The 60948-nt window shown below is 45.0% G+C and overlaps 4 protein-coding genes across 8 annotated transcripts in view; 3 read left to right on the forward strand and 1 right to left on the reverse strand.

The window, feature by feature from the left end:
- col4a6 (collagen, type IV, alpha 6) overlaps positions 1-16801 on the forward strand; it is a 95265-nt gene extending 78464 nt beyond the window's left edge. For 3 of the 4 annotated variants that reach the window (XM_054753195.1, XM_054753197.1, XM_054753198.1), the window contains 28 exons: positions 482-577; positions 1195-1352; positions 1422-1604; positions 1672-1855; positions 2791-2835; positions 6139-6210; positions 6350-6457; positions 6536-6754; positions 6829-6987; positions 10904-11074; positions 11147-11290; positions 11410-11523; positions 11584-11765; positions 11848-11911; positions 11996-12070; positions 12157-12264; positions 12335-12442; positions 12513-12584; positions 12695-12814; positions 12902-13018; positions 13091-13252; positions 13337-13435; positions 13516-13668; positions 13786-13902; positions 13965-14156; positions 14233-14404; positions 14495-14609; positions 14672-16801. In XM_054753195.1, the coding sequence (XP_054609170.1) occupies positions 482-577; positions 1195-1352; positions 1422-1604; positions 1672-1855; positions 2791-2835; positions 6139-6210; positions 6350-6457; positions 6536-6754; positions 6829-6987; positions 10904-11074; positions 11147-11290; positions 11410-11523; positions 11584-11765; positions 11848-11911; positions 11996-12070; positions 12157-12264; positions 12335-12442; positions 12513-12584; positions 12695-12814; positions 12902-13018; positions 13091-13252; positions 13337-13435; positions 13516-13668; positions 13786-13902; positions 13965-14156; positions 14233-14404; positions 14495-14609; positions 14672-14932 (3770 nt within the window). In that variant the 3' untranslated portion in view covers positions 14933-16801. The remainder of the gene's footprint in view (positions 1-481; positions 578-1194; positions 1353-1421; positions 1605-1671; positions 1856-2790; positions 2836-6138; positions 6211-6349; positions 6458-6535; positions 6755-6828; positions 6988-10903; positions 11075-11146; positions 11291-11409; positions 11524-11583; positions 11766-11847; positions 11912-11995; positions 12071-12156; positions 12265-12334; positions 12443-12512; positions 12585-12694; positions 12815-12901; positions 13019-13090; positions 13253-13336; positions 13436-13515; positions 13669-13785; positions 13903-13964; positions 14157-14232; positions 14405-14494; positions 14610-14671) is intronic. The other variant, XM_054753196.1, reaches the window with a different exon arrangement.
- A 12077-nt stretch (positions 16802-28878) lies between these two features.
- Positions 28879-34651, forward strand: ankrd46b (ankyrin repeat domain 46b). Its single transcript, XM_054752610.1, has 4 exons — positions 28879-29036; positions 31207-31549; positions 31636-31794; positions 33973-34651. The coding sequence occupies exons 2-4, from the start codon at positions 31239-31241 to the stop codon at positions 34187-34189; spliced, it is 687 nt and encodes a 228-aa protein (XP_054608585.1). The 5' UTR covers positions 28879-29036; positions 31207-31238; the 3' UTR covers positions 34190-34651.
- A 5715-nt stretch (positions 34652-40366) lies between these two features.
- On the forward strand, positions 40367-43367 carry tada2b (transcriptional adaptor 2B). Its single transcript, XM_054753871.1, has 2 exons — positions 40367-40672; positions 40997-43367. Exons 1-2 carry the CDS (start codon positions 40403-40405, stop codon positions 42176-42178), a joined length of 1452 nt encoding a protein of 483 aa, XP_054609846.1. The 5' UTR covers positions 40367-40402; the 3' UTR covers positions 42179-43367.
- Positions 43368-43454: 87 nt separating this feature from the next.
- On the reverse strand, positions 43455-45316 carry grpel1 (GrpE-like 1, mitochondrial). 2 transcript variants are annotated; one of them, XM_054753872.1, is made up of 4 exons: positions 45153-45316; positions 44559-44703; positions 44411-44492; positions 43455-44333 (listed from the first exon to the last, which is right to left on the reverse strand). In XM_054753872.1, exons 1-4 carry the CDS (start codon positions 45218-45220, stop codon positions 43987-43989), a joined length of 642 nt encoding a protein of 213 aa, XP_054609847.1. In that variant the 5' UTR covers positions 45221-45316; the 3' UTR covers positions 43455-43986. The 2 variants fall into 2 exon arrangements, with proteins under 2 accessions (XP_054609847.1, XP_054609848.1); XM_054753873.1 differs by lacking the exon at positions 45153-45316 and adding an exon at positions 44872-45146.
- Positions 45317-60948: the final 15632 nt, after the last annotated feature.

Raw genomic sequence — 60948 nt, forward strand, 5'->3', positions numbered from 1 at the left:
ATACTATTATTACTATTGATACAGTCAATATTTCGATCGATCTGCCCACCCCTAATGCAAACTATGCAGTAATTGCAACATAGGTATTTAACGCACACTTATGAGCTTAACCTTCTAGGCATCGCAGTGTAAAATCAGTGAATTTGGTTCACGCTAATAAGAAGCTGTGTAGTCATATAAGAACATAAGATAAACATTCTAATGCTTAACATAAACAAGCATCTGTCACCTTGCAGTTCAAGCCTGTCAAAGCTGTAATGACCAAAGACAACCGACTAACACGGATTTCACACTGTGATTCAGAGCTGCACTGTGCTGCTTGGTCAGCAATTGGACTGGAAAATCAACCACTGCAAGAATTCATCTCTACTTTTTCCCTGTCAGTGCATTAGAGCTCATTAGAAAACAGTGGGAAATCTGAAAGCCACATCATTTGTTTGTGTTTCTTACGAGTGCGGCAAACCCACCATTGTCCTTGCAGGTACCCCGGATGGTGGCCCTTCCAGCATTCCCGGGCCTCCAGGGCAGCCTGGCCTTCGGGGACCACCGGGTAATGTAGGATTTAAAGGCTTCAGAGGTACAAATGCACTTAATAGCTCGAATAACTTAATTTTGTCTTATTGAATGTCGTACATGTTTATTAAATGTTCCTATTTTTACTTGTTCTGAAGTTTTGTCTGACAAGTCTGAATAACTTATCTGACAATGAGAAACTAAACCTATACAGTGGTGTGAAAAAGTGATTGCTCCCTAATACTGTAACTGGTTGGGCCACCCTTAGCAGCAACAACTGCAATCAAGCACTTTCAATAACTTGCAATGAGTCTCTTACAGCACTGTGGAGGAATGTTGGACCACGCATCTTTGCAGAATTCAGCCACATTGGAGGGTTTTTGAGCATGGACCGCCTTTTTAAGGTCATGCCACAAAAGCCTGAGCTCAAAAGAGCTCAGGTCTGGACATTGACTAGGTCACTCCAAAGTCTTCATTTAGTTTTTCTTCAGCCATTCAGAGGTGGACTTGCTGGTGTGCTTTGGATCATTGTCCTGCTGCAGAACCCAAACATGCAAAAAAAATAAATAAATAAATCAGGACGGGGGCAAACACTTTTTCACACCACTGTACATATACAAACATACAAATTATACTCGCACAATTTGACAAGTCAGTACTCCCACTTCCTGTCTCCACAAGGTGATCCTGGCGACTGCAAATGTCTTGGAGGCGGCACCTCAGGCCTGCCCGGGCCTCCTGGAGCACCAGGTGCTAATGGTAGCCCAGGCTTCACTGGACCAAAGGGTGAGCCTGGTGACAGCTCTTCACCTGGCTTTCCCGGCCCTCAGGGACCCCCTGTGAGTAAAGTGTGATCCATTGCCAACCCCCATGTTTTTGTGTCTTTCTGACCATATTGTGGTCCTCAGGGTCGTGCTGGTGAAAGGGGCTTCTTTGGCCGTAAGGGAGAAAAGGGAGAGTCTTATTACCTTAACATCGGCGTGGGGGTGAAGGGAGAGCTTGGAGCAACAGGACCCAGAGGACCCACTGGAGAAACCGGAATACCAGGCAGGGACGGCTCACCTGGCTTCCCTGGACTGCCCGGCCCCCCGGTGGGTGCTTCAACCACACAAAAACATCTTTGCTTGACCGCAATGATGAAACAAACGTCCTCTCCAGGGCGACACTGGCTTCGGCACGCTTGGAGAGAAGGGCTTCCCAGGATTCCCGGGTGCTAAGGGTCAGCCTGGAGGACCTGGCGAGCCTGGCGTTGGCTTTGCGGGTACGCCTGGTTTCCGAGGAGAGCCTGGAGAGCCCGGTTTACATGGGCTGCCAGGGACACCAGGTTTGCCTGGACCGAGAGGTAAGGCATGTGTGTGTATATGACATATAACCAAACAGCGGTCCTCGTAAAGCAGTTACCATAGCAACCAAACATGTAGCCACCGAACCCCCACTTCAACACCGTCAACAGGATCCTCAAAGGCTCCCGTTCCAGTTTTCTCTCCCAAAGCAGCTTCCCACCTTTGCCACTGCAGCATACTGTTAACGACATGATTAATGGTTTTCCATTAATGAGCTTCTACACTTGCTCTATAGCTAGTTGATAAACAGCTTCATTAGTGCACTGATTGATGCATAATGATCGAGGTTTGAACCCTGAATTACCACACTGTGATTCTTTGGCCTCAGGTGAGGTGGATGAGGATTCTATTTGACATTCTACACTGATGATCAACAAAATGACAACGATGCGGTCAATGTTAGAATCTATTATTGATTTTTTTTTTTTTTTTTCCCAAAGTTCTACAGTAGTTTTTTTACTTCAACCGCTCATTGGACACACTCCTCCTCCTCTGAGGCTAAATGACACAGAGTTTGCTTTTCTGCAAGCATGAATGTGTGCTCTGATAGTGCCGTGCTAATGCTAAACAACCAGTTTATTTTGCTCTTTAATACACAGGGTTATTGTCACGGGCAGGAGCAACGAGACAAGTGTCAAGTCAGTCTCGTTACTCTCTGCCGTACGTGCAATAACCTGTTTTGAAGCATTTTGACATACAAGCAAGCGTTCATGTGCTTTTTGCCTTAAGTGGATGAATTCCTCCAATGGAACTGATTTTGCTGATGTTTTTTTTTTTTTGATGAACATTTTTTTAATTGCTTGATTTCAGCGCATGCTCATTAAATGACCCTGACTGGCTTTGTATGCTGCCATCTTCTACCTCTCTCTCTTTTTCTCTATCCCCATCCATACATCCATCCATCGCTCCTTGTGCACCTTGTGTATCCGTCCAGGTGAAAACAGCTGTGGAGAGGTTATTGACGACGGAGAGGGAACGGGTGGGTAATGAACTTTTTTCTCCGCCGGCCAGTGTAACACCTTTGGTACAGAATCTCCAAGCTTTAGATTGAGGCTGGTGGAGTCCAAAAAGTCAGGCAACAGGGAGTTAAACATGAAAGGGAAAACAGTCTTTTGAGATAAAGGAAGGAGATAAAAACTGGATCCAAGAAAATGTTGGAACATCTGACACCAGCATGGCCAATACTGATACTGCATTGGAAAAAAATGTAGGTTGTGGTAAGGTTGCACAAACATGAACATACTGTAACTCGCTTGGTAGCTAGCTTGATTTTGCATCTTTTCATATTACCATATTGACCCAATATAAGACCCTAGAGAACAGCTGGGTCGTCTTCTGTTCAGTGTCATGTCAAGTTCATGTATGCACATCAACAGGCCGTGCCAGTACACGCTGCCATGATCATTAAAAATATATATTTTAGAAAGAAGTATGCTGTAGAATCTGTTCATGACATCTGAGCTGCTAAAAATATACTAGCAATTTGAATATTTTAGTTACAACACAAAAGATGCCCAATCAAGTCTTTACATTACTCACAAAAAGTTCAGCTTTCGGGTGAAATTTCAGGATGAACCTAAAATGCACTATAACCTTTCATGGGTGAACTTAAAATGTTTTCAAGCATACAATTAGGGCTGTCAAATTAAATCTAATTAATCACAGTTTTCAGGTTAATTAACCAGGATTAGTCACCATTTGCCACTCTGTGTGAAATATGGCCATTTTTCCTGTTTTTAATCAACAGGAAGGACAGCACAGGATTTTCTATATTGGTATGTGAAAATTTAAAGGGTCACTGACATGATTGATCAACTTTGCTTAAAGTTGTTCTATATTGTTTGTAATTATGTTGTACGTTGTAAATTCGTAAAAATTACATTTAAAGTAGGTGGCTGGAAACATTTCTAATATCGTCTTTGAAAAGGGGGGTTTGCGGAGGTGACGTCGTCAAAGGCGCCGCTCTCATCTTAGGCAGAGTCAATAATTACAAACAATATAAAAGATATTTAAACAAAGTTGAAAAATCATGTCAGTGACACTAGTCTCTTTAATAGGAGCAGAACATTTGAATCACACTTTAATGACTTTTTTACGAGCAATGTGGGGTTGCGTTGAAAGACACCACGTAATTCAAGTGGAATTAACATGTTTTGAGTGTAGATGTACTTTCTGGGATTTTCGACCATACTTAAATGCAGCAAATTGTACTTCCGCAGTTCGACTTTCATTAGAATATCTACTTGCTGTTTTTCTTTTCGTTTATTTAGGCCACACATACATGCATAATAAAAACGCTGTGATGTTTCGAACTGTTCATGAAGGCCCCTGACCATCGTCTAATGACATGAGAAAGTGTCGTTCTGATGGCGAGCGGACTAAAGGTGTGTTTGTGAGTTGGAGATACATACATGGTGTTGGATTTGCACTGCTGTTGACGTGTTTAGCTCAGAATAAAGTTATAAAAAATTGTCCGACTCTGTGTGACTGCGTGGGGACGCTATTGTGCCTCTATCTCCATCATAACAGAGAGGCATCGCTTGACAGGCTGTGCATGCGTTAATTATGCTAAAAACGTAATTAATGAAATAAATTAGTTACAGCTGTTTTTTTGACAGCCTTACAAAATATTTCAGAACACCGCCTTTGGCAAGCATATGCTACCAATAGTGGTTTAAAAGAACAGACTGTAAAAAAAAAAAAGGCTATATTTTTCACAATTATGACATAAACTGCAAAAATTTTGGCGTAAATTCCGTTCGGCCTGAATAAGATGATTGGTCGTTCACGACTGCCTGGTATTCACGTACAGTACATGTCCATACTGCGTGCACACACACAAAACCAGTCCCAAAGAGGCAATCAACAATTTTCAGTCCTGCTGTTGTTAGGAAAGGGGTGGCAGTGGCTCTGGGGGTAGAACAAGTCGTCCAGAAACCGTAAGGTTGGTGGTGTGCGTCCTTGGGCAAGACACTTCACGCACAGTGCCTCCAGCCCACGCTGGTGTATGAATGCGAATGAATGTTGCGTGGTGGTCATTTCTGTCAGTCTAGTCTACCCCAGGGCATCTGTGGCTATTTATGTACATTACCATCACTACTGTAGTGTGTGACTGGTGACTTTACTGTGACACGATTTGGGTATATTGTAAATATTAGATTTTAATAGAAGTAAACAGAAATAAAAATAAGCTACAGCAGACAGCATTTTGTTTTGGTCATGTAATACAGTAGGCTATGTCACAAAAGCTGCCCATTCTTCATGCCAGGGGTGTCAAACTTGTTTTTATTGAGGGCCACATCCCAGTTAGGGCTGTCCTCAGAGGGCCGCTTGTAACAGTGAATACACTGTATATGAATAGAAATGTATAATTGCCTTATGATATTGTTGCACAATTGCCCTTGCGTTTGAAAATTATATTTTTATTAACAAATTGATGCATAATTTGCTTTGAAAACATAAGTCAAGGTGACAAGCAGCTATACCTGTTGTTGATAGCAACATTAGATTAGAATAGCTTGTTGCATGAGTGATTTTTTGATTTTATGATTTCTTTGAAGCACGGTATTTCCACACAAATAATCCACATAAAATGATGTGGCGGGCATGATCTGGCCCTCGCGCCATGAATTTGACACATGTGCTTTATGCATGTGTTCGTTACTTCACAGTGAGCTAGTCCCATGACAAAAATACCAGTGTGAATGCCTAAAATGTGGCCCAAGTACCAACCTGTTAAAAAAAGGTTTGTGTACCGAACAAAAAGTATGGTCACGTGCATATATTACCAAAAATGGGTCTTCAAAGAGACGTGTTACATGGGTCAATATGATAATACTATACCTTAAAAATTCCCCCAAATCCACCGAATTTTCCAAGTACTGTATCTCCCATCCAGTCCAGAACATTTCACAATATGTTCATTAAGCTCTCCGCGACGTTCTTGCCTCCTCCTCCCACTAGAAGCTGCTGATGAAGCCTGCCACATGATTTCCTGCCCTGCCTCTGCAAAGCGCCTTTAACCAGCAACGGGTTTTATATTTGGGGGAGAGAATGGTTTGTTGGGATAGAAAAGGCATCATTTAGATGTTTAGTTGAGAAACCAATACAATAGCATATTCAAGTCATACCTCTCTAATCCGTCCACCATCTTCAATCAACATTAATTCTGGGAATGACAAGGCATGTTTGTGTTTCTTAATAACTAGACTGCATTGTTTTTGTAAATACAATGTGAGTGTGAATGTGTGTTCTCTCTCTAACTTTGTATGACCACAACCAGGCCAAGCGCTGCCCTGCTCCATACCCGGCGGAGTAGGAGATCCTGGTTTTCCTGGTGTTCCTGGACGACCAGGTAAAATGATCTAGAATAATCTGGTCCAGTGGTCCAGTTCTATTTGCTGCAAGCCAAAGTTAAACACACTGAACGTGAGATATTAAAGTTGTTAATTATGTATGATTCAGTCATCATGGGAGCTCTTTGCGTCTGTTAGGTCCCAAAGGTCAACCAGGCTTCTCAGTAGGCCCTGGACGTCCAGGGTTTGATGGTGCCAAGGGAGAGAGAGGAGACCCTGGCTTTGGGGGACAGCCTGGACCACAAGGTTGACAGCAAGTTCTCGAGATGTAAAGCCTATATCGATTCCAGCCCTTATTGATGGGGCCTGCACTTCTCCCTGTAGGTTTTCCCGGTCCCAGAGGGGATGCCGGAGTTCCTGGTATTCCAGGACAGGGTTTTGATGGGGGCAGAGGCAAGGATGGTGTTCCAGGGCGCCCCGGAGCCAAAGGCCAGCCTGGCGAAGTCCTGGGTGCCACAGCGGGGCCTCCAGGTCGGGATGGTTTTCCCGGAGTTTCTGGAGACAAGGGCCAACCTGGGACACCAGGAGGTCCTGGATCACCTGGTGGGTCATACTGATATTTGTCATGGTCATAGTAATACGAAATAAAATGACACATCTTATTTTTGTTTGATCAGGTCTTGACGGGCGCTCAGGTGTTCCTGGCCTTAAGGGGGAACGAGGAGTAGATGGTCTTCCTGGGTTTCCTGGTACGCCTGGACCCCCCGGTGAACCAACATTTGGCATCCCGGGTCCACCAGGACCCAGTGGCAGCAAGGGCCTGAGCGGACCACCAGGTTGTTGTTTAATCCAAACATTGTGTCCTCTTTCTCTTGCAAGTGGTTCTTCCTTCTCTCCATTTTTTAAGTTGTCACATGACCTGGTTTGTTGCATTTAAACTCACCCGAAAGACTCTCTCTGTATTCCCACGTCTTTCCCTCCTCCGACCTTTCCCTCTTTCCTTACATTCCACCACCATCATATCCATCCATCTTTTCATCCTTCCATCTGTTTCCTCCTGGTGTTGGATCATTCCACATAGGCTGTCAAGGTGAGACACTCCCAACCCCTCCATCATTTACCGCCATCCCTCCATCCATCTTGCACTGCAAACGCTTAGTCTCTGTCCAAGTGTTTGTCCGGCCAAAAAAATGTCCATGACTATTAAATAGACAATGTGTAATATCAGAATAATTGGTATTAAAGCGGCCCTATCCTGCTCCTTTCAGGGGCTATTCAAATTATATTATTAAGTAAGTAACTACGTTTCTTTTAATAAAGTACTCAATAAACCTCAGGTTGTGTACGAGGTAAATCTGCATTCTTCTCCTCCTGGCCCACATGCTTGGTTTTCCCAGCCTCCCCCTCCACCACCACCACCACCTGTTGCGATTGGTCAGGGGTGGAGGATTGGCTCTCCCCCTCCAGCGAAAATAAAAAACTCTATTACTGCCCAGTTCTTAAATCAGAAAAAACACTTTCTGGCTGCCATTTTCAAGTCAATTCAAACTTTATTTCTATAGCGTATTTAAAGGAAAGCTGCACTTAAAAAAAAAAAAAATGTTGCCCATCATCCACAATCCTTATGTGAGACATGAGCACACGTTGTTCCTTTTTCTGTGCGTTCTAGCTATTGAAGAACTGCGAGCACGAGACAGCACGTACTACGGATTCACTTATTCCACCTATAGAACCCTGTACGCCCTATTAACCCCCAACAATATTTGTGCATCCCATTATGTGAATTGCTAGCTGTGTTCAATTTTTTTTTTTAAAGGGCAGTTTTCAAGTGCTCATGTCACAAAAAAAGTTAGAAAAACAACAAAATTTAAGAACAGTCATCTCTTGTTTATTGCGGTTAATTGGTTCCAGACACAATTTCCGCAAAGTAGGATTCCTAATTTAGAAATGGAATATTTTCATAGGTACAGCATAGAAAACCTGTTTATGACCTTCCAAATACGGTTTTTAACTCTATTACAGCCCTCTAGAAATGAACTAACAGCCCTGAAGTCACCTTTACAACCAATATAGTAGACATAACAATGGAAAAAAAAATAAGACATAATATATACTCACACGATAGCATTGGGAGCGTTTCTTTTTTTGTACTTACCGGGCTTCTTGAGGTGGCTAATGTAATGTATTTTATGTATTCTTATAGAGTCACACAGATGCTATTTTAAAGTTTTATTGCCACCCTTAACACCAGTATGAGTGCTCAATTACAGCATAGAACATAGTTCAGCTCGTACACTTGTCTCCTCCTCTCTCTCACTCCCACAACATTTCCTTCTTATCCACCGATAACATTAACAGTGAGGTGCGACCAGTAGAGAATACTACATATCAACGTGCCTTTCAATGCGTTTTCTGAATGTCATACATTTGTATTTTAGTTCATTTAGTCATTTTTTTAGAGTGAAGCCGCAAAATTCAAACCACTATGTGGTAAAGGACGACTCACCTAATAAAATGTTTTTGTCCTACTGCTGTCACAATCATAGTCATTATAATAAGTAATTTAAGACATAAATAAGACTCATGCTCGTGTGTGTTGCAGTATATGTGTTCCGGACACATGGACAGGAAGTGACGTTGGGAGTTTAGAATTCAGTTTTAGCTGGATTTCGGCCACAACAGTAGCCCGTGTTATTCTGATTATTATTGTTGTGATTATGATGTCATTGTGCCTGTTTTGAGATAATTTAAAGCTGCAATAAAGCCTGTTGTGTCGGTGATCAAGTCTGGTGCTTGTGTCACCAAACAATTATTGACACCTAGTGACCAATGTAGAATATCACAATTTGAATCTTCTTAATTCCTTGTATTTGTATTTTAGTTCATTTAGCCATTTTTATGCTTAAAAATGCGTACTTTAGGAAATCAATACTTATCATTTGCTTCAATATGCGTAGAAAATGTGCATATTTAATAATAGGTCGTAGTCAACTGCGAAACAGATTTATTAATACATGTTTGGTGTTAAGGTGCGTGAGGTGGACCACAGAATGCGGAGGCAGCAGGAGCAAATCACAGTTTTTAATGTTCACACTACTCGGAGGTAGTCATAGGAGATAGAACAAAAGGCGCTGAGGTCCGCAGCTTGCGGAACCCGCAGGAAAAAAAGTCACTAAGACAAAAAAGCTTTACAAAGACGCGGGTAAAGGGACAACTGGCAAAAAAACAGCTGTGGAGACGCCGACCAGGGAGCGTTGGCGAGATGATGAGCCGTGAGCGGACTGGGATGTCATTCAAGGAACCGGCGTCTCACAGCTGCCCCTACTCAGTCTTAAGTAGGGGATGGACCAATTAGGTGCAGGTTTGTCCAGTTGTCCCAGCTTCTGCTGCACGCCCAGCTGTGGGAGCGAGAGAGAGAGCGAGAACAGGGCGCGGCAGCAGGTGATCGTAACATTTGGAAAACTGTGAGATTGAAGCCGTGAAATTCAAATTGCAATGCAGCGAGGGATGACTAGTAGGAAAAATATGGAGTTATTACTGACTTACTGAGTTGTAGAATATATCTAGTAGAAAACCTAGTAGCCACCACTTACTGCCACCTTGGCACGCTTTTCCACGGTTGAACATCTTCTGGGTTTTTTACTTTTTGTTTGCTTGCATCTGCATCAGTGCTTGTGTTTTTTGTGTCTGGCTTGACGAAAGATTGTCGGGACAACTAATGGTAGACGCGCGCTCCAGCAATACACCTTCAGTCCCAAACTTTTCTTTATCTGAGGCACAGTATCAAAACAACTGTTTTGTTGTACACAACTCGAAATGTGCCAAAATACTATACCAAAGAATCTGACGTGGCGAATGGAGTCTTTTGGAAATGTGAACACCTGCTTCAGTGTTCCACCAAAAGCCTTCCACACAACGAGCAGGCATAACTAAAAAAAGCCCCAAAAAAAGTTTCTTGCGAAGTTGTCGGACACGACTGTTCACGAGATTCAGGTGTGGCGTAAACATTAAACCACAGATAAGTTTAAAACACACCAACCTGATGATATGGCACCTTCACATCACCTACGTCAACAGGACAACAATTTAAACATATACACCTGTACATAAGTTTGAAATGTAGGATAGGGCCCCTTTAAGGACCCCTGGCTAGAAAGCCTTCATGGACATTTTCTTTCCAGTAATTTGACTGCTGATTTTAGCAGCTAGCACTAACCCTGGTAGTTCATTGACATGTTCATTCTTACTTCTTTGCAGTAGGCTTGTGTGGCAACAAAAGCTGATGCTTTCCTTGATTTGGAAGCTTCATTCTTAAAAAGGACAAAATGTCATTTTCATCACATCCCTCCACGTCGACCCCTGGATGTTTTGAAAGTTCTTTTTAAAGAATTAAATGATAGAATTTAGTTGGCTTCCATGCTAATGGAAATGCTAATTCAACCTGGAATTGCACTTTTCATTATAATGAAGCACTACAAGTGATTGCAATTACATGATACTTCTACCCAATCAATAATACATGAAATATAAAGTACTGTACAGTATTTCTTTATGCCACCTGTCAGAGTGCAATTGCAGCCATGCTGAGACAATATAATATATGATGTGTGTTTGTGGTGGGTATTCGCAAATGAAAGAATAGATTTTGAAGGTAAGTTGAAATGCTAGGTAGATGTGTCATGGAAAGTATCATCATGCTTTAAATAAACTAAAATATTAGATTATAATGTCACGACATCCGTCCTCCACCAGGTTTTCCTGGTAGAAAGGGTGATCGAGGAGACCCGGGCTTCCCAGGTCCTGCTGGTATGAAGGGAACCCCGGGACTGCCCGGCACACCCGGTTCTCCAGGACCCAGGGGTGCCCCTGGACTCGCAGGTCCAGGAACAAGAGAGGGATTCCCAGGAATACCTGGAAGGAAGGGTATGCTCCATCCAGCCTCCGATACCGTCACTGTCTTCACTCAGAAGTAACAAAGAACATTCTCCTTTGCAGGCGAACAAGGTTTTCCAGGAGTGATGGGCTTCCCCGGACTCCCAGGCCGCCCTGGAACACCAGGATTTCCTGGAGGAAAAGGACTGGCTGGGGGGCCTGGAAGAGATGGACTTTCTGGTGGACCTGGCTACCCGGGACAGAAAGGTAGCATGTCCAGAGCCCAGAGGAAATTCAGAAACATTACTACCAGTTCTAATCGACTGTTGGATCACATACTTTATCCAATTGGATCCAGATATAAATATCCATGTTTTTTTGTTTAGGTGACCGAGGACTCCCTGGCCCACCGGCCCCTCCTGTTTCAATAGCTGCACTAAGGAGAGGAGAACCTGGAATCCCTGGAGGAAGCGGCCTTCCCGGCTTCACTGGAACAAGAGGTAAAGTTTTCTTCCATTTACCTCCAGAGACACTCAACAACATGTAAAATGTTTTCACAGGTGACAAAGGTCTGCCAGGCCTGCCGGGTCGTCAGGGTCTGCCTGGACTTCCAGGTTTTGCTGAGCAGAGTAAAGGGCAGCCGGGACAGCCCGGTTTTCCTGGGCAGCCTGGATTTCCGGCTGGCCCTGGGCCTAAAGGTGAAGCTGGAATCATGGGATTCCCTGGCATGTCTGGACCAAGGGTAAGAAAAGACATGCAGCAAGTTGAGGTGGTGAGCGTCAAGTCTTGGTTTTATTTATATTTATTCAAATTTTTCTATACAGGGAGATGATGGTGCACCCGGGATCCCTGGCAACCCTGGACAGCCTGGTCGCCCTGGTAACAAGGGTGAGGCACATGTTAGATCACACACAAAAACATCTAGTTTTCTTTTATTATGTCTTTGCATTCAAGCATACATTTACTCCTCAGGTCAACCCGGAGAGTTTTATGCTTATCCTGGCGCTCCAGGACTCAAAGGGCAGCCAGGAGAGTCAGGATTTCCAGGTAGAACTTTTGGTCAGATTCCTATTAAGCATGAAAGGAAGGGAAGGTGTGGCCGAAAAACCTTGAATCACTTTGTCTTCCTCAAGGTGGGCGTGGCAACAATGGTGCTCCTGGTAATGATGGCACTCCAGGAAGTCCGGGTTACTCTGGAGTGAAGGGAGGACCAGGAGAAGCTGGACGTCCAGGAATAATGGGTGAGACATCAGACAGCGATTTATTCAAGTCACATGGGCAAGCTAAATATTCATGTAATCTCAATGGAAGGTTCACCTGGGTTTCCTGGACCAAAGGGTCAGTCAGGATTCCCTGGAAGTAGAGGGCCAGACGGGACCCCTGGTCTGCCTGGAGGCCCTGCAGGTCCTGGACCTAAAGGTAAGACAAAAACAGTTTTTTTATGAGTGACAGAAATGCTACAGAGTGACATACTGTTGTGGTTTTGCAGGTCTTCCTGGATCTCCCGGTTTGGATGGACTTAATGGGCTCCGTGGACCTAAAGGCCTCCCTGGAACGCCTGGTAATTAGGTTTTAAAGTGAATTAAGACATGACTAGAAAGCTGAAAAACTATCGTGTTCATGTATTTTGTTTTGATATTTATAATTTTCAGAATGTTTTTTTGGTTGCAGGTGCGAGTGGAGGAAGGCGACCCGGTACCCCAGGTTTTCCGGGAATGAAGGGCGAGAGAGGCATTTCCTACCCTGGAGCACCAGGTTTGCCGGGACAGAAGGGAGAGAGAGGAGAGCCAGGTGAGACAGTCTTAAAAAAAAAGAAAGAGACTTCTGTATTAAATCAAATGTGTTGAAAATAAAATTAATCAAATCCGATATGGTCAGGTGGTCCTGGACTCACAGGTTTTCCCGGTCGACCTGGCCCCCCTGGTCAGTCAGTAGGCTCTGACATCCCTGGTCCACTGGGAGATCCCGGCTTCCCAGGACTGGATGGAGAGTATGGTAAGTGCTTCTGTCTTTTTCCCTACACTCCTTGTCTTCCATCTAACCTTCATCATCTCTCCTTTTCTCTAGGTTTAACTGGTCCTCCAGGCCTTCCTGGACCACCTGGGCCAGGCACAGACCAGGGGGATCGCGGTGATTCTGGGCTCCCAGGTTTCCCTGGAGGTCCTGGCACGAAAGGAGAACCAGGGATCCCTGGAGGCCCAGGACTCCCAGGCAGTCCTGGCTTCAAAGGTAAAGTTGGCCTTCACTTTTAGAATGTTTCTATACTTGTTTTATACCTTTAACGTCCTTAAAACCATTCAATATAATGTTTAGGACTACAAGGTGAGAGTGGATTCAGCGGTGGTCCAGGTCTTAAAGGTTTTCCTGGTGACCCTGGTTACTATGGAGGCAAAGGAGCCAAGGGATTTCGAGGTGGGGGGACTTTTTACACGAGGAACAAATGTGACTTTATCCGTCATTATGAAACACACATGTCTTCCCGCCCTGCTCAGGTCCTCCGGGTCCCAAGGGTCGGCCTGGTGTCACACTCCCAAGGATACCTCAAGACTTTGAACGAACCTTTGGCGATAGCGGCATTCCAGGTGAACCTGGAGCTCCTGGCTTCACTGGAGAGCCTGGTCAGCCTGGAATGCCTGGACGTCCGGGTAAATAGTGACTCCATTCTATTTGAAATAGTAATTGTTTTCTTTAACAAATAAGAAAGTTTGTCTAAATAAAACACATTTGTAGTTTCAAGAAAACTCATGCCCTTCTCATCCCAGGTCCAAAGGGTCGTCCTGGTTCTGTGGGTAAACTGGGCAGGACTGGTTCTGTTGGTTCCGGTGGACCAGTTGGTGACCCTGGTCCTCCTGGTTTTCCTGGAGCCAGTGGAGAACAAGGTCTATTATTGTTTTTTTCTTTACTTTTTGAAAGATATGCAATAAATTATCTTCTTCCTCAGGCCTTCCTGGTGCTGCCGGTCGGCCCGGCAATCCTGGCTCGGTGGGCCGCAGCATCAGTATTGGTTACACTCTGGTGAAGCACAGCCAGAACTTGCAGGTCCCCATGTGTCCTCAAGGCATGGCCAAGTTGTGGGACGGGTACAGCCTGCTGTATGTGGAGGGTCAGGAGAAGGCACACAACCAGGACCTCGGTATGACAACATGCCGGATGAGACATGGGTCTTTGTTTTGTCACTTTTTAGAACCCAGATTTGCTTGTGTCTCCAGGTCAGCCAGGGTCCTGCCTCCCCAGGTTCAGCACCATTCCCTTCCTCTACTGCTCCCCCAACGAGGTGTGCTACTACGCCAGCCGAAATGACAAATCCTACTGGCTCTCCACAACTGCACCCATTCCCATGATGCCTGTAGCCCAGAATCAGATACGACCTTACATCAGCAGGTACCGAGCAGCATTCCTGTTTTGGCTCAGCATGTGAAGGTCGGATATTCAGCACTCCTCCCTCATGTTTGTAACGTTTTTTTTTTCCAGGTGTTCTGTCTGTGAGGCTCCATCTCAGGCGGTGGCGGTTCACAGCCAGGACTTGACCATACCCAACTGCCCTCCTGGCTGGAGGAGTCTCTGGATAGGCTACTCCTTCCTTATGGTAAGTCAGGAAGTATAAATGAGCAGATGAGGAGTGAATCTAAAATGTGGTCCTCAATCCAGCACACGGCGGCGGGGGCCGAGGGTGGCGGTCAATCATTGGTGTCCCCCGGCTCGTGCCTGGAGGACTTCCGCGCGACGCCATTCATTGAGTGCAACGGGGCAAAGGGGACCTGCCATTACTTCGCCAACAAGTACAGCTTCTGGCTAACCACGGTGGACCCCAACCGTGAGTTTGTCTACTCGCCGGCACAGGAGACCCTGAAGGAAGGCCAAGAGCGCTCCAGAGTCAGCCGCTGCCAAGTCTGCAGCAAGGTCTTGTAGGAGAGGAATTGATAGCAGTCTTCAAAGAAATGAATACAAGCAAGAACACATGACTGAAAAGGAGCCTCCTCTGCTTCAGGATAGTTTATATTTGTGGTCCCCTTTAGGAATGAATGTCTTAACGGGAAGAGAAATGACATGTATGGCGGGAGAGAAGGGTTACACTCTCCTCTAGATTATCACTGACAATATGGTGCTATTGTTTGTGTTGTATTGTTTATATTGTCTTTGCTCCTGTTACCATTCCGGCTACCTCGGAGCGTGTGCCAACCGTTCCGCGAAGCACTGCGTCTGCATCAGCTGAGTCTGCTCAGTTTTCCAAGCTGATTTAACTGCGACAAAAAGTCCATTCGTAGCCTCCGTTATAATGTCTATTGCTTCTAAAAACTCTTTTTTTTTTTAGTGCCGTGGCTGTCATTGATGTGTACCGACACGTTTCATTTGCCACAAACAGGACAACCCTGAATTGTTTTTATGTGACCATGGCGACAGTATTATTTGGGAGATGTTTGCCCTTACTTTTTTCTGTCACACAGCGCAGCACTTTTTCACTTTTTTCACAAGTCATTTTCGACAGTTGTTTTTGTTTTTGGGGCAACAAGACATATTTACACAATAGTTAATGGCAGAAGAGATTCAGGGCAAACTTGTCCCAGGTGCTAAATGAACCTGCATGCAATGAGTCAAATAAAAGCAGCACTTTTTCCACAAGATCCCTCACACAGCTAGCCAGCACCAGTTATGGATGACTTGAATGAGGCCACCATTTCATATATTTTGCACTGACAATGTTTTGGAATAAATATGAGAAACCAACAAACCACTTCCCGGGCTTTTAATCTCTTTACACGAGGGGTGTCCAAACTTTTTCCACCGAGAGATACAGAAATATTTGTACACTAAAGGTACTAAAACCAATCCAGCATATGTTAGGCCAACTGAACAAAGCTTCTTAGCTTTGTGTTATAGCTGATAGAGCCAGTTGGTGTAATATCTAATAATACAGCTCATTAATAATGAGTTCATTTAATTTTCAGAATATGTAGAAGGCCAATAAAAAAAAGAGCTGGCCGAAAATGGCCCTACAGCTGCAATTTAAACACCCCAGCTTTACAGCTGTAAACCCTTTCCACTTTCACAGAGAATGTTAAATATTGCTGTACATAGAATTTACTGTGTTTCCCTGCATTTTTTTTTTTTTAATTTTACCACAAACTCAGTAATGCTTGTAGGTTATTTGTTTTTTATTGAAATATGAGTTTCTGCTTTTAAATGTGTTTATTTCATCATAAATATAAAAAGATTTCAAACACATAAATGAATCAAATGAATCCCTGTCTGGTGGAAGCTGCTTCGGGACTTGAAACCACTATGACCATATGTCTTTTTCTGCATTTGTTGTTTGTTTGCATCTAGAATGTAATTATTTTACTTAGGTCATGATACTAGCCCCTCTTTTTATTTACCGGGATGGGCCTGCAATTATGCTTATAATAAATTTAAGAAACAAACAAAAAAAGCTTTTAGGACTATGTTTTATATGGTTGGTTAAAAATATGTGATGCATCCAGTGCCAGCCTTAATGGAAAAATAAATGTGGTTTTCCTCATAGAGGACCCATAACAAAATAAATCCTTTACTAGAGATGTGTATTTCTGTGCTCACAACACTTTTATTTCAAAACAATGCAGAATGAGTTGACCCCAGACAGTTGAAGTGGATTTTGGAATGAAATATTTTTGTATGTGTGATCCTCATGCTTGTCCGCTTGCGGAGAATATAAAGTGTGGTTTTATGTGTTTTGTCAAAGAGATTGATGCTGTATGCTGAGCTAAAACCAAATTAAAACGGTAAAGTCATGCCCCTCAATGCTGAATCTTTGTATTTTTATCAATTATCCACTAAAGTTAGTTTACTTTTTTGCAGCTGCCAGTAAATCCCAAAATAGTTTGAATTTTTATTTTTATTTTCATCATTCGTCTTCTTATCCTTACTAGGGTCACGGATATGCTGGAGCCTATCCCAGCTGACTTCAGGCGAAAGGCAGGGTACACCCTGGACTGGTCACCCTCCATTCGCAGGGCACATACACAGTAGATATGGACAACCATTCACACTCACATTCATACCTATGGACAATTTAGTGTCGCCACTTAACCTAACATCCATGTTTTTGGAATGTGGGAGGAAACCGTAGTACCCGGAGAAAACCCACGCATGCACGGGGAGAACATGCAAACTCCACACAGAGATGCCCAACAGAGATTCAAACACACACACACACACACACACACAATAAAAGAAAATGAAAATTGAATAAAAAAAACTCTCATAAGAGTGTTTAGAAGCAGATGGTTTGGCTCTACAAAGTTTCCATTGATACATAATGTGTGATGACCACGTAATACAACATGTATGGGATCGTTTTCCTAATGAGTCCTGTATTTTGAGTCCATTGTAGTCCATTCAGTACACATGGCATATGCACATGCCTCTTTACATCCATCTACAGGTATATAGGCTACCATACATCATTCATAGGTCAAACCAGATACCATTATTTCAGATCATAATACGATATCCACTTTTTCCTGTCTTTCTCCTCTTTTCTGCAGCATATCTTAGCGAAAATGTCATTTGTTCCATAAATACCCTTAATCATTTTTTCCCATTCAACAATTGTTGGATGGTCTTTTGACAGCCATTTTTTTTAGTTATTGCCTTCTTACTACCTCCCAGTAACATCTGTAATATATATCGATCCCCTTTTCTGACTTCTGTATATTTCCCAGGGGTGGGCCTGTCTGGTAAGGCATGCTGCACAGAGCTTTCATGTCACTCTTGATGCCCAGACACCAAACGAGGCTTCTGCAGTGTTGTTTGATTTTTTTTTTTTTTTGTCTTGTCCAGCCATTAGGACAGATAGTATTGTTGGTCTAAATGCCCTTACGTGCTCAACAGATCTGCTCTGGGAAAAGTGTGAAATACACTTCCCCTGTTATACAGAATTTATTTTGCTTTGGTGTTTTGCTGTTATGCAAATTTGGAGCTGCCTGACCGGAGCAGGAGGGGATAGAGAAGAACAGAAAAGACAACAGAGGGGTGAGTGCGGGGACAATAAAGAGAGAGACAAGGACAACAGCAACAACAACAATTGTGACAACAATAACAAAACAACAGAAACAAACAGGACTACATCAGCAAATGTCTGTGACGGCTATAAAGACCATGACGGACAGGACAAAATATCAACAACCACAATGATTATACTGCATTGAAACAGTCATACCTATTAGTAGTAATGAAATGATTAACTGTGATAGTGAACAGAATGACAATAACTGTAACGGACACAATTGTAATAACTATAATCATACTACTGACATCACCGTCGCTGTAATAAAACCAACAACATAATAACACCCTGGTTAACTCAGTGAGTAATGTGGGGAAGTACGTATGTACTGTGAGTGTGCATATGTACGTGTGTGCAGGTATCTCTGTATGTCTTCATGTATATAAATATGTGCAAATGTGTGAACAGCTAATTGTCACTGTGAATTCATGAAAGTAGAGGGACTGCCTCCCACCACCCAGCAAGCTCCGCCCCACACAGCCAGGCCAAGCAACCACCACCTGAAAGCAACCGGGCCGACAGCGGCGGTCAGAACCACGACGGCAGAAGGTACCCCGATCCAGCCCGCTCCACCCATGTATGGATTGTGTCTATTATGCAATTAAAAATATAAATAAATAAAAGAGGACAGCGGTGAAGGGCTGGTCTCTGTGTCCCTGAGGGGTGTATGTGTGTGTATGTATATGATAGGGATGTATGTGGATGACAGCTAACGATGCAATTAAAATTGTGGGACAGCCTAGGTATGGTGGGCCCCTCACCTGCCCAGACCCCCAAAACCCTAAGTGGCTATTGTGCAATTAAAATTGAGGGGCAACAGAGTCAGAGGCAGGCCAGGGGCAAAGGAGCCGCCGCAACCGTGGACCACCCCCCAGAGACGGTACCCTCAGCACCCCCAACACTGAAGCCCCACCGCAGGCAGTGTCCACAATGCCACCCCCACAACGCCAAATGCCATGGACCAGCCACACGTCCCAAGGCAGACCCAACAGGAACCGCGTCCACGCAACACACACACACTCAAAACCACGGCCCAAGGAGCCACGCCACAGCGACCACAAGAGAACCGGGCCCCACACAGAGCGGAGCATGGCCACACCCACAGAAGTGCCAAGTTGGGACAGAAAATCAAACACCACATGACAGGGCCCACAAGAGGAGCACTATCCCGCCGGTTGCCAAAGCACATGCCCTCACCAGCCCTTCCTCCCACCACGCCGCAGACCAGTCATCACCCCACCCCCGTCCATCCACCAACACGCCAAGGGAGACACCCCTGGGGCAGGCAGGCAGCCACCAGCCAGGAAACGGAGGAGACTAGCCAGACACCAGCAAGTAGCGGGGACCGCCCACCAAACTTGCCCCCAAGGCCACCCCACGACCTCGACCACCCCACACCAGAGTAAGCATCCTCCCGGCCAACACCACGCAGAGGAACACCCTGCCCCCTGCCCGCTGGCGACCCCCACCCCAGCACCATGCAACCCCCACCCCAAGCCCAAACTGAATATCCGAGATCACCCACCCACAAACACCCCAGGTATCCCACCATGCAGACCCCAAGACGAACGGGGCCCTCCAAGCCGGCATGGCCCCCAGAGCAACCGACAATGCCTAACAGCTGCCAGTCACCAGGGAAACAGCCACAAGAGCTGGACGATAGCACACAGTTCCCACATGTCACACACACCATACACAAATAAATAGATAAAATACAATAAAATAAGTAATAGATTAATAAATTAATCCCCAGATCCGGACCCCTCCCCCACCTACCAGAACCCAGGGGGCAGCCCAGCAAACAGTACCAGGGACACCCAGCCCGTGAGGCACCAGGCTCACCCAGCGTCCAGGACCACACCCCAAGCCAGATGAGCAAGACCCCCAGAGCCAGTGCCAGACACCCTCAGCCCCTCGAGAGTCAGGTCAGAGAATTAATTATTGGTGCCCATCCATCCATTTTCTACGCCGCTTTATCCTCACCAGGGTCGCCGGTATTGGTGCCCATATAGACTGAAATTCTGACAGTTGTTCTTTGCACACATTCTCTCTCTAGCTGTATGATCTAACAGGAGATGTTTGGAAAGAGCTGTGTTCAATTTGTTTCTTGATTTCCCATTGATGAGAATGGTTTTCTTGGCGATGCTTAATGTATGATGAGAGGTTGTGTTTGGTTTGTTTCTACATTCTACATATTTGCTTCCAGAATTCAGGGTCACAGCTTGGAGATAAATCTGAGTTCCATTTGGAGATTGGAAAGCCATTCATTTTTTGAAAGTAGAATATATATTTTCGTTAATGTTTTAGGCAGATATTTTAAAAAATTGGTCAATGGTGGGATTGCTTTCCCATGATACATTACCGAAACTTATATTATAGATTTAATTTGTACAGTATGTATTCAAGAAATGTGTTATGGTTTATTCCATACTGTGTAACAAGGTCATTAAATGAGATAATGTTGTCTTTTATAATATTTTTCATACAACTTGTTCCATTTTTGTGCCATGTCAGAAAACCTAATGGTTTCTTTTTAAGCAAGATGTCAGGATTGTTCCAGACGGGAGTGTTTTGGCAAGGAGTGAGCGAGGATCTAGTTATTTTTTTAATTTCCCACCACACTGTCAGAGATTTGCTTATATTTCTATTTTTAAAACAATTATTTTTCCGGAGGATTTGGGTCATGAAGGGTAAGTTAAAGATTGGGATTTCTTGGCTAAGTGATTTCTTGTCCAATGTCTATCCATAATCAATTGGATCAAACCATGGGTTAGGTTTGATCCATTTTAAGATATACTGTAGAGAAATTTGGGACTTCTAAGCCCCCACGCTGGCTTGTTTTTCCAAAGAAATTTATTTACAGTATATATGAATCTAATGACTTGAACCATTTTATGGGTTTGGTGGGGATCATGGAAAACAGATAATTAACCATTGGTAAGATCATCATTTTCACGGTGGATACTCTGCCTGTAAGTGAGATGGGTAAGGTTCTCCAACGTGCAAGATCATCCTCTATTGACTTCAATAGTGGAGTATAATTCAAGTGAATCAGGTCTGGCAGGTTGGAGGAAATGTTAATACCCAAATACTTTATGTTCCCTGAACACAGTGGTATAGAGGGGGTGCTCTGGAAACCAAAATTAATGTGCAATACCGTGGATTTAGACCAGTTAACGGAGTAGTCTGAGAAGGTGCTAAAATTTGTTAATGAGTGAGGTAGATTCGTGAAGTGAGGAACATGAATTATCCAGGAAGAGTAATACATCATCAGCATAAAGGCTTATCTGGTGATGAACATTATATGTTGTCGAATTGAAGTTGCAAGAGGTTCGATAAAGATAGCAAATCGTGAGGGAGAGAGTGGACACCCTTGCCTAGTACCTCTTTGTAAAGTAAATTCTGGAGAGATGTGATTGCTGGTTCGAACAGAGGCCTTCGAGGTGCTATATGGTATTTTGATCCATGTTCTAAATGAATCTCCAAAGCCAAATTTTTGTAGCGTTGCGAGGAGAAAGTTTCAGTTTACTCTATCAAATGCTTTTTCAGCATCCAATGAGACAATTGTGGTTTCTAAATTATGGATGACAGAGCAATCAATCAGATTGATTAGACTGCGCACATTGCTAGTTGAGTGTCTCCCCTTAATAAAACCTGATCGATCAGGGTGTATTATCAGAGGGGTAGCGTTTTCCAGTCTTCTAGCTAACGCTTTGCATATTATTTTAAAATCTGCATTGATCAGTGAAATTGGATGATAACTGGAAGGTGGCGTTAGGTCCTTATCCGCAGGAGACTGATTGTAGCTGAGTTCATGTTTGGAGGCAGACATGCACTGCCTTTAATATCCAAAACCATTTATTGCCATGCTCAAACTTATCCAAATGCAATCTATGCAGTTGGAACTGAATTTTCTTATCGGTAATTTCTTTAAAGTCTAATTTCAGGGTGTGCTCACCTTGTGAGTCAGCATGAGCGGTTTCAAGGAGTTAGATTTTTTTTCTCCAACTCTAATTCCAATAATCTTTCTTTATTTTTCTTATATGATGAATATGAAATAGTTTTCCCACACATTACTACTTTTGTTGTCTCCCAGAGAATACAAACAGAGATTCCGGGTTGGTTATTAAAGTCCAAAAACATAGTCCACTCTCTCTCAAAGTATTTTATAAAATCTGGGTCTTTTAGTAATGATGTATTAAAGCTCCAGCATCTAGTAGGTGCGCTTATAGTTCGGTTAGTGAAAAAGAGAGAGACTGGGGCGTGATCACTAATGGTGATAGGGTGTATGTAAATGTTTGAAATGTCTGATATGATTGATCCACTTGTTAAAAAGTAGTCAATACGAGTGTAAGTGTGGCGCACTGGTGAGAAATAAGTATATTCCCTGTGAGTAGGGTGATAAGAGCGCCAAGCATCACAAAGACCAAAATCATTCATGTATCGCTGTTGACTGAGACTCATGATGTCTCCCAGCCGGGTTAGACCTGTCCATTTATGGATTAATTACTTAGTTGAGTTCCCCTCCCAAGATCAAGCTTGAATCCAAATGTGCAGGGAGGGAAGAAAAGAAGGTATGAAAGGAGGGGTCGTCAACATTAGGACCATATATGTTGATGATGCAGAAATGTACATTATCAACAGATATGTTCACTATTACTTACATACACCTTCTGTGTCTGTAAATATTGGAGTGTAAAATTCACCCTCCTGTTAATTAGTGTTGTGTAAGCTTAACAATGTCCAGATGGCTCTTGTGCAACATGGCCAGGACCCATGCCCTCAAGCCACCTTGCCACACAGACGTCATTCCAGCATGAGAGGTCGGGGACTGGGTAAATACAGGGTCCTGAGCAGTTTGGAACTCCTGGGAAAGAGGTGAGTTGTGACTTGAGCAGGTGGACAACAGCTGAGCACTCAGGTGCCCAGGTTCAGGTCGTATCCTGCTTAAGAGCATGCAGCGGTGCAGCGGTCTCAGAGTAGCGAGGAAGAATCGCAAGTAGAAGGCGGTCATCCCCAAAAATGATGTACGGGGCAGGTGGGTTCAGGCAGGTGCAGGGCAGCATCAACATTTGAGTGGTGTTGGCTCAGACCGGCTGCGGTCAAACGGAACCCCACAAACTCAGAAAAACAAGCGCAGAAAAGACACACTTGTTGCCATTGAAAGTACGGTTGTGGAAGGGCGAGCACTTTAAGCACCCTGGACAGGCAGCCATCATGCAGGGCAGGCAATGCACCGTGCACCACAGTGTCATCCAGGTACACCACCACACGGGCAAATGCAGACAAAGATGGCGGACATAATTTTCTGAAAGCAGCTGGGGGCGGTAGCCTTGGCAGAGGTCCAGCTTGGTGAAGACAGTAGAGCTGTGAAACTTAGACAGTGGGAAGACGGTACTTGTCTTAGACTCCCGCTTTGTTTACTTTCCATAGGTCAATACAGAGGCAGCCGTCTTTTTTTTGCCACCACAAGATTGGAAATCTAAGGCGAGGTAACAACACGCTCAATCATGCCAGCGTCCAGCAGCTTAGGCAAGGCAGTTGCCACAGAGGTTGAATGACAGAGGACACAGCTGGATCGATGAGCGGGCTGATAGTTGAAGTCGGTGATGTGGCCCAGCCTGAAAAGAGTGACGGCCACGGTGCAGCCAGGGCGTTGACACAGTGAATTTGGTGGAGCTCGTATTGTCCATAAAGGAGAAGCCCAGAGGGCAGAACAGGTCGAAGTCCAGCAGATTAGCACCATGGCAAGACATTTGAAAGGTGAATGCTGGGAGGGCTCGAGAGCCATAGCGCATAGAGAAGGTAGCGGTGCCCACCATTCCAATTTTGATGATAGCCATACAGCTCCTCAGCGTGCACTTTGATGGACTGTCAACGAAAGAGCTGCCTCACCGTGGACTCATTCAGCAGGGACCTGGAGGCAGCAGTGTCCAACAGCAGCGAAAAGCACTCACCATCCAGCTCCACAGCACACCACTTGAACGGCTTGGCGCATGGAGCCCACAGAGTGGAGGGTGAAGCAGCATACTTTCGAAATGTGATTCAATTTACGACGGCTCTGGCATCTTTTTCCTGTGACTGGGTGCATGAGTCAAGTGGGAGAAAGCACCACAATTACCACAGGGCGTGCTCTGACGCCCTCTCATCCTGTGATATTCACCCAAGGTCTGCATGAGGAGAAGTGGGGTCACAGAGCTGAGGAGCTGGGGCCACCGTCTGTGCCAGGGAGATATAGTGTGAGGGAGCAAGGTCAGGGTTGGTTAGCCATGATACTAACTGAGCAGCAAACTCCGGCTGAAAGGCTATTTCCACCACCGTTGACAATGGAAGGTCACCAGACAACTTTGTATCTTTATGGTTTATCCAGATATTTCCAACAATTATATATTTCTTCATATTGAAAGTATTAAAAACCCTTCAGGGTTTTTTTTTTTAAACCAACATAATTGATTAATTAATGTAGCATACTCACATTCATCATCAATGCGCACACACAGATGATCGTTTGAAGGCGCAAATTTAACAGGACATGGAAGTCGCTAATGAGTGAGGGGTTGAGGATACAGGAGCGGGAGACCCAGGAACGTTCCTCAGGACCATATTCCTCCCAGTCGACCAAATACTGGAATCCTCTACCCCTCTTACGGAAGTCCAAAAGAGCCTTCACAGTGTAAGCTGGCTGGCCATCGATCATACGTGGCAGGGCCGGCGCCTCGGCCGGCGGGCACAGCTGGCTGGAGGAAACTGGTTTAATGCAGGAGACGTGAAAAACTGGATGTACCTTGAGTGATGAGGGAAGCTTGAGCCTGACGGAGGAGGGGCTGATGATGGCGTCAATAGGAAAAGGTCCCACAAACTTCGCAACAAACTTCCTGCTGGTTCCTGCTAACGGCAAATCCTTGGCCGACAACCACACCTCCTGGCCTACCTGGTAGTCAGGTCCCGGAACCCTATGGCGATCTGCCAGGCGTTGTGTGCGGCTGTCCGTTTGAGTGCCGCTATAGTCTCTCGCCAGACTCTTCGGGCGCGACGCAGGTGGGCTTAAACAGATGGTACAGGAACATTCGATTCCTGTGAAGGGAACAGCGGAGGCTGGTAACCGTAGGCAACCTTGAACGGTGACATACCTGTGGCTGAGCTTATGAGGGTGTTGTGGGCATATTCCACCCAGGGGAGGTGGGAGGACCATGATGCCGGGTGCTGGTGGCAAACACATCGTAACGCCGCTCCGAGGTCCTGGTTGGCCCGCTATGTCTGGCCGTTTGATGGTGATGTCCCAAGGATAGGCTGACGGATGCCCCCAATGTCTTGCAAAAAGCTTCCCATACTTGGGAAGTGAATTGAGGCCCCGTCAGAGACAATATCATGGTATGCCATGAATACGAAACACGTCTCACCGATAGGTGTGCCGTTTTCAGGGACGAAGGTAGTCCCTGGCAGAGCGATGAAGTGGACCATTTTAGAGAAGCGGTCCATGATGCTCAAAATGATGGTCTTGCCTCGGGAGGCAGGTAATCCGGTGACAAAAATCAAGGCCGATGTGGGACCAAGGGCGGAATGGGATGGGCAATGGTTGGAGTCCAGCTGGAGCACAGTGAGAAGTCTTGCTTCTGGCACAGACAGAGCAGGTTGCGACGAATTCCTTGATGTCCGTCGCCATAGATGGCCACCAAAACCTCTGTGCCACCACTGATTGTGTGCGACTGACCCCAGGATGACATGCCATCTTGGATGAGTGCCCCCATTGTATCACGTCTGACCTTAGATCCTGGGGAACGAATAATCTTCCCGGTGGACAGCCATCTGGTGGTTCTGTGACGCTGGTAGCCTCGGAAACCCTTTTCTCCACCTCCCACTGGACTGCCCCCAAAACCCGAGCCACAGGTAGAATAGTCTCTGGTGCAGCCTCCTCCTCCGTGGTACCAAAAGTCCTGGACAACGCGTCAGGCTTAATATTGCGTGAACCGGTTCTGTAGGTAATGGAGAAGTTGAATCGGGTGAGAAAAAGAGACCACAGGGCTTGGTGAGCGTTGAGTCTTTGAGCAGTTCTGATGTATGCAAGGTTCTTGTGATCGGTGATGACCATGAATGGAAGGGCTGCGCCCTCCAGTGACGCCACTCCCGCAGCTTGAGAACGATGGCCAGCAGTTCTATTGCCCACATCATAATTACCCTCTGCTTTTGTGAGGCGACGTGAGAAGAATGCGCACGAGTGGAGTTTCTGGTCGACCAGGGACTGCTGCGACAGGACGGCTCCCACTCCCGTATCCGATGCGTCGACCTCAACAAGGACCTGTAAGGCAGGATTAGGGTGAATTAAAACGGGTGCAGTAGTAAAAAACCTCTTAAGTTGTCTAAACCCCACCTCTGCCTTGGGGTTCCATGTAAAAGGTATCTTGGAGGATGTAAGCATGGTCAGAGGTTCGACCTTGTTGCTAAAGTTACGAATAAATAGTCTGTAAAAATTAGCAAAACCCAAGAACCTCTGCAGATGCTTCCTTGTTGTAGGAGTCGGCCATTCGACCACCGCCTGGATCTTAGCGGGATCGGCACGTATCTGGCCCTTCTCCACTATATACCCCAGGAAGGACACGGAGGTGGTGTGAAACTCGCACTTTTCTGCCTTGACATATAATAGATTCTCAAGTAGGCGCTGGAGGACAAGCCGGACGTGACGGGTATGTTCCTAGAGAAGACGAGAATGTCGTCAAGATAGACAAAGCAAAATCGATTGATCATGTCTCTTAACACATCGTTAAGGTTTTGAAAAAACGCCGGGGCGTTAGCAAGTCCAAACGGCATAACTAAATATTGGAAGTGCCCCACAGGTGTATTGAAGGCTGTCTTCTACTCGTCTCCCCTCTTTATGCGTACCAGGTGATATGCGTTACGGAGATCCAATTTAGAGAATACTTGGGCCGAATGCAGGGCCTAGAAGGCGGAATCCATAAGCGGAAGGGAATAACGGTTACGGAGAGTGATACTGTTGAGCCCCCTAGAGTCGATGCAAGGTCTTAGTGACTTATCTTTTTTGGCGACAAACAAAAATCCCGCCCCTAGAGGAGAGGACGGGCAGATAAATTCCATAGCGAGAGAAGAGGAAATAATCCTTGAGCTTGTTGTTCTGGAGCAGAAACGTTATACAATTTTGCATTAGGCAAGGTGGCAGCCGATAAAAGTTCAATAGCACAGTCCTAAGGACGATGCGGGGGTAGGGTTTGGGCGCGGTCCTTACTAAAAACCTGTTTAAGATCATGGTAAATCTCAGGTACCCCTGTTAATTCGATCTCCTCGGTAACGGGAGTGTCAGTAACAGCAGAGCGCAAACAATTAGCATGGCAGAAGGGACTCCAGTTAATTATACGCATCTTGTTCCAATTGATAGATGGGTTGTGTAACTTAAGCCAAGTGATTCCTAGAACTACCGGGGTGGAATGAGACGGAATTAAATAGAAACGGATATTTTCAAAATGGTTACACGACAACTGGAGCGACAAAGGTTCGAGCCGTAAGTAGTTGGCTGCTGATCGAACACCAGCGAGCATTGATGCAAAAATTGTTCACAAGACTGTGACTCACCCGAAAAACAAGGAGGGTGAAGAATATTAGGTTCCCGTCCTGAATTAGAAGCCAGTGTCGATAATGAGGCAGGAGTAGTGGTAATCACTGCAGCTGTGGCAGCCTGTGTGCACATACCCTCACTAGACGTTGGTCCATAGTTCCTACCGCCAGGGTGAGTGCGGAAACGGTGTCCATGAGATCGCGCAGCTTTTCATCATGGCCGCCGCGGAAGTGATCCATCTCCGCAGGATCTATGGTGGCCAGATTGTTCTGCCACAAGTCGAGAGGCCACTTGTAAAGGGGCGCATCCCAATGCAGAGACAGACAGTCCAAAATCAGATACAAAAAAAAGGTTTAATAACAAAAGGCGACCCGAAGGTGGAAAAAGTACAAACAAGGCAAAGTATTAAACCAAAAGTATAAACAGACAATGCTGCCAGCATAAGGCTGACAGGAAACAACTACAATGCAATTAAGAATACTACAGGCAAACCTGAGCAGGATACAAATGTGAGTATAGCAGGCAAAAGCACTGGAGAAGGTAGTAGCAAAGGTGAGCCAGAAAGCAGGGTAACAGGTAAGGAGCCAGACAAAGGGGTAAGGTAGCAGGGGTTGGCAAGGAATACAATCTGGCAAAGGTCCACTGCTGCCGCTGGGTATATAAAGGGCGCATGATGAGATTGCCTACAGGTGTGCGCTGGGAACTCCACCCACACCGGCTGAGGTTGCACTGAAAGTAAAAGCACAGCAGGCGGCAGCAGGGCGACAAACATCATCTTAACAATACCAATTTTTGTTGTGTTATCAGGCTTGGACAAAATGCTCATGACAGTCGGTGAATGTGTACGTGGACATACTTTTTTTTTTTTACTTCACTAGTGTGGATGAACTTTTTACATAGGAGTGGGGGATTTGTGCATTTTTTTTTTACATATCCGTATTCGTGTCCGTTCATTCCTGCTTGAAATGGCAACTTTCTGTCTCTGAGCCCGTGAAAGTGTCCTGACTGCTGATTGGATGAGCCAGGAAAAGGGATGGGAGATGGCTGCGGATATATTGTTTCAATTAAGTGATTGTTGATCGAGCACCTATACTCTTTATATATTATATCGATTATATTAACATTTTTATTACTCTTTATCCATTCATTTAGTACTTTGGGTCAAGTTTATTTTAACTTAATTTCAGTATTTTCTACTGCAACAGAAAAATTTCCCCAATGTGGGATAATGAAAACTTGTCATTCGACAGTAACGACGGTTTGTTTGTACAATTACACCCCAGGCCGCTAGGTGGCGGAGAGCACGAATGAACAAAAGAAGATTGTCATCATAACACTGCAGTTACCATTAGCTCCAAGATAGCGAATAACATTTTCACGCCTGATTTGGGACATTTTAACAGGTAAGTCTCACATCTTTTGACTAACATGCTGTCTTATTCTATGGTGTATTTTGCTGCGTTATTACTTGGTTGTCGAATCATGTGTAAGTTTAATTTCGACCCGGCTGAGTATGCTTGAGGCGATAGCGAGCAAGCTAACATTAGCTCGTATTGACACTGTCTTAATTTTAGTGTACTGTTTACAAAGTATTGTTGCATGGTTGTAGCACATAGTGTGATGTCTATGTATAATATGAGGATACATGTATGATGTTCCGACTTAATTGTGCAGATGTTGCTGCTACACTGAAATGACCATCGCGGACTGTAATCGGTCAAATACAAACAAGTAAATAGAACAGAACTTTTGGTTACTAATTTAGTAAACAACGGTAGTAAGGTGACAGGAATATCAACCGTAAAAAATGACATTGTCTCAAGATAGCGGCCGCGTTTATTGTTGGTATTGTAGAGCAGTACAGCCGTGCACTCAAAGATAATACACTACCACTGCAAAAAAAAAAAGCAACGCAACGTTAAGTTTTTATTTTGTCATGTAAATTCCGTTGAAAGATTTCTATTTTCTTTTCAGTCAAAGGAAATTGTAATTTGCTTGCACTTAACATTTGAATATTTCCACAGAAGTTTTCAGCTTTCTTGCATATAGTTCGGCAATTAACTTCTTCAAAATGTACAACATTTAAGATTAATTTAACATGCAAGGAAGTTAATTTGCAGACGAAAGCACTTTAGTAATTGCTAATCACAGATTAGCAATCACAGATTAGCAATCACAAATTAGCAATACCAAATGCTACAACTCAAAAAAAAATACTACAACTTGTAAGAGGTGGAAATATTGTTATACATAGAAAGTGGATGGATGGATTGGATGCATGGATGGATGGATATATTTAAGGACAAGTCTTTGTGTATTTATTAGGTATTGGTATCAGTATTTCAGCTTTTTCTCATGACAGAGTGCCAGGGGGCCCAATAAGATTTTTATTTTTATTTTTTTCAAGTGGCCCAGAATTCATGGCGACGCCCCTTGCCCCCGGAACTCAAAATAGTCGACACATCTGTAACAAACTCCCTTTTTGAGTCATCATATGACCATAAGATGTCATTTCCTTTTTTGTTCACCTTCAAAGATTGTGTCCATCACTTCAGACATGCATTATTTCCTCGGCACTTTGAAAAGTGCAAAAACGTTTGCCAGAGATGACCTAAGGGCTAAAGCCATCTGTTTTCATTATGGAAATGATGCTGCTGGATGACCAGGCCTTTACCATCGTTGAAGATACCGGCTTTGTCAGCTGGTAAACCTTTTGGAGCCGTGATTTTTACTTCTTAATCGCTTTTAAATATTTTGTTTATAGTAGTGATGTCATAATATCTGGTTAGGGCAAATCTTTGTTTGTCCAGTCCAAATTAGTTTGAGTCGTTCTTACCTCCAGGTGTGTACCAACTATGATTAAAAATGTTTTAAAAAATGTTAATAGATGTAAGAAGTTATTGGTTAACATTTTTGGTATCGGTCTTGAGAAGCAGGAAGGTATCGGTTTGAACAAAAATATCTTGTGCATCCCTTATTATTTCATTATTATGTCTGCATTTGAGATGGCTTCTTGGGTGTACTCAAAATGCATGCCACTGTAGTGAGCACTCCGTTGCCTTTTGTTGTTGTGTCATAAATGTGACGAGAATCCTGCTTGAAACTTGATAGGATGATTTCAGTGCGTTTTTAGTTTTGTTGTTCTAATCTCTGAATTTTGAAGAAATACTGTATGTCCTAAAAATGTCATATGCTTTGTCTCATAATGCTGCTTGAAAGTGGGCATATGATCTCCATCAAAGCTATAGTATCCTGGCATATTAAGCACGAGTCTTGTGCTCGTTGGAGGGAGAATGAATGCAAATGTTTCAGTCCATTCTTATTTTTACCGTCCACTTTTCTTATGGCGGCAAACTTTTTGTGCAATCGAGGCTTTAACAGCTGGCAATGTGCGAACTGCTCCCAAAAAGAAAATGAAAGTTAAAAAGTGCCCACAACAGTCAACTCTATTTGACCCGGTAACTCCCAGTATGCATGCGCTGACCCAAACCATACACATAGTGAAGGTATAACAGTTCAGGAGCCACAAATAGATCTAAATAGTCTTGCTGTCCTTCTTTATCCTCACTGTAGGTACACTGGAATTTTCTGACACCCACTCAGACATGTCCTATGTCTTCATCAACGACTCTTCGCAGACTAACGTGCCTCTGCTGCAGTCCTGCATCGACGGAGACTTGGCCTTTGCCAAGAGGCTCCTGGAGACAGGATGCGACCCCAACATCCGGGACAACCGGGGCCGCACCGGCCTCCACCTAGCGGCCGCGCGGGGAAATGTGGACATCTGTCGCCTCCTGCACAAGTTTGGTGCTGATTTGTTGGCGACAGACTACCAAGGCAACACTGCTTTGCATCTGTGCGGGCATGTAGATACTATACAGTTCCTGGTGTCAAATGGGCTAAAAATTGATATCTGGTAAGAGATCTATGAAGTGCTAACGTAGAATCAACAGTATTTCCCTACACTGTAGCCTTGAGAGTTAACACTGCTGGTTGTTGTAGTAACCACAATGGCTCAACTCCCTTGGTGCTGGCGAAGAGACGCGGCGTCAACAAGGACGCCATTCGTCTGCTGGAGGGACTGGAGGAGCAGGAGGTGAAAGGCTTCAACCGAGGTGCCCACTCCAAATTGGAGACTATGCAGATGGCCGACAGTGAGAGGTAGGCATCGATTTGAAAAACTGTACTCCTGTACTCCACCAGGAAATACTAATTATGCCTTAGAGTATAGCCTTAAAATGTAGAGACAGGCATAAAGTTCCCTCCATTGAATTAGTCTTCAGCTGGTCCATTTTAGGTGACACATCTCTCATTGGAAGACACATAGATGTCCATACCAGTAATTGATCATAAAATTGTTTCACTGCGCTTTAGTTTGATAAGCATGCGCCGGAATCGCCTGTCTGCCTTGCTGGCACTCGACCAGTGACCAGATACGGCAGACGTCTTGTGTCGGCTTTCACTTTGTTTCTTATTATCGGGAGAATAAACAATAGACCGTAAACTGTGTAGTCAAATGACGCCAGCTTGTCACATGCTAAGCCTATCTATGCCAGCATGTGTGATCGCTCACATTTCAATCCCCTTCCACTTTCTGGCATATTTGTTTACCTGCCTTGCTGGTGGCATCTGGCTAGCTCGGAGCTACAAGTGGCTATTACGTTCATGGGATACATCAATCATCGCTTATCATCACAACTTACTTTTTCAAAGTGTCACTTAACAATTTTGCTCTGTCGTTATCATTCTAATACTTATGGCTTGTCTTCAAAACACTAGTTGTGTGTTGAAGTTGTGTACCTGAACCAGGTAGTGTGTACAGCTTTAGATAGTGATGCTACCACAAGGGTCTCCAACAGGTAGCTGATAAGCTAGCAGTAGAACACCAGCGGATGGTGAGTAGTTCACCAAAGAATGTTCTTCACCTCTTAGTTTTATAAGTGTTCTATTCAAACATGACACCTGTATTTGATGACAAACGAGCTCACTGAGTGGAGATGTGCTTTGTAAATAAAGTGCCATTTAAATGTCGGCAGTGCTCTCAGCAACTTTGCCATTAAATTAACAGTTTTGCAATGTTGTCGGTTCATGTTCAGCTAGTTGTTGAAAAAAGTTAAATAAGTCATTAAAAATTGCAGACGCAGCAACGGCTTACAAAAAATATGAATAGCCCAGAATGTTTATTGATAGGTTTATGTAAGGTTTATTGTAACAGAGCCACATAATGCAAATAAACATGAAATAAACGTTATAAATTAATTGAGGTAAATAAGTATTTGGCGAACCAACAATCATTCTTACATCCACAGACTGGTTACAGTACATTTGGAAAGTATTTGCAGTGCTTCTCTTTGGCGTGAATGCCAGGTGTCATGTTTGGAAGAAACCAGGCACCGCTCATCATCTTGCTAATACCATCCAAACAGTGAAGCTCGGTGGTGGCAGCATCATGCAACAACATAGGATGCTTTTCCAGCGGCAGGAACTACGAAAGGCTGTGAATACTCATGTACATGTGATTTCTTAGTTTTTTTATACATTTGCAAACATTTCATACAATCTTATTTCACGTTGTCGAATGGAGCTGTGTGTAGAATTTTGAGGGGAAAAAATGAAATGATTTTGGAATGAGGCTGTGCTGTCACATGACAATATGGTAAAAGTTAAACGATGTGAATAGTTACAGATGTACACTGTATGTGTCCATGAAGCACACAAATTTGTGCTGTTCCCTCCATCCATCCATTTTCTATACCGCTTCTCCTCATTAGGGTCGCGGGGGTATGCTGGAGTCTATCCCAGCTGACTTCGGGTGACAGGCGGGGTACACCCTGGACTGGTCGCCAGCCAATCGCAGGGCATGTACTGTCCCTTTTTAAGATAGTACTCCTAATCTCAACTTGTTATGTAGATAAGACACCCAGAAACAATCTCCTTCATTCAAACCTCTCCACAAGCATGGGCAAGACCTCATTGACAAAATTGTAGACTTGCACAAGACTGAATGGACTACAAGACCATCAGCAAGAAGCTTGATGAGAAAGAGACCTCTACTGCTCCACTCTGTAAACATAAGTTTAACACATCCTGCGTCAGGTAAAAAGTCAGGTCTTCAAAATAAAAGTATGCCAGTAAAACACAGTTTGTTGCACGGTGCAACTTGCACCACACCACTGCAGGTCACCATAATGACGTGGGGACATGTCATGCGATTCAGTCAAATCGACAACGCAGGAGAAATGGATGGACATGAAGATATCTCTGTCAAAAAAGTAAATATCTTGACAAATGGGAGGCCTGTTTTCCTTTGTTTGTGTGTGTGCACGGTTGTGTGTGTAGTGCCATGGAGAGCCACTCGTTACTCAACCCAAACCTGCAGAGCAGCGAAGGCGTGCTGTCCAGCTTCCGGACCACCTGGCAGGAGTTTGTGGAGGACCTGGGCTTCTGGAGGGTGCTCCTGCTGCTAGTGGTCATCGCCCTCCTCTCCCTGGGCATCGCCTACTATGTCAGCGGAGTGCTGCCCTTCTCCACCAGCCAGCTGGAGCTGGTGCACTGAATGAAGCAGAAACATCTATAATTCTACCGGTTCTTTTATTAGCACTACATCAGATTGTGTGTTTTATAATGAGGTTATGACCTCACCTCTGTGCTCTCTTAGTATTTGTGTCTCATGTCACTATTACTACCTTTACAGTGGAATTTAAACTCCAATCATGCACACTTTTTTCATTCCTTGTTTCGCTGTACATTGCTAATGTTTTGTACCTTTTTTTGCTCGCTCCTTTGTGTTATTTATCAACCCTCCTCTAACCAGCCATGTCATGGAAATCAGCAGAGGTTGCAGGAAGCTGCATCTTGTGCACACCTTGACTTGCGTGTGCCTTTTGTGTTCTTCATTAAGACATTCCCTAAAGCATGCAGCTTTGCAATATTTGAGGTAAAAGTACTTTTATTCGTCACTTGTACAATGTACAGCTGTGTTGACTGGCAGATAAATAAAAGAAATGTCTGATTCTAATCAATAAGAGTGACATTGGTGGCTTGACAACAGCCCCACCTTCATGGGGGGCACGTTTTGCACAAGTGGACGCATTTTTTGCAAATGCACAAAGGATGCGCAAGCACTGCTGTGAGGCATACACACCAAGGCAGGAGAGGAAAAAAAAGACAATCTGACATTGCGCTTGCTGCAATGATTGACCGCACGTGGCAAAGTAAGACAATAGAATGGCAGAACTCTCCTGGTGGTTTCCTGTGGTGTAATGCTAGAGCTAGTGCATTTTAAGCCCCAGACATTTTTTAAAAATTCTGTTAATTTGTTATTTTGCAGTAAAAAAAAAAAAAAAGTATTCTTATTACTCCGAAACATTCATCAAACTAAATTAAGGTTCAAGTCATCAAGTCAGTTTATCAGTTAGGTCCTAAATGTGGTAGAACTCTCTCAGGATGCGAAAGAAAAAGAGTATCCAGAGGTGTTTGTAAAATAGACATGAATGTTGCCAGCATTGCTGCTGAGGTTAAAGGGGTGGAGGGAGTGGGTCAGCTTGCCAGTGCTCAGGCGACACACCGCACACAAAATCAAATCAAATTGGTCTGCATGGCTGTCATTTCACAAGGAAGCCTCTTCTATAGATGATGCACAAGAAAGTTTGCTGAAGACAGTCAGACTAAGGACATGGCTTAGTGGAACCATGCCTTGTGGTCTGATGAGACTAACATAAACTTATTTGGTCCAAATGGTGTAAAGTGTGTGTGGCAGCACCCAGGTGAGGACTACAAAGGCAATGTGGGAGTGTCATAGCGTTAGTGCTGCTGGCACTGGGGACTCACTGAGGGAAACATGAATGCCAACATGTACTGTGACATACTGAAGCAGAGTACAATGCCCTCCCTTGGGAAACTGGGTCACAGGGCAGTATTCCAACATAAGGACCCCAAACATACTCCAAGATGACCACTGCCTTTCTAAAGAAGCTGAGAATAAAGATGATGGCTTGACCAAGCATGTCTCCAGACCTAAACCATATTGAGCATCTGTAGATTTGATGAATATTATTTGAATATTTTCATCAACTCTTATTATATTTAGAACTTCAAATCAGTCAAATCCCCCCAAACCTAATAACTGCTTTGGCCACCCTTATTTTTGCCCCACACATCTTTGCAGAATTGTTGTAATTCAGCCACGTTGGAGGGTTTCCAGCATGAAGCGCCTTTTTAAGGTCATGCCACAGTATCTCAATAGGGTTCAGGTCAAGGACTTTGACTAGGCCACTCCAAAGTCTTCATTTTGTTTTTCTTCAGCCATTCAGCGGTGGACTTGCTCGTATGTTTTGGGTCATTGTCCTGCTGCAGAACCCAATTTCGTTTCAGCTTGAGGTCATGAACAGATTGCCAGACATTCTCCTTCAGGATTTTTTGGTAGACAGCAGAATTCATGGGTCCATTTATCACAGCAAGTCTTCCAGGTCCTGAAGCAGCAAAACAGCCCCAGACCATCACACTACCACCACCATATTTTACTGTTGGTATGATATTCTGGTAATGGTAATGGTTTAATTTTATTGGAACATGCATACAAGTTACAATGGAATACATCACATAGTACAATTCGCAGTTCCACATGTCCAAAAGGAGTAGAAAGAAGCTAAGCTTATTTAATCCTACTCCCCATCCGTTTTACATCTGTTGCAGTACATTTATTCACTTCCTGTATTTCATGTGATCTTTTTAATACATACAAATGTGATAAGTAATGTATCAATGTGGTAATATAAATGTCAGGGTTTTCCACAGTCATAATAAATAATAATCATATATAATAATCAGTATAATAATAAATAAATACAAATAAACATAACAGAACAAGTTCAAGACTCTTCTTCCTTGTATTTTGCAAACATCAACTGTTTGTATTGTTTCTTGAAATCGCTCATCTTAGTGCTTTGTTTGAGTTCCTTACTCAGTCCATTTCATAATTACATTCCACATACTGAAATGCGGTGTTTAAGTTGAGTTTTTCCCTGAGATCATATTTCTCCTCTCTTGTACAAAAATATTGTATGACATTTTGGGGTTAGCAGGTTATTGTTTGCTCATGCATAATTTTATCTGTTTTAAAATGTACAAAATCAGCGAATTTTAATATTTCTCATTTTAGAAATAAAAGATTTGTATGTTCTCTACAAGCGGCATTATGGATTATCCTAATCGATCTTTTTGCAGTACATTTAGTGAGTGAAGATTGCTTTTACAGTTATTACCCCATATTTCCACACAATAAGTTAGATATGGTAATACCAGAGAGCAGTAAACAGTATGGAGTGTTTTTGGTCAAGGAGAAATTTTGCTTTATTCAATACTGAGGTATTTCTCGCCACCTTATGTTGTACATTTTTAATGATGTTGTATATTCTTTTTGTAAAATGCGGAGTTACTTTTACTGCAGATGTAATGGGACACACACCTTCCAAAAACATAAACTTTTGTTTCTTCAGACCAGAGAGTATTTTCCCAAAGGTCTTGGGGATCATTGAGATGCTTTCTGGCAAAATTGAGAGCAGCACTAATGTTCTTTTTGTTCAGCAGGGCTGTTTTTGCCCAGTGTCTTTCTTGTGGTGGAGTCATGAACACTGACCTTAATTGTGGCAAGTGAGGCCTGCAGTTCTTTGGATGTTGTTTTGGGGTCTTTTGTGACCTCTTGGATGAGTCGTCGCTGCGGGGTAACTTTGGTTGGGAAGGTTCACCACTGTTTCATGTTTTTGCCATTTGTGGATAATGAACTGTCTTCACAACCTTTTCCAGACCGATTGATCTCTGTTACTTTCTTTATGAGATGGAGCAACAGGCTTAGGGTGGGGCAATCACTTTTTCCCACAGGGCCATGTAGGTTTGGATTTTTTTTCTCCCTTGATTATAAAGTTTCATTTAAAAAATGCATTTTGTGTTCAGTTGTGTTGTCATTGACTAATATTTAAATTTGTTTGATGATCTGAAACATTTAAGTGTGACGAACGAGCAAAAAAGAGGAAAGAAATTAGGAACGTGCACTTTTTCACACCGCTGTACTTGGCTATGGAGGCAAGGAAAGTACAGAGAAGAAATCTTGAACAGAATGCAGGCTCTGTGGGGTGGCTGTCTGTCTCGACCAGTTGGGTTGAGATAGAGAGACAGGGTAGAGGGACAGAAGGTACATAGAAACAGGAAATAGGACAGGGGTTTAGCGAGCAAGGAGGGACAACAGAACAATGGACACAAGCGTCATAGTCATCACCCCGCCTCTCACCCAAAGTCAGCTAGGATAGGCTCCAACTTATCTGTGCCCCTAATGAGGACAAGCAGTACAGAAAATGGATGGATGGATGGCATCCTCCAGACATGGCCGTCCGTCTCAGTTCCCCTGGAAGACGACCAAGCTCACAGACAATTTGTGCAACTCTTCATGGACCACCAGCCTTTTTGACTGCAGCAACTACGTCAGAACCTGTAAGTCATCCGTCCATTTTAATCTGGAATGGCTCATAGGACTAAATTGTAAGAGTGTATTGTAAAAAGAGTGTCAGATAGAGCGATGAGTCTGAAGCTAGAAACCGAAGGTGTGATGGTCAATGTTGTTAGTGGGTATGCTCCACAGGTAGGATGTGAGCTGGAGGAGAAGGAGAAGGAGACATTCTGGTTGGACTTGGATGAAGTGATGCAGAGGATACCTAGAAGAGAGAGAGTTGTCATTGGTGCAGACTTCAATGGACATGTTGGTGCAGGAAACAGAGGTGATGAGGCGATGGGCAGGTTTGATATCCAGGAGAGGAAAGCAGAAGGACAGATGGCGGTTGACTTTGCAAAAAGGATGGAAATGGCTATAGTGAATACTTTCTTCCAGAAGAGGCAGGAACGGGTGACCTATAAGAGTGGAGGTAGGAGCACACAGGTAGACTACATCTTGTGTAGACGCTGTCATCTGAAGGAGATCAGTGACTGTAAAGTAGTGGTAGGCGATAGTGTAGCCAAACAGTATAGGATGGTGGTGTGGAGGATGACTCTGGTGGAGAGGAAGATGAAGAGGACAAAGACAGAGCAGAGGACAAAATGGTGGAAGCTGAAAAAGGAAGAGTGTTGCATGACTTTTAGGAAGGAGTTAAGACAGGCTCTGAGTGGTCAGGAGGTCCTTCCAGATGACTGGACAACTACAGCTAATGTGATCAGGGAGACAGGCAGGAGAGTACTTGGTGTGGCATCTGGAAGGAAAGTAGACAAGGAGACTTGGTGGTGGAATGAGGAGGTACAGGAGTGTATACAGAGAAAGAGGTTAGCTAAGAAGAAGTGGGACACTGAGAGGACTGAGGAGAGTAGACAGGAGTACAGGGTGAGGATGTTGATAGAGAAGTACAGAGGAGGCCAGACGGAACTGCATTGTGTTTTTGTAGATTTGGAGAAAGCTTATGACAGGGTGCCCAGAGAGGAACTGTGCTATTGTATGACGTCTGGAGTGGCAGAGAAGTATGTTAGAGCGGTACAGGACATGTATGAGGACTGGAAGACAGTGGTGAGGTGTGCTGTAGGTGTGACAGAGGAGTTCAAGGTGGAGGTGGGACTGCATCAGGGATCAGCTCTGAGCCCCTTCTTGTTCGCTATGGTGATGGACAGACTGACAGACGAGGTTAGACAGGAATCTCCATGGACTATGATGTTTGCAGATGACATTGTGATCTGCAGTGAGAGCAGGGAACAGGTGGAGGAGAAGCTAGAGAGGTGGAGGTTTGCCCTGAGTGAGGTGACAGGGAGAAGAGATCAAGAAGAGCAGTGGAGTGTGTGGAAAAGAGGTGAAGAAGCGTGTACAGGCAGGATGGTACGGGTGGAGAAAAGTGTCAGGTGTGATGTGTGATAGAAGAGTTTCAGCTAAAATGAAAGGAAAGGTGTACAAAACTGTGGTGAGACCAGCGATGTTGTTTGGTCTAGAGACAGTGTCCATGAGGAAAAGACAGGAGACAGAGCTGGAGGTAGCAGAGATGAAGATGCTGAGGTTCTCTCTGGGAGTGACCAGGAAGGATAGGATCAGGAATGAGTACATCAGAGGGACAGCACATGTTAGAGGTTTTGGAGATAAAGTCAGAGAGGCCAGACTGAGATGGTTTGGACATGTCCAGAGGAGAGATAGGGAATATATACAGTAGGTAGAAGGATGCTGAGTTTGGAACTGCCAGGCAGGAGGCTTAGAGGAAGACCAAAGAGGAGGTTTATGGATGTAGTGAAAGAGGACATGAAGGTAGTTGGTGTGAGAGAAGAGGATGCAGAAGACAGGGTTAGATGGAGGCAATTGATTCGCTGTGGCGACCCCTGAAGGGAAAGCCGAAAGGAAAAGAAGAAGAATAGATGACAATATACAACAATATACAATATAGAACAATATGTTATGGTGGAGTCATAAACACTGACCTCAACATACAATTGTATGACAAAGCACACAATTGATAGGACTTAATAACATATTTACAACATAAACATATTTTTTTATACATTACATGGTAAAGGATACGATAAAAACACACATGGCCTAACAATTAGCACAGTTTTCATGGGAGGGAAAAAAACTTTTTTTTTTAACAATCTTTGGTGCTTTTCACACTTTAATTTGCAGTTTTGGAGGCCGTTGAGGCTGCATTGATACGTCTCCTCTAGAGGGCGGTGTTGCCCATTCACGACGGCCTTTACTTGTCACTGCGCATGCGCGGAGTCCTACCCGCCCAACAACAAGAAGCTCGAGCCAGCCAACATGGCCGACCTGGGAAAGAAGTACTGCGTGAACTGCCTGGCAGACGTTACAAATCTCCGGCTTCGTTGCACCGACTGCCCCGATATCGAGCTGTGCCCCGAGTGTTTCTCGGCCGGCGCCGAGATCGGCAACCACCGGCGATGGCACGGCTACCAGCAAGTCGACGGCGGTCGGTTCTCTCTCTGGGGTACTGAGGCGCAGGGAGGATGGACGAGCAGGGAAGAGCAGTCGCTCCTCGATGCCATCGAGCAGTACGGCTTTGGAAACTGGGTACATCACTTTTTTAAGTTTCTAAGTATAATTTATATCTTGCGAGTAAGAATGTTACGTGTACTGTGAATACATACAAACTTCCACTGCGTAGTCGCAAAACAGATTGAGAGCAAAATGAATGGGTATTACTGTTAGCTAACACAGCTAATTGTTACACATGTATTTCTTGTACTGTTCCAGTTATAATTCTAGGGAATACACGTGATATGCGTTGCAATTGTTAGGATTAATTTTATTACAAAATAACACAAACTATATATTTTTTTTGTTGAAATGTTAATATGTTATTATGAGTCAGTTGTTATGAATGATGTTGCATAGGAGGACATGGCTGCCCATGTTGGAGCTAATCGGACTCCCCAGGAAGTGATGGAGCACTACGTGACCATGTATATCCACGGCAACCTGGGAAAGGCCTGCATCCCCGACAACATCCCCAACCGGGTGACCGACCACACATGCCCAAGTGGGGGCCCGCTATCACCCAGCCTCACCACCCCGCTACCCCCACTGGACATCAGCCTGGCCGAGCAGCAGCAGCTAGGCTACATGCCGCTGCGGGACGACTACGAGATTGAGTACGACCAGGACGCTGAGAAGCTAATCAGCGGCCTGTCGGTCAACTACGATGACGAGGACGTGGAGATCGAGATGAAGCGTGCCCACGTAGACATGTATGTGCGCAAGCTACGTGAGCGGCAGCGGCGGAAGAACATTGCTCGGGACTACAACCTGGTACCTGCCTTTCTGGGGCGGGACAAGAAAGAGACACGAGACAAAGACAAAGTGGGTCCACTAGGAGTTGTCGGCGTGGCTTGTGGGGGGATTGGAGCGGGTGCTGGCGGCCCCACAGTAGGGCCTGGCTCCACAACGGCAGCATCAACGTGTCCTGTCCCCACCACGCCCAAAAGGAAAATCACCAAGGAGGAAAAGGATCAGAGGGTACGCCTACGGGGACTCTGCCAGTTCATGGCCCACCGAGAAGTTGAGGAGCTCTTTGAAAACATGTACAAGGAGCGCACACTGAGGGCCAAAGTTCGTGAGTTGCAGCGATACCGCCGCAATGGCATCACCCGCATGGACGAGTCTGCTGAGTATGAGGCAGCACGGCACAAACGTGAGAAGCGCAAAGAGAACAAGAGCGTGGCCATCTCCAAGCGGGGAGGTGGGATGGGACTCGGTGGGGCAGGAGGGAGCACTGTCGGCGGGTTGGGTGTCGGCTGCGTGATCAAAGAGGAAGGAAAAGAAGGAGAGTTTGCTGCCATCGAGAACCTGACGGGCTTCGAGCTGCTGTCTGACCGTGAGAAGGTCCTGTGTAACTCTCTCAACCTGAGCCCCACCCGCTACCTGACGGTCAAGACCATCATTATCAAGGACCACCTGCAAAAGAGGCAGGGCATCCCCGCCAAGAGCCGGCTGCCCAGCTACCTGGACAAGGTGCTCAGAAAGCGCATAGTCACCTTCCTCACAGAGAGCGGTTGGATATCCAGAGATGTGGCTTAAACTACTGACTTGTGGCCTTGTGAATGTGTGCAGTTGAGCCCTGCTATTCTTGGGGTTATGTTCCCAGATGACACGCAAATAGCAAAAATATCACAAAAAATTGATATGCACATAAAAAGCTGTAAAACTTACCCTAAAATTAAACTATATTTGCTTATTTTTGATACATTACACATGAAGAAACAACTGCATATGTTATACATTATTACAGTACTTGCAAAACATCCAGTTACACATCGCATCTTGCTAAAGCATCTTCCTGCTGGAAAATATTGAGTGAATTGACTTTTGAGACAGCGCCTCTGCTGGAGTCAGAGTTGGAGCACACTTGTTCCCCCACCCCTGCAGATACTGCCGCCCAACCACATTCTATTTAAGTTACCATTAAAACAACAATTAAAAGCAGATATGAGAGATCCTGAAATTATGCGGGGGGATTGCCGAACCATGAATAGATGGGGATGTACTGTACAGTAAAGGAAACAGTGCAAATGAGACGTATTTGTGTGAATTATCAGTATTTTGTTGGTTTGTTGACTTGGCACATGTTCACGTGAGATCTCAACACGCTTCACCACTTTGATGACAGTTATTGTTTAAGGAGCAACTACTCTCTTATTTATAAACAGTGCAAACACCACATAGGCTCCCCATATAAAAAGACTCGCAACCAGTTGAACTCCTGAATGAATGGCTCATTTTTAAGGGTTGGCGTTGCTTTGCACACTGCTGATAAAACAAAGGAATTTGATGGTGACCCACAAAATAAAATGTCAGTAAATTGTTTTCGAATGCACTTTTGGTAGAGGCTGACTGCTGCTTTTTAGCATCAAGCTAGTCAAAAGTTGTGTTTAGGCACAACCAGGTGTGTTTTAGTCCCCTGTGAATCGTCATTGCTGTTGAAATGTGATATCACTGTCCAAGCTCATTCCTAATTTGGCTTTTGCTCCAATTTGAATAATTTCTATAAACTATTAATCATAATTGCATTGTCGTCACCTTGCAAACTTCACTTTGTGTCCTTATATTTTGAATCTGAAAGGAAAGTTTGCTTACCTAATCCACCCACATGTAGATGTATAAATAATTATTTTTATAAAAAATGACATAACTACTTACCTGTACAGGATTTTGTGTAATGGAAGAATTTTTTTGTAAAGGATTTCTAATTAAAACATTTTGTATTACACAGATGTCCTTAGTGACATTGAGGGGTGTGTGCAGTTCATTAAACATGCGTAATACTTTTAAAAGGTCCTCTTCGGTGGGTAATGACAGGTGCAATCAAGCCACTGGCTTAAGACAAAGTTGGGTCAGTTTATTTGGATGTTATCAAAGCAAATGTCACTCTATGCTTAAATACTGTAACACTGTTCTGTTTTCTCAAGAACTACAGTTCAATGTGGAATGATTCCTAAAGCTCAGTCAGCCTGCCGCACAATTTGCCATTTTTACTCATTAGCTAATCTTTTGATGGTTTCAAGTTCACTTGCCAATTTAACTGCTTAAAAATGCCCCTTAATGAGGTTTATAATAACTTTGTATACGGTTTTTAACTCGAGGCATGTGCCAACTCAAAACAACATTAGCATCCTCATTTTGACACTTCCTACTGCATGACTTGTGCCTAATAAATTGGCAAGTGATCACCATCGTGAACTTGAAACAACCTGTGATTAGATGTGTCCGTCGCTTTCAGGTAAAAACAGTTTCAGTCCGGTTGGCTTGGGCCCCTGTGAGGCGAGCACGTGGAGAACCTTCACCTCACTCAGGATTCCCAACATGTCCTGCATGGTTACAGTCACTTCCTAGGGGGCCTTGGCCACACCCACAGCTGCTGGCCTGAGGACACGCTCATGAAGCTTGTAGCCCACCTTGGTCACTACGGCGACAGTGCCAGGCTCTTTCCCCTCGAAGGGAGCGTGAAAGAGTGCATGGTGCTCGTACGGGTCAAACATCTGGCCGTCCGGGCTGAGCTTGACCAGGCCGTGCTTGGTGAACACCTTCTGTATCTGGGCCTCCGTCATCACCAGGCCGTCGTAAAGGTTCTTCAGGTGTGGGTTCTGGCTTGTCACTTCCTCTTTGGGCACGCTTTCTGTTGCCTTCTCCAAAATGTCGGCGACCTCCAGCAGGTCCTTGCAGAAGCCCTGGATACCTGATGAAGAACAGATAAATACATTGGTTGATTTGTTGAGCCTGTCAGACCAAGGGGGCTCGTTAGGATATGTTTACCATATAATTTAGCGTCCTCAATCATCCCCCGATGCCTTGTCCGCAGGTTCTCTGTGTCTGCTAAGGCTCGCTTATACTTGTCCTGGAGGAGGGAGAGATTAGTTAACATAGTATTGCTGTTGTGCAGTAAAACCTGACGCTGACTCACGGTCATATCCTTGAGCTGCTCCTCCAGCTGAGTCTTCTCCGCAAGGACTTTCTCGGCGGCACTCTGTTCGGGCTTCTCAGCCTTCTCTTCTGAACGGACGCCATCCTTCTGCATGGTGGATGTGCATAGCCACCGTGGGGATGCTCTAAATTGGGAGTGGGAGGAGACAAACAGACAGGTACTTATTTGCTACTTACCACCATTAATTCCATGTGTATGGACTAATGTAACATGCAACTAATGTAACATAACTGTTGTCATATTAGGCAGTTACCAATGCGATACATTTATTAAAGGTTTAGGAGTCTCTCACTTCCGCAAAGTGCTTTGGTTGTCTCAGCTCCATCACCTGACTGTCGTTAGCAAACCTTCATGACCACTTGAGGAACTAGCCATACTCTTGTTTCTAAATAAAACGTCAACCCGTGGAGGAAAACAAAAGACGAAGACAGAGAACATACGAACACATGTATGCTTACAATTATCTTATGATAACATAAGCGATATAATAAAACCATATGTCAAGTTATGTCATCACACCGCACCTGCGCCGCACACAATACAAGCATAACACAACATCATAACGCTCCTAACCTTTCAACCTTGGCCAAAGCAACCAGAGAGAAGCTATGCCTCATGACTCGCACACACAGACAAGCCATTATCCTTCCAAATGAAATAAGCTAGTCCTCCTTGTGGTACACGCTGACCCGGACACATGCAACTGATGGCGGCGACGAGTGAAAGCTGGCCAATCGAGACATAGAAAAACCGGGACTTGTGTTCTCTGACCAATGGCGATTGGGAGCGGAAGTGAGAACAAAAAGTAGTTTGCTTGCGCTGGAGTTAAAGGTGAAAATCACACACGTGATCAAGGACGTTTTTATTCCAGAATGTTATTACGTCATTACTGGCGCCATAATTTTAATAACGCAATAATGTATTGTAATATTATACTGATAATTATTATAATAATATAGTTATCCATCTATCCATTTTCTAGTATATAATTATATAGTTATGTAATTATAATAATAACGTGGCCCTACGATTGGCTGGCGACCAGTCCACGGTGTAACTCGCCTGTCGCCCGAAGTCAGCTGGGATAGGCTCCAGCATACCCCGCGACCCTAATGAGGAGAAGCGGCATAGAAAATGGATGGATGGATGGATGGACAATAATGTGTACTTTAAAACATATTGTTATATGTATGTATACACAAAAGTGACGAAAGGTGTAGAAGCCCCTTTGATTCAATGAGAAACCTTATTTATTACTTTAACAAACCCCAAAATTAATAAGGTTTAACTCAGTACACTGTTTGAGAGTACATGTGTTTGGTGTGTATCTAGGTTAGGCATTTGCTTAGTCATTGCGAGTGCCTTGGGGGTGTACTGTTTACCAGATATTATAGATGTATAAAAATAATGTCACATGAAAGTACAGCAAGAAAAAAGGTGGCTGTCTAAGGCATTGCACATTTCTTCCTTGTTATGGTGGGACAGTTGAGATTGGGTGCTTTCAGAGTGATGTTTTTGATGATAGAAGAAGAAAACATGATAAGGGTTGTTCAATTATTCATGTCTGGAGAACCTTGGCCACCTCAGACAACAAGACAAACACGTACTTCACAGTACAGCATTATCAAGAGGATGCTTGTTTACTCAGATGTCAATCAGAGCCAAGTTCACTTGGGTCAAGCGTCACATTCTCCTAGCTGGATGAGACCGCCAGGAAAAATGATCAGAATCAGCTTTATTGGCCAAGTAAGCTTACACAAACAAGGAATTTGACTTGGGTTAAATTAGCTCTCACTGTACATATGCACAGGTACTTAGGAAATAAATAAATAATTAAAAAGTAAGATTGAGATGTGCAAAAGGGATAATAATTAGTGCAGTTCAAGTCTGCATTAGAAACAACAGTATTGTCAATTCGTGTCGTCGCTTTGCTGCCGCCTTCTGCAATATTGCTGTAGTGCAGGCTGCCCTGCAGAGGCGGAGCTGGCGGCGCACACCTGCAGCCAATTTGGTCATCTCCTTCTTAAACTGACGGAAGGCAGCAATCCAGATCTTCTTCCTCCTTTTGTCAATTCAGCCGCGTGTCTCCTCTCTTGTTGTTTTCATTAAAACAAAACGTAAGATAACTTAACAAGTGAGATTGAGATGTGCGAAAGGGATAATAATTAGTGCAGTTCAAGTAAGTGGGTGTGTGATTAATAAACCAGGACATTATCTGCATTTGTTAGAAACAACAGTATTGTCAATTCGTGTCGTCGCTTTGCTGCCGCCTTCTGCAATATAAATATTTTTTAATGTAATGTTTATTCAGCACCAACAATGTATGTACACGAACTTCCATGCAATCATACAAACGTACAATCATGGGTAGACACATTTTGGAACAGTGCTCAGGTTTTCTTTTCTTTGTGTGTTATAAGACACAGGCAGACACCTGCCACACCCTCCCCCCACACACGAACAACAGGGACACCCACCAATAAAAGACAAATAGGAGGGAAACAGATAAATTGAGAGAGAAGAAAAAAAAACCCCAAGAAAACAATGGAGACAGAATGAATATATGCAAGCGATAACAATGTGGATATAAGATATCCATAATATCTGTACCATAAAGCTGCACACTCCTCACTGAGTTCCATCACTTGAATTCACTCCATTATGTGGGCCACCCAATCCTGTCAAGTGGGGATAGTTTTGAGTTTACGCAAGTGTGTCGGTACTGGATTCCAGACAGAGAAAATGTGTCTCTAGACCCTCTGAGTGAGTATTTTACTTTTTCTAACTGGATAAATTGCATTAGGTCACTCATCCACAGAGAAACTTTTGGTGGCTTTGTTGATTTCCAATGGAGTAATATCCTTCTGCTCATGAGTAGTGTTGTAAAAGTGATATGTTATGTGACTTCTCCTAATTGTAGGATCATTCTCGTCTACCACACCAAATAAGGCCACTGCAGCAGTGGGTTGAAAGTTAGTATGGAGAGCTTCTGGCAGAGTTTTGAAGATCATAGACCAGTAGGGAGTCAGAGATGGGCAGGACCAAAACATATGAGTTAAATGTGCAGGGGCCGCATGGCATCTATTGCATCTTTCATTTATATTTGGGTATATTTTTGCCAATCTTGCTTTTGAGTAGTGACTGCGGTGCAAAACCTTAAATTGTATTACACTTAATCTTGCACAAGAAGTGCTATTGTTTACCCTTTGCAGTGCACTATTCCAGACTTCCTCCTCCGAGGGAACTCCCAGCTCCTTTTCCCAGTCTGCCCTAATCTTTTGAACAGTTACATCTTTAAGACAGGCTATACACTGCTTAACTCTTGAAATCATTTTTTTAGGGTTTAGAGGACTTTCCAAAAGCTTGTCTAGCGCAGATACAGGCGATACATATGGGAAATGTGGATCGCTACACTGAAGGAAGTGGCGAATTTGGAAGTACCGAAATAGGCTGGATCGAGGGAGGTTGAATTTAATTGATAAGTCTTCAAAGCTCGAAAAGGTACGATTTATATGTAAGTCTTTAAACCTGCAATACCATGTTCCCGCCAGTGAAAAAATTTAGAGTCCGATTTAGCTGGGGGAAAGAGATGATTGTTCATTATTGGACTGATGTGGAAAAGGCTATTCAGGCCAAAATTCTTTCTAAACTGGGACCGTGTTGTAAAAGTGTGTATTACGACTGGGTTGTTGGTGAAGTCTGAAATAGTAAGGGGGAGGATGGAGGTCGCTAGGGCCTGAAGAGACGTTGAGATGCAAGATGAGGCCTCAAAACGACACCACTCTGCATGGGGAGTGTGAAACCAGTAGTAATGACAAAAATTTGGAAGCGCCAGGCCACCTTTTAATTTGGGCCTTTGTAACAGTCCCAATCGTATTCTAGGCCTCCCACCGTCCCATATAAATGAGGTAATTTGGGTAAATAAACTGGTATACACTGAAATAGGTACAGAAATTTTGGCAACACACTAATTTTAATACAATTTACTTTCCCTGCCAAGGACAGGTGAAGCAATTTCACAACACAAATGTTTTCCTGAAAGAGTTCTTCTATGGCCCTTGTAATTGTGATGCTTAGATATTTAAAGCCCTTTCGGGATATTTGAAAGGGAAGGTCCCTGTCAGACCACAGGAGAGCCATAGCGTTTACCGGGTAACATTCACTCTTACTGAGATTCAATGTGTATCCTGAGAATGTACCAAATTTTTCAAGACATTTTCCACTCCACCCTATCAAAGGTCTTCTCCGCATCCAACAAGAAGACCAGCTCAGGCAATGTTTCGGACGCAGGAGAATGGATGATATTTAGGAGTCTACGATTGTTTGTGAATGAGTGACACCTTAAGATAAAACCGGTTTGATCTGTAGATATCACATCATGCATTGTGTCCTCCAAGCGCAAGGCTGGAGCTTTAGCTAAAATTTTCAGATCGCTATTTAGAAGGGAAATGGGTCGATATGAACCACATTCAGTGTTAATTTTATCTGGTTTTAACAAAAGAGTAATTGTAGCCTCAGTCAGTGTACGCGGGAGTGACCCAATGGGGAAGGAATCGTTAAACATATCAAGTAAGATTGGGGATCATTTCGCAGCAAATTTTTTATAAAATTAAATTGGGTATCCGTCGGGGCCAGGCGTTTTACCATTTTGCAGCGCCATTATTACCTTAGAAATTTCTGCTTGTTTTAGTGGGCGCTCGGCCTCCATCCGATGTGTTGCACTGATTTTTGGGGTCTGGAGATTATTGAAAAATTGCTCTCTGTCAGTGTTGTCATTGGTACTTTCAGGCGTGTACAATTTAGAATAAAACGAGGCAAATGTTTCATTGATTTCCTCAGGGTCAATAGTTAGTTCTCCGTTTACTCTCTTTATTGGTGGAATTTGCTGAGATACTGAGCGCCACTTGAGCTGCCGCGCCAACAGGCGGCTTCCCTTATCACCGTGCTCGTAAAAAAAATCCTCGTCATTTTAGCAGTAGACGTTCTGTTTTTTCAGTTGATAGTAAATTATATTGTATTTGTAAGTCCACTTTCTTTTTATATAATTCAGGGGGGGGCGCAGTGGAGTACTGAGCGTCCACTGTGCTTATTCATTTAATGAGGTCCTCTTGTTTTCCTCTATTCATCCTCTTCATTTTGGCCGAGTATGCAATAATAACCCCCTAATTACTGCCAAAGAAGAGAGGGGGATATTCCATCTTTCTTGTTAAATTCTAAAAAGTCGTCAATTTTTTGGGATATCAAATCACAAAAAGCTTTATCACCGAGCAGGATCCGATGTGACGAGTGGAGATGGGGTTGGAGCCCCAGAAGCAGAGGCAGGGAGCTTTAGACATAGTTTAACACTTTAATGCAAGTGTGCAGGCAAAATCCAACAGAGTAACAGAAGGCGATGGTGCAGAAAAGGCAAAACTAAGAGTCACCATGAAATAGTCCAAGAACACAATAGAAGGAGCTGGTTGGGTAGCTGGGTAACAGCTGGGCTAGCCTGGCTAAAAACCAGAAACAGGGAAAAGGCTGGCAGCGTGGTAGGAGTCCACGTGTGAGCAGGCGGCGGTTGTCAAAACCAAAGAACCAGCAGCGTCCAGCTGTAAGCAGTCAGCTTAAATGGATGGCGAGTAATCAGTAACAGGTGTGCCCAGCGTCCCCGCCTCCAGCCCGCTCAAGGTGTGACTGCAAGGGAAAAAAACACAGGCCAGGAGAAGGCAGGAACTAGAGCAACATAGAGCACGAAGACAGGTCACTGACGAACGTGACAGTACCCCCCCCTTAATGGACGCCACCTGGCGGCTTACCTGGCTTCTCAGGGAATTGACTATAAAAGTCCGAGAGAAGAGTGGGGTCCAGGATGAGAGACCGGGAGATCCACGAGCGATCCTCAGGGCCGTACCCCTCCCAGTCCACTAAATACTGGAAACCCCTGCCCCTTCTTCTCACATCCAAAATGGCCTTGACCGTAAATGCTGGGTGGCCGTCAACCAACCTGGGAGGAGGAGGAGGCACCTCCAGAGGGCTAAGGGCGCTGGAGGAGACGGGCTTCAGGAGGGAGACGTGGAATGCCGGGTGTATCTTGAGGGATTCAGGGAGGCGGAGCAGGACCGAGGAGGGGTTCAGGACACGTTCAATGGGGTAAGGGCCGATGTATCTGGGTTGAAGCTTCTTAGATTCGGTGTGGAGAGGTAAGTCGCGGGATGATAGCCACACCCTTTGTCCCGGCTTGTACTCAGGAGCAATCGAGCGGTGGCGGTTGGCTAAACGCTGATTGCGTGTAGAAGTCCGTGCGAGGGCAGCTCGCGTGTTGCGCCAGGCCCGGCGAGCGCGGCGCAGGTGTGCATCAACGGAGGGGACTGCCACTTCCGACTCTAGCGAGGGGAACGCCGGGGGTTGGTATCCATAAGCCACGTGAAATGGAGAGAGGCCCGTGGCAGCGCTGATAAGGGTGTTGCGTGCATATTCGATCCATGGTAAGTTGAAGGACCAGGAGGCGGGTTGTAGATGGCAGACGCAGCGGATGGCGGCCTCCAAATCCTGGTTGGCTCGTTCAGTTTGACCATTGGTCTGGGGGTGATAGCCTGAGGACAAGCTGGGCGAGGCTCCAAGGGATTTACAGAAAGCCTTCCAGACTGCCGATGTAAATTGCGGCCCCCTGTCCGAGACCACGTCCAGGGGGATACCATGGAGTCGGAAGGCATGGGAAACAAGTAGGTCCGAAGTTTCGAGTGCTGAAGGGAGCTTGGGGAGTGCGACGAAGTGAGCCATCTTGGAGAAGCGGTCCACTATAGTGAGGATGACTGTCTTGCCGTTGGATGGGGGTAGTCCTGTAACAAAATCCAGTGCAATGTGGGACCAAGGGCGGGAGGGGATGGGAAGCGGCCGGAGAAGGCCCGCCGGGGCCTGGTGAGACGACTTGTTCCGGGCGCAAATGGGACAGGCGGCCACGAATTCCTGGACATCAGCTCGAAGGGAGGGCCACCAGAATCGCTGCGACAGGAGGAACGTGGTGCGGGAGACTCCAGGGTGGCACGCCATCTTTGACTCGTGTGCCCACTGAAGGACATCGGGGCGAAGTTTCGGGATGACAAACAGCCGGTTAGCAGGGCATCCTTCAGGAGCAGTGACTTCCTTGGTAGCGTTGGCCACCTGCTTCTCAATATCCCACTGAAGGGCACCAAGAATACGGGACTGTGGGATGATAAATTCCTGGCGGGGTTCCTCTGGGAGAGGAGAATGTAGTCGGGAGAGAGCGTCTGGTTTGCTGTTCAGAGAGCCCGGGCGGTAAGTCAGGGTGAAGTTAAACCGGGTGAGGAAAAGGGCCCACCGTGCCTGTCGGGGGTTGAGGCGCTGGGCCGCGCGCAGGTATGCCAGGTTCTTGTGGTCCGTGTGCACAATAAAGGGGAGCTCCGAGCCCTCCAGCCAGTGCCTCCACTCCTGCAGCGCTAAGATAACGGCCAATAACTCCCTGTTGCCAATGTCATAGTTGTGTTCCGCAGGGGTCAGGCGACGAGAGAAGAAGGCGCAGGGGTGCAGCTTCTGGTCGGTGGTCGAGCGTTGGGAGAGGACGGCCCCTACGCCTGTGTCAGAGGCGTCAACCTCGACGACAAATTGAGAAGAGGGGTTGGGGTGAATAAGCACAGGAGCAGTAGTAAATAAAGATTTTAGCTTAGTAAATGCTGAATCAGCCTCTGGGGACCATGTAAAAGGGGTTTTAACAGATGTGAGCTTCGTCAAAGGTTCTGTGACACGGCTGAAGTTTCTAATGAACCGACGATAGAAGTTGGCGTCGGACGTGGGTGGGAGGTCGGTGGGTGTTTCTGAGTTAGCTGGCGGCGCCGTGGCTGAGGCGTCGTGTTGCAGGACAGTCAAGACAGCGGAAAGTTGAGCCTCCAGAGCATGCATACGGGCGTCTTGTCTGTCTGACATGTCTTTTACACATGCACCCAAAGCGTTTAACTGTTCTTCCTGCTTGCCCAGGCGTTGCGCCTGGTGGCGTAGTGCCAGTTTTACGGGCTCAGACTCTGCGGGGTCCATAATCCTTTTGGCTGGTTCTTTCTGTGACGAGTGGAGATGGGGTTGGGGCCCCAGAAGCAGAGGCAGGGAGCTTTAGACGTAGTTTAACACTTTAATGCAAGTGTGCAGGCAAAATCCAACAGAGTAACAGAAGGCGATGGTGCAGAAAAGGCAAAACTAAGAGTCACCATGAAATAGTCCAAGAACACAATAGAAGGAGCTGGCTGGGTAGCTGGGTAACAGCTGGGCTAGCCTGGCTAAAAACCAGAAACAGGGAAAAGGCTGGCAGCGTGGTAGGAGTCCACGTGTGAGCAGGCGGCGGTTGTCAAAACCAAAGAACCAGCAGCGTCCAGCTGTAAGCAGTCAGCTTAAATGGATGGCGAGTAATCAGTAACAGGTGTGCCCAGCGTCCCCGCCTCCAGCCCGCTCAAGGTGTGACTGCAAGGGAAAAAAACACAGGCCAGGAGAAGGCAGGAACTAGAGCAACATAGAGCACGAAGACAGGTCACTGACGAACGTGACATCCGATCCAATTTCCAGGGAGGACGTTCCATTTTATAAGGGGGGAAAGCAAAATCTAAAAATACTGGGGCGTGATCTGATTCTATTGAATATTCAGCTTTTGTAATAAAAGGCAGGAAATTCCGATCAACAAAAAAATAGTCTATTCTACTATATGAGTGGTGTACATGGGGAAATAGGAATCACCACGGGTCAACACTCCCCATCTGGTCCATGAAGGCTGACAGCAACCTGGCAATTTTTGCAACATTTGTGGATTTGGGGTTGGAGCGATCTAGCACAGGGTCTATTACACAGGTTGGGTCTCCCCCAAAAATAAGTCGTTGTGAATTTAGGCTCGGTGTTAATGAAATAACTTTCCCCATGAATTTATCATCGTCCCAATTTGGCGCATTTACATGAAATAACACAACGCGCCGATGATAAAGGACTCCACTAACCATTATAAATCTCCCTTGTGCATCCCAGGTAGTGTTATTTAAGTTAAATTGAATTCTTTTATGTATCAATATGGCGGTACCGCGGGATCTGGAATCAAAGTCTGAGTGAAACACCTGACCTACCCAACCTTTTTTTAGCCTGTTTTGATCCTTCACCAAAAGGTGGATGCAAGAAATGCAATATCACATTTTAAATGCTTCAGATGATGAAATATCCTGGCTCTTTTAACAGGTCCATTCAGCCCCTTGACATTCCAGCTAATAAATCGTATAGCGGTCTTCTTAATGTTACCACTGTCTTCCAAGTATCGAGGTAGTTAAACGACAAACGTCGTGAATACAGAATACACAAATAAACAGAAGAGTAGCATTGCAGAGTTTCCAGATTTTTTTTTCTTCTTCTCCTCTTCCCTCCACTCCCTCTTCCCCTCATCGTCTGGTTTCCCTCGAAAACAAGCAAAAGGGGGCGCAACTCGTCAAAATCTGCGGGTGTCCCCTCCCATAACCCTATTCCAATCCCCCAAAAAATAACAGAAGTGAAACTATGCCTATACTTAACACTCTGGGGGTGGTGTAGCCCCCTCAATCCAAACAACAAACACTACTGACTACATAATTGCAAAATACAGTCTTCTTAGTTTTGCACTTTGCCAAACCTCTGGTCATAGAACATCTGGGCTTCATCAGGTGAGTTGTAGATGAGCACATGGTCTCCATGTGCGATGCGCAGCCGGGCCGGATACAGCATGCGGGACTTCACGTTCTTCTGGTACAGGGCTGGTTCAATGTTGCTCTCTTTTTGGCGAGTGATGTGCAGACATCCTGGTAAATACAAGTGGCATCGCGGTCCTTGACATCATGGTCCTTTCTGCTGAAACGTGGAGAAGCATATCAGAAACGTGCGTGGAGTTTCCCTCTGGCCGGATGAGCTCGCTCCAGTCTGGGTGGCGTGGAAAAGACATCTGGGCCCATCACGCTCATCAACAGCTCCGACGCAAACTTAAGTGGATCTTTGCCATCCTCACTACCTTCAGGGATGTTCAAAATACGAGATTAACTCTTCGGGACCGGTTCTCCAAGTCATCAAGCCGGTCCAAAAGCAGTTGGTTCTGCTTCTGAAGCGTTTCGATGTTGGACTCTGCTGAAGTTAGCAGCTCAAAGTTCTCGCCAGCAATGGTTTCCACAGAGGTAAGGCAGCCCCGAAATGAGTTCACTGCCAGCTGCAGTGAATCCAACGAGGCTTGTAGTGGCTTGATGGCTTCTTGGATCAGCGTAGTACATCTTCCTTGATGGAGGTCCTCTGCTGGCGAACTCTAACGACAGCTGGTCCCTAGCAATCAGCGCAGCCGAGACGGATTCTTCTTGGCTAGTCATCATGTTGCTAGCTGTGAACGAAGCTAACTTCTGTGCGGCCCGAGTAGCTGGCGTTTGAATGCTGTTTGATGATTTACTGCTCTTTGAGTTGCTCATTTAGCAGAAAATAGTAGTGAGTATATGTGATAATAATAAAAGGGAAATATTTTCAAGGAAAAAGTTTGTCCAGTATAGAAGAAAAAGAAAGAGAGCTGGGAGCCGTCACCCACGCGTCCTCTCACTACATGACACCGGAAGTCCGACGCCTTCTGCAATATTTTTGTAGTGCATGCTGCCCTGCAGGGGCGGAGCTGGCGGCACACACCTGCAGCCAATTTGGCCATCTCCTTCTTAAGCTGGTGGAAAGCAGCAAGCCAGCACCAGAATGTTTCTTCCTTTTGATATTAAACCTTCCGTTAACTCAGCCGTGTGTCTCCTCTCTGCATTTTGGGGACCAAACAACCACCAATGCTAGCTCTTGATGATGTTACGGCTCTATCTTGCTTGTATCTGAGACTGCCAGCTGGTGCGTTGACAGTAGGCGCACTCCACCGCTCCGACACCGAAGCTAACGCCAGTCTAAAGTTAGCCCCAGCCGCCCAAAGCATGTCGTCCTTCCACAGAATCAACCTGTGCTGCCCGGTCTGCACTAACACTGCAGCTAATTTACTAATGTGACACAGTGCGAACAAAACATGTTTTTCAACCCACCAAAAAAAAAAAATAATCCCAGGAACCTTCCTGTGTGGACAGGGCCAAATGCCTCGTCCCTCTCTGATCTCACAGACCCAGCTTTGTGCCATCCCTTCTCCTCCTTGGTGACTGCAAGCTCCATATTGACAACAAAAACTGCAAACCAGCAACAGATTTTCTGGACTTCCTACCCTGTTTTTTTTCCTACACCAACATGCTAACTTCCCCACCCACAGCCGCGTTCACATTCTGGATCTGGTTTGCACTCATGACCTCATAATCCACATCCTCTCCAGTCATAACCTCCACATATCGGACCAGATGGCCACCTTCTTGTCACCTACTGTAACCTCACACTCTCCTCTTGTCTTGATGAGCAATCTCCCACGAAAAACAAAACAGTCTCTTTGACTCACACAGCACCCTGGTACACCCCAACCTCCATAAAATGAAGTCGTGTAAGTGTCAGCTTGAGAGACTGCAAAAAGACTGGTCTAACTGTCCATCTTTATGCCCATACAGATTACATTCAGCAATATAAAAACGCCCTCAATGCCGGTCCACCTTATACACTTTTGTACCAATAGCCCCCAAAGCCTATTCTCTACAGTGGATAAACTCCTTAAACCCTGTGACAACACCTCTTCATCTTTTACAGTCGCTAAATGTTACACCCTCCTGTCATACGTACACTTCAAAATTGACTCCATCTACATTTCTCTCACGACCATCCCAAACCCAATAGTTCACCCACCTGTCTCACCTCCTCCCAGCCCCACTCAGCAGCTCTGCCAGTTCTCCGCCATCACTGCTGAATACCGTTCCAAACTCTTCTCATGGATCAAACCCCCCACTTGCTCCCTGGATCCCACCCCCTCTGTATTTCAGTCTGTCTCCCCATCAGCTCTCCTTTGATCCCAACAATCATCACACCCCCTTTTGCACCCTCCGTTCCTCCAATGCCAATGTCCTCTCCGTCCCCTGCAGGACCAAGCTTCGAACTATGGGTGACAGAACCTTTTCCATCTCTGCCCCCGCTCTCTGGAACTTAATCCCCAATCAGCTCTGAAGAATGCATCGATCTCCCCTCCTTCAAAAAGCCTCCTCAAGACTCACCTTTTCAAAATTGCTTTTTTATCTTTAATACTTTTACTTTAGTTGTGTTTTTGTGGCTCTTTGTGCAACATCTTTTGTGCAAATGAAAAGCACTTCATAGACAAAATGTATTATTATTATTATGATTATTATTACATATTGTCGTGTAAAAAACGAGTGTTTGTGTGTGTGTGTGCGCTCCGTGGGCAAGGTAGGTTTTTATTAACCACATCACTTCTAATTGTTGTTGACAGCTGGGGTCGGGCAGTAAGTAAACGTGCACACCTTTTTAATGCCGTCAGAACGAGGAAGTGGATTACCTTGAGAATGTAGTTAGGTTGCCTCATTATGGCCATGAAACATCCGGAAAACGAGTTATGTGCCAAAAATGGCCCCGGGGCTGCACTTTAGTTACCCCTGCTTTGGAGTCGCCAACTCACTGAACATGGATATTTTTGGGATGATATTTTTGGAAATTCAAAATTGTCAATCGGAATTGTCCACATGATTTTGAAGCAAATATTAATGAAAAAGGTGCTATAATTACTTATTAGTAATAATAATACACTAGGTCCCCAACTTATGAACATCCGACTAGCGAACATTCGCGGATACGAACACAAGTCGACTGGTCTATTTTTATTTTGCCTTATAGTCGCTCAATCAGTGTTTATACTGCTACTGAACATGCTTGACCAGTAGAGGGCCTGGTGACACTGCTAATGGGACCAACAGAGGCAGCGCTAGAGCTAATGGGACCAACAGAGGAAGCGTTAGACGCGGGGCAGGTAAAGCTAAATGGAAAGCTAAATTGTACCCGAACAGAGCGTGTGATTAAAGTTTATGAAGAGTTAATAGGCCTGCTTAATTCTACACCACCAACAGAACACTACCTCTTTTAGAAGAGTCTAACCACGACGACGATTTGTCCTTTTTTTCAATAACTCCTCCTCCAACTCCACCACAAGGACGTATGCTCGACCACTCCTCTTCAAAGGTAAATAACATTTATCATTACGTATTATTATATCATTTTTATTATTGTTTTTTTCATTAATTATCCTTGTTTAATATTACTACTGCATCCAAACTCATATTTACATACATACACATATACTGTACATGTATACACGTACATGTAGTACCTATATCATTGGTAATATTACCTTTTACCCTACTTAAGAACAATTCAACTTAAGAACGGTCGTCTGGAACCAATTGTGTTCGTAAGTTGGGGACCTAGTGTACTTACTATTACACTTTTTTTTAATTTTAAAACACCTGCGTGACAAAAGGGAAATTTTTTAATGCCATTTTGATATGGTTCCAGGCTGCACACATACTCATACACACACATGCACACACACACGCACACACACAGACTGGAATTATGGGGTGTAATTACAGGCTGCATGCTGTCAATAGAGATCATGGAAGGTCAGCTTTCTGCCATCATCTGCTCTTTTGACAGGTGTGTGTGTGTGTGTGTGTGTGTGTAGCACATGATTTTCTAACTCTGAGGTCTGTTTTATTGTTATTCACTGAAAAGCAGCTTTGAATGACATGTGCAGGTCAAATAAAGCATGAAAGAATGAGAGAAAAAGAGACTCCTCGCACTCCTTCCTCAAATATTAAAAGCCTTTCTCCTCTAACCTCCATCAAATATTCACTCTGCTGCCTGTCTTCCTCGCTGGTCAGCCGACAGCCTCCTTGGCAAAACGTCAAAGCAGCATTTAAACATACACTACCGGTCAAAAGTTTTAGAACACCCCAATGTTTCCAGTTATTTATTGAAATTCAAGTCGTTGAAGTCCAATGAATAGCTTGAAATGGTACAATAGTAAGTGTTGAATTGCCAGAGGTTAAAAAAAAGGTAAAGGTTACACAAAACTGAAAAATAATGTGTTTCAGAATTATACAAAAAGGCCTGTTTCAACTATTTAAAGCTGTTCTGCAGAAATAAGGTTGATCAAGCCTTGGCAGTTGGTGAAACTAATTCCTACAAGTGTTCCAAGTTCTGGAACACTACCTCCTCTGTCTGCATAAAAACAGTGTTCGGAACACACTTTGGGAATATACCCTCGTGAACATCAGTTGAACACCATTGTACTGGAGAAACTAATTTATAGCTACAAAAATGGCAAGAAAAAAGGGAATTAAAAATGGAAGAGAGACAGAGCATCTTAACACTTAAAAATGTTTTCCTCCAGAGAAATTGGAGTGTTCTAAAACTTTTGACAAGTAGTGTAGTCTCTCCAACGTGTCCTGGATCTTCCCCGAGGCCTCCTACCCGTCCGACATGCCCTAAACACCTCCTCAGGGAGGCATCTGGGAGGCATCCTCACCAGATGCCCAAGCCACCTCTTCTGGCTCCTCTCATTGCGGTGGAGCAGCGCTTCGACTCCGAGTTTCTCCCTGATTACAGTGCTTGTCACCTTATCCCTAAGGAAGAATCCAGCCACCCAAAGGAGAAAACTCATTTTGGCCGCTTGTACCCGCGATCTTGTCCTTTCGGTCACTACCCAAAGCTCATCACCACAGGTGAGGGGAGGAACGTAGATCAGCCGGTAAATTGGCTAAGCTCCCTCTTCACCACAACGGACCGATGCAGAGTCCACATCACTGCAGGCGCCTCACCAATCCACCTGTCGATCTTACGTTCCATCCTTCCCTTACTCGTGAACATACCCCAAGGTACTTAAACTCCTCCACTTGGGGCAGGATCTCCCACGGAGATTACACTCCACACTTTTCTGGTCGAGAACCATGGACTCGGACTTGGAGGTCCTGATTCTCAGCCCAACCGCTTCACACTCGGCTGCGAGCTGATCCAGTGATAGTTGAAGATCATGGCTCGATTAATCCAGCAGCACCACACCATCTGCAAAAAGCAGAGACCCAATCCTGCAGCCACCAAACCGGATCCCCTCAACACCCTGGCTGCACCTAAAAATCTGTCCATAAAAGTAATGAACAGAATCAGTGACAAAGGGCAGCCCTGGTGGAGTCCAACCCTAACTGGAAACGAGTCCGACTTATTGCCGGCAATGTAGACCAAGCTCTGACACCGGTCATACAAGGAGCGAACCTCCTGAATTAGGTGGTCCGGTACCCCATGCTCCCGGAGTACTCCCCAGAGGATTCCTCAAGGAACACGGTCAAATGCCTTCTCCAAGTCCATAAAACACATGTAGACTGGTTGGGAAAACTTCCACGCACCCTCAAGGACCCTGCCGAGAGTGTAGAGTTAGTTCACAGTTCCATGACCAGGACGAAAACCACACTGCTCCTCCTGAATCTGAGATTCAACTATTCAGTGGATCCTCCTCTCCAGAACCCCTGAATAGACCTTACCAAGAAGGCTGAAGAGTGTGATCCCACAATAGTTGGAACAAACACTCCGGTTCCCCTTTTTGAAAAGGGGGACCACCACCCCGGTTTGCCAATCCAGAGGCACTGTCCCCGATGTCCACTCGATACTGCAGAGTCGTGTCAAACACGACACCCTCACAGCATCCAGGATCTTAAGGAACTCCGGGCGGACCTCATCCACCCCCCGTTGTCCTTCCACCGAGGAGCTTTTTGACCACCTCGGCAACCTCAGCCCCAGAGATATGAGAGCCCACCATAGAGTCCCCAAGGACTGCTTCCTCATTGGAAGACATCCATCCATTTTCTATGCTGCTTATCCTCATGCTGAAGCCTATCCCAGCTGACTTTGGCAACAAGAATTGCCCCCGCTGCCCGCTGCCTCTCACTGCTGGCAACGCCAGAGTGCAATAGAGTCCAGTCCCTCTCAAGAGGACTGGTTCCAGAGCCCTTGCCCTGCGTTGAGGTGAGTCCAGCTATATCTAGCCGGAACTTCCCTACCTCGTGCACAAACTCAGGCTCCACCAGAGAGGTGACATTCTACGTACCTAGAGCTAGCTTCTGCAGCCGAGGATCAGACCGCCAAGGTCCCCGCTTTCAGCTGCCAACTAGCTCACTCTGCACCTGATCCCTTTGGCCCCTCCCATAAGCGGTGAGCTCATGCGAGGGGGGACCCACATTGCCTCTTCAGGCTGTGCCTGGCCGGGCCCCATGAGCACAGGCCCGGCCACCAGACACTCGCCTTCGTGCCCCAGGCCTGGCTCCAGAGGTGGGCTCGTACTCATCATCTGGGTCTTTTTGAGCTACGCTTTGTCTGGTCCCTCACCTAAAAGTTGTTTGTCAGGTGTGACCCTACCAGGGGCAAAATAGCCCCTGACAACTTAGCTCCT

The sequence above is a fragment of the Dunckerocampus dactyliophorus genome, chromosome 15 (genome assembly GCF_027744805.1).
Source record: "Dunckerocampus dactyliophorus isolate RoL2022-P2 chromosome 15, RoL_Ddac_1.1, whole genome shotgun sequence".
In the NCBI taxonomy this organism is placed as follows: Eukaryota; Metazoa; Chordata; class Actinopteri; order Syngnathiformes; family Syngnathidae; genus Dunckerocampus; species Dunckerocampus dactyliophorus.

Bases quoted from the DNA above. Each gene is read 5' to 3' on its own strand.
- ankrd46b (XM_054752610.1), top strand. From the start codon at position 31,239: ATGTCCTATGTCTTCATCAACGACTCTTCGCAGACTAACGTGCCTCTG. The intron at 31,550-31,635 runs GTAAGAGATCTA...TGGTTGTTGTAG, and splicing joins GGGCTAAAAATTGATATCTG to TAACCACAATGGCTCAACTC. The intron at 31,795-33,972 runs GTAGGCATCGAT...TTGTGTGTGTAG, and splicing joins CAGATGGCCGACAGTGAGAG to TGCCATGGAGAGCCACTCGT.
- tada2b (XM_054753871.1), top strand. From the start codon at position 40,403: ATGGCCGACCTGGGAAAGAAGTACTGCGTGAACTGCCTGGCAGACGTT. The intron at 40,673-40,996 runs GTACATCACTTT...GATGTTGCATAG, and splicing joins AGTACGGCTTTGGAAACTGG to GAGGACATGGCTGCCCATGT.
- grpel1 (XM_054753872.1), bottom strand. From the start codon at position 45,220: ATGGCTTGTCTGTGTGTGCGAGTCATGAGGCATAGCTTCTCTCTGGTT. The intron at 44,493-44,558 runs GTGAGTCAGCGT...TCCCTCCTCCAG, and splicing joins AGCAGCTCAAGGATATGACC to GACAAGTATAAGCGAGCCTT. The intron at 44,334-44,410 runs GTAAACATATCC...GTTCTTCATCAG, and splicing joins TGAGGACGCTAAATTATATG to GTATCCAGGGCTTCTGCAAG.